Source organism: Molossus molossus, unplaced genomic scaffold, assembly GCF_014108415.1.
Source record: "Molossus molossus isolate mMolMol1 unplaced genomic scaffold, mMolMol1.p scaffold_m16_p_2, whole genome shotgun sequence".
Classification (NCBI taxonomy): Eukaryota; Metazoa; Chordata; class Mammalia; order Chiroptera; family Molossidae; genus Molossus; species Molossus molossus.
The window spans coordinates 96,884,115-96,955,164 of record NW_023425355.1 but is presented as its reverse complement, the minus strand read 5'-3'; the positions used below and the strand labels follow the sequence as shown (position 1 = coordinate 96,955,164).

The window sequence follows — 71,050 nt, the reverse complement described above, 5'->3', positions numbered from 1 at the left end:
ACCCTCATAAGGTTATGAGCTGAATTCTCCACAGAAACACTACAGGCCACAAGGGAATGGCATGATGTAATCAAGGTCATGAAAAACAAGGATCAGAATCCAAGACTACTCTACCCATCAAGTCTATCATTCAAAATAGAAGGTCAATTAGAGAGCTTCCCAGACAAAAAAAAAAAAGGCTAAGAGAATACATTAGCACCAAACCAGCACTACAAGAAATGTTAAAAGAACTACTGTAATTAGCAGGGAAATAGGAAGAAAAATATAACCACACTAAACAAAAATGGCAATAAATAAATACATATCAATAATCACCTTAAATGTAAATAGATTGAATGCTCGGATAAAAAGACACAGAGTAGCTGATTGGATAAGAAAGCATGACTCATCTATAGGTTGTTTACAAGAGACCTACCTCACAACAAAAGACTCACATAAGTTGAAAGTGAAGGGATGGGAAAAAAAATCTTCCAATCAAATGTAAAGAGAAAAAAAGCTGGGGTAGCAATACTCATATCTGATAAAATAGATTTCAAAATGAAGGCCATAACTAGAGACAAAGAAGGCCACTACATAATATTGAAAGGATCTATCCAACAGGAAGATATAACCTTGATAATCATATATGCACGCAATATAGGAGCACCAAAATATATTAAAACTCTTCTGGAAGAGTTCAAAGGAAAAATCGATAGCAATACAATCATAGAGGGGACTTCAACACCCCGTTGACATCACTGGATAGATCCTCTAGACAAAAAAACTAGCAAGAAAACAGAGACTCTGAAGCACTAGACCAAATGGATTTCATAGACATCTACAGAGAATTAAACCCCAAAACTACAGAATTCACATTCTTCTCAAATGTACATGGGACATTCTCAAAGATAGACCACATGATAGAATACAAACTAAATCTCTACAAATTCACAAAGATTGAAATCATATCAAGCATCTTCTCAGATCACAATGGCATGCAACTACAAATCAGTTGCAACAATATCATGCAAAGACATTTGAACACATGGAGGCTAAATAGCATGTTATTAAAATACGAATGGGTTACCGAGGAGATCAAGGAAGAAATTAAAAACTTCCTGGAAACCAATGAAAATGAACACACAACAACACAAAATCTATGGGATGCAGCGAAAGCAGTTCTGAGAGGGAAGTTCATAGCACTACAGGCCAACCTCAAGAAAAAAGAAAAATCTCTGATAGACTATCTAACCCCACAACCTTAAGAACTAGAGAGCAAACACAATGGAAACCCCACAACAAGTAAAAGGCAGGAAATAGTAAAGATCAGAGGGGAAATAAATGACATGGAGACCAAAAAAACAATTCAAAGGATCAATGAAACAAAGAGCTGGTTTTTTGTAAAGATAAACACGATTGATGGACCCTTATCTAGACTCACCAAGAAACAGAGAGAGAACCCAAATACAAAAAATCTGACATGAAAGAGAGGAATTAACAACTGACACCACAGAAATACAAAAGATCGTTAACAACTACTATGAACAATTATACGGCAACAAATATGACAATCTAAGCAAAATGGACAAATTGCTAGAAACACATAGTCTCCCAAAACTGGACCGGGACAAGATAGAAAATTTGAACAGACCAAGAACAACTAAGGAAATTGCAGATGTAATCAAGACTCTTCGACCAAACAAAGCCCAGGCCCGGATGGCTTCACAAGGTAGTTTTACCCAACATTCAAAAAAGAACTAACACCCATTCTCCTTAAACTATTTCAAAAAATTCAAGAAGAAGGAAGACTTCCAAATGTGTTTCATGAAGCCAGCATATTTCTAATTCCAAAACTTAGAAAAAATCATTACAAAGAAAGAAAACTACAGGCCAATATCCCTGATGAACATAGATGCCAAAATCCTGAAGAAAATACTAGCACATCAGATCCAGCAATACACCAAAAAAATTATTTACCCTGACCAAGCGGGATTCATCCAGGGATTCAAGGCTGGTAGAATATTTGCAAATCAATAAATGTGATACATGACATAAATAAAATGAAGAATGAAAACCACATGATCATATCAATAGATGCCGAAATAGCCTTCGACAAAATCCAGCATCCATTTCTGATAAAAACACTCAGCAATGTGGGAATAGAGAGATCATATCTTCACATAATAAAGGCCATATATGAAAGATATACAGCCAACATCATACTCAATGGGCAAAAACTGAAAGCATTTCCCTTTAGAATGGGTACAAGACAAAAATGCCCACTTTTGCCACTCTTTTTTAACATAGTACTGGAAGTCTTAGCCACAGCAATCAGACAGGTAGAAAAAATAAAAGAGATCCAAATTGGAAAGGAGGAAGTGGAATTGTTATTATTCGCAGATGACATGATACTATAGGTCGAAAAGCCCAAAGGCTCTATGAAAAATTTACTAGACTTAATAAATGAATTTGGCAAAATAGCAGGATACAAAATTAATGTCAAGAAATCGATGGCATTCTTATACACCAATGATGAACTCACAGAAAGAGAAACTAAAAAAACAATCTTATATACCATCTCAGCAAAAAAATTAAGATACTTAGGAACAAACTTAACCAAGGAAATAAATGATCTCGTCACAGAAAACTACAGGTCATTGAAAAAAGAAATAGAGAAAGATAAAAAAGTGGAAGCACATACCTTTTTCATGGATTCGAAGAATCAACATCATTAGAATGTCCATACTACCCATAGCAATCTATAGATTCAATGCAATCCCCATCAAAATAGCAATGACATACTTCACAGAACTAGAACAAATACTTCAAAAGTTCATATGGAACCAAAAAAGACCTTGAATAGCCACAGCAATCTTGAAAAAGAACAAAGTAGGAGGGATCACACTACCATATTTCAGGTCATACTACAAAGCCACTGTAATCAAAACTGCCTGGTACTGGCACAAGAACAGGCATATAGACCAGTGGAACAGAACAGAGAACCCAGAAATGGACCCAAGGCAATTTGCTTAATTAATATTTGACAAAGGTGGCAAGAGCATACAGTGGAGTAAAGACAGCCACTTTAATAAATGGTGTTGGGAAAATTAGACCATCAACTTACACCACACACAAAAATAAAGTCAAAATGGATAAAAGACTCAAATGTGACTTATGAATCCATAAAAATCCTAGAAGAAACTGTAGGCAACAAAATTTCAGACATCATACGCAGCAGAATTTTTACTGATATATCACCTACGGCAACAGAAACAAAGGAGAAAATAAACACACGGGATTACATCAAACTCAAAAGCTTCTGCACATCTATAGATACAATCATCAAAATGGAAAGACAATCCACTGTATGGGAGAGCATAATTGCCAATGATATATTAGATAAGGGTTAATATCATATATATATATATATATATATATATATATATATATAGAGAGAGAGAGAGAGAGAGAGAGAGAGAGAGAGCTTATACAACTCAACAAAATGAAGACCAAGAACCAATTAAAAATGGGCAGAGGAACTAAATAGACACTTCTCCAATTAGGACATACAAATGGCTAAGAGACATATGAAAAAATGCTCAACATCACTAATCATCAGAGAGATTCAAATTAAAACAACAATGAGGTATCACCTCACACCTGTCAGAATGGCCACCATCAACAAATCATTAAACAAGAAGTGTTGGTGAGGGTGTGGAGAAAAGGGAACTCTAGTGCACTGCTGGTGGGAATGCAGACTGGTGCAGCCAATATGGAAAACAATATGGTTTTGCCTCAAAAAATTTAAAACTGAACTTCCATTTGACCCAGTGATCCCACTTTTAGGAATGTACCCTAAGAATACTGAAACACCAACCAGAAAAAATATATGTACCCCCATGTTTGTAGCATCACTATTTACAATAGCTAAGATCTGGAAACAGCCCAAATGTCCATCAGTGGACGAATGGATGAAAAAACTGTGGTACATATACACAATGAAGTATTATGCAGCTGTAAGAAAGAAATATCTCTTATCCTTTTAGACAACATGGAGGGACCTGGAATGTATCATCCTAAGCGAAACAAGCCAAACAGAGAAATACAAGTATCATATGATGTCACTTATTTATGCAATATAATGAACATAACAGTCTGAGGAATGGTGTAGTCCCAGGGACGTGGAAGTGGGGTACAGACTGACAATCTCCAGAAGAGGGGGTGGTGGGCAAGAGATAAACCACAGAACTTATATGCATGTATGTATGAGCAATGGACATGGACAATAAAGCTGGGGACAGGGCAGCGAGGGAGGGGGACAGGGGAAACTTTGGGGGAAAAGGAGAATCATCTGTAACAAAAATTAATTAATTAATTTAAAAAATAAAAAATTTATAAAAACAAAAAACAAACCAATAAAAATATTTGCAAACTAATTCCAGAAACACATTAAAGAGATCATACACTATGATCAAGTGAGATTTATTCCTAGTATGCAAGGTTCATACAATATCCACACAAAAAATTAATGTGATACACCACATAATCCAAATGACGGATAAAAATCATATGATCATATCAATAGGTACAGAAAAGCACTTGAAAATCTCCAACACCTATTTATGATAAAAACTCTCAGCAAAGTGGGAATAGAGGGATCATACCTTAACATAATATAGGCCATATATGATAAACCCACAGTTAATATAATATTCAACAAGGAAAAACTGAAAGCATTTCCCCTACAATCAGGAACAAGACAGGGATGTCCAGTTAAAAGAAAAATTTTTTATTGATTTTTTTTTTAGAGAGAGAGGAAGGGAGAAGGATGAGAGACAGAAACATCAATGAGTGATAACATGAGAACATCGATTGGCTGCCTCCTCCATGCCCTTTCCCCCCAGGGATTTGGCCCACAACCTGGGAATGTGCCCTGACCAGGAATCGAACTAGTGACCTTTTGGTGCATGGGTTGATGCTCAACCACTGAGCTACACTGGCCAGGTTGGGATGTCCACTTTTAACACTCTTATTCACTGTAGTACTGAAGTTTTAGCCACAGCAACTAGACTAGAAGAAATAAAAGGAATTTAAAGCGAAAAGAAAGGAGTAAAACTGTCATGTGTAGATGACATGATACTATATAGAGAGAACCCGAAAGATTTCACCAAAAACAAACAAACAAACAAAAAAACAAAAAAACACCACCACCACCACCAACAACAAAAAAAACAACAACTAAAACTGACGAATGAGTTCAGTAAAATAGCAGGATACAAAGCAAATATCCAGAAATTGGTTGTATTTTTATACGCCAATAATGAAGTTTCTGAAAGGGAAACTAAGAAAATAACCTCATTTACCATTATATAAAAATAAAATAAAATACCTAGGAATAAATTTAACCAAGGATGTAAAATACTTGAATTCAGAAAATTATAAGACTCTGAATAAAGAAATTGAACAAGATACAAATAAATGGAAGCATATATGATTGTCATGGATAAAAGGAATTAACATCATTAAAATGTTCATACTACTGAAAACAATCTATAGATTTAACACAGTTCTCATCAAAATACCAATTACATATTTCACAGAACTAGAACAAATAATCAAAAAATTTATATGGAACCACAAAAAAACCCAAATAGCCACAACAATTTTGAGAAAGAAGACAAAGTTGGAGGAATCATGCCACTTGGTATCAAACTATGTTACAAGGCCATGGTAATCAAAACAGCATGGTGCTGGCATGAAACAGAAGCATAGAATAGAGAACTCAGAAATAAACCTATACCTATATGGTCAATTAATATTTGAACAAAAGATGCAGAAATGTACCATAGGATAAAGAGAGTCTATTCAACAAATAGTACTGGGAATATTGAACAGATATATATATAAAAAAATGAAAATGGACCACCTTCTTAGACCATATACAAGAATAAAATAAAAATTGATTAAATACTTAAATCTAAGAGTCAAAAGTATAAAGTCCTATCAAAAACATAGACAGTAAAATCTTGGACGTTTCTTAGCAATATTTTTTTCTGATATATCTCCTTGGGCAAGGCAAACAAAAGACGAAAAAACAAAAGGGACTACATTAAATTAGAAAGTTTTTGCACAGCAAAGGAAACCATCAACCAAATGAAAAGACAACTCACTGAATAGGGGAACATATTTGCCAATGATACATCTGATAAGGGGTCAATATCCAAAATTTTACAAAAAACTCATACAACCCTGGCCAGGTGGCTCAGTTGATGGGTGGTGCATCATCCCATACATCAAAAGACTGTGGGCTGTATTCCTGGTCAGAGGACATACCTAGGTTGCAGGTTCAATCCCCAGTTAAGATGCATGTGGGAGGCAAGCGATCACTTCTCTTTCATATCAATGTCTCTCTCTGTCTCTCTGTCCCTCTCTCCCTTCCTCCCTTCCTTTCTCTCTCAAATCAATAAGCGTATCCTCAGGTAAGAATAAAATAGATTGCACTGCTGGTGGGAATGCAGATGGTGCAGCCACTATGGAAAACAATATGGTGTTACCTCAAAAAACTAAAAATTGAACTTCCATTTGATCCAATGATCCCACTTTTAGGAATGTGCCCTAAGAAGCCTGAAACACCAATCAGAAAGAATATATGTACCCCCATGTTTGTAGCAGCACTATTTACAATAGCTAAGATCTGGAAACAGCCCAAGTGTCCATCAGTAGACAAAAGGATAAAAGAGCAGTGGTACATATACACAATGGAGTACTATGCAGCTGTAAGAAAGAAAGATCTCTTATCCTTTGAGACTACATGGAGGGACCTGGAATGTATTATCCTAAGCAAAACAAGCCAAACAGAGAAAGACAAGTATCACACGATCTCACTTATTTGTGGAATATAATGAACATAACAGTCTGAGGAATGGGGTAGTCCCAGAGACGTGGAAGTGGGGTACAGACTGACAATCCTCAGAAGAGGGGGTGGTGGGGAGAGATAAACCACAGAACTTATATGCATGTATGCATGAACAATGGACATGGACAACAAAGCTGGGGACAGGGCAGAGAGGGAGGGGGAGGGGGAATCAGTGGGGGGGAGAAGGAGAAACATTTGTAACAAAAATAAATTAATTAATTTTAAAAAATCAGTTGAAAGTAGAAAAAAAAACAAAAAACTTCATACATCTCAACACCAAAAATACAAACAATCCAATTAAAAAATGGGCAAAGGTCCTGAATAGACACTTCTCCAAAGGGGACATACAGATGGCCAACAGACATATGAAAAGATGCTCAATGTCACTAATCATCAGAAATGCAATTCAAAACCTCAATCAGATATCACATCATACCTATCAGAATGGCTATCATTAATAAACAACAAATGTTGGGGAGGATGTGGAGAAAAGGGAACTCTTGTGACTGTTGGTGGGAATTCAGGTTGGTACAGCCACTATGGAAAACAGTATGGAGGTTCCTCAAAAAGTAGAAAATGAAACTGCCTTATGACTCAGCCATTCCACTTCTGGGTATATATCCCAAAATACAAATTCAAGAGTATATATGCACCCCTATGTTCATTGCAGTGTTATTTACAATAGTCAAGCTATGAAAACAACCCCAGTGCCCATCAATAGATGAGTGGATAAAGAAGTGATGGTGCATATATACAATGGAATATTACTCAACCACAAAAAAGAATGGGCTCTTACCATTTGTGACAGCTTTGATGGACAGCATGGAGAGTATTATGCTAAGTGAAATAAGTCAGAGAAAGAGAAATATATGATTTCACTTATATGTGGACTCTAAAGAATAATATAAAAAAACAAACAAAACACAAACAGACTCATAGATACAGAATACAGATTAATGGTTACCAGAGGGGATGGAGTTGGGAGACCGGGTGAAAAATGTGAAAGGATTAAGAAGTACAGATTGGTAGTTACAAAATAGTCATGGGGATGTAAAGTACAGCAATGGAAATATAGTCAACAATATTGTAGTAACTATGTATGGTGCCAACTGGGTACTGCAAATATCAGGGGGAACACTTTGTAAAGCATATGATTGTCTAAGCACTATGCTGTACACCTATAACTAATACAAAATAGTATTGAATGTAAACTATTATAGAAATAAATTTAAATGAAAAAGAAAGAGTGTAATCTAGTCCCTTTAAGCAATGATTATTTCAATAACACTGCTCTTCTTTCAATCTGAAATCCTATTGCGAAAGAGATATTGACAATTATGAACAAGAAATAAATAGGCATCACTCAGTGTGTTTTATAATAGTCAACAGGGATTTTGGGAGCCTTTCTTCAGAATTAAAGTATAATTTAAGTGCTTCAAATGAACTGAGGATTCTCTCAACTGCATTTGGTAAAGAGCCAACAGATTTTTGGATGCCACCAAAATTTTTAAAATTATTTAATTGCTCAATCTGAGCAGTATAAATGCCAAAGTAAAAGAACAATATCATGATAATTGCTTTGACGTCAATAGAAAGGACATTACATACTTTTTGCGTATTGTTATGCAGAATATGCGTAGGACAGTTTTCCTAGAATCAGTCTTACTTTGCTTCAAGTTTGAATAAATGTTGTCTGTATCTTTATCCAAACTTTATCCACCAAAGTTTGATTTGTATTATCTCCACCAAAAGTGGTACATTTTTTTCCTCATTAAATTTTAACTCAATAAGAGAGTCTGCAAAAACTTGCTCTTGTAGATCTGGAAGAGATTTTACTCACCGGCCTCTTTTCCAAGAAAAATATTGCACAAGCAAAGGTAAGTTATTCTACATTGTGAGTTCGTGCATCAGTGGCTCTGCTGCAAAAAGGTGAGGAATTTAGATCTTTGATAATTTCTGTAATATTAAATGTAGCTGTCACATTTTAGATTATTGCAGTATGTTTCATATTGGCACTTGAAAATTTGCTCTCAATTTTGGAATCAGAAATTACTTCTGGTAGCAGTATGTTCAAACCATAATAGAGCTGAAAGACATGATGAGATACTGAGTAGAAGAGCATTAAAACTTCTGCTGTGATTATTTATCTTCATTTAACTTTCTATTAATCAAATATCTGTTATTTTATCACTTTTTTTGGTACTAATTGAGAAAATTATATATCTCTTGTGCTTAGCTGTTACATGCTGGCTTATATCTGATTTCAAACCACTTTTTGATACCGAATGAACAATTGCATACTGCCCCAAAACCTCCTAAAGGACTTTTGCCTCATTTAATAAATGTGTACTGTTCAGAAATTTTATCCTGAAATTTACACTTTGTCTTTTGGCATTTTGGGATTCAAATATACACAAATAAAACCAGATAATAGCAATCACCACAAGAATTAAAAGGTATGTGTCATTCTAAGCCCAAATTCATAGCTAACCGTAAAAAGAAGTTGAGCTGTTGGAAAGGTCTGCGAACTTGTGAACTAACAATAATTAAGCTTGACATCTGATGCAAAAAAGATGAACTTCCTTTTTTTTTTCTGTAAGGGAGAGATGTATTTCTAAGGTGCAGTTTTCTGCAATAAACCAGTGCTTTAGGAAGGTTTTGGGGAACAGGGCATGCAGGGATGGGCAGATGTAGAGAAGCAGGAGCATGAAGGCACTGATGTACTTCCAGCCTCTTCCTGGGCTTGCTGCAGTTAAGGCTTCTGTCCACCGGCAACCTTCAGAACAGGCAGCTGGAGTGAGCTCTTTCTGATTGGTTATTGTCCAGAAGTGTGGGGTTGTTGCTGATTGTCTGACTTTCAGAGGGGTTTTAGCACTGGTTGGCTGACTTTCAGGACTGGATTTTTCTGATTGACTTTCGGAAACTTGGGCCTATCATTGATGGAATGGGGCTGTTGCTGATTGTCTGATTATCAGAGCATGTTAATATATGTTATCACGGATACAAAGTTATCACTAAATAATGGTGGTTACTTGTTCACAACTTGGGGCTTTGGCCAAAGCACAGTCATTTCCTTTCTTGAATATGAAAATAAGTACTTTTAATTCTCAGTCACCCCTTTTGGTCTTCCTTCAGACAACCCTGCACAAGAAATTTTCTGGAAAATTTGTGGATTTGTCTGTATCTGTGGAGGTAGGATTTTTAGTAGTGTTGCCATTTGTAGGGGAACTCAGAGATGACGCATGGTTTCAGCAGTAAAGGTGTCTGGGAAATGTTGGACTCTGTTTAACCTTCTGTGACTTTTTAACTCTCTGTAGCCTCAGGCTTGGCTGACTACCCAGAAAACCAGAATGCTACCCCAAGATAAACATCATGCCCCCAGGAAGGAGGATAATGAATGTATAGCATGTGATAACTGCCTGAATCTGTCAACTTAGGAATGCATTGTTCTTTCTGGTGGTCTATGTGACTACCCACCATATGCTTTTACTATTAACCCCCTATAAAAAAGAGATCCTGTCCTGGGAAGGGCGTGGATTTACTCCCGGCCCGCCACTACTGGAAGCAGCTGCTTTACCCGTGTATGTAAGTTTCTCCTATTAAAGCTCTTATGAATTTGGATAAGGCTACTCGTCAGTTCTTCAGAATCGACCCTGAATTTAGACTTTAGACTTTCGGAACTTCCCCTAACACCATTTAAATGATTTAGGAGCCAATTACTATTGTGGAAAAGTAGCTATAACCGCGAGTTTTTGTAATTTATTGAAAAAAGCTGAGTATGGCATACTTAGGGCATCCTGATAAAGTCTGCATCCCAGGAGGCAGTAGCCAGGCCTTGTTTTCAGCGAGGTCATCTGCCCTATACCCCTAAGTCTTACAGCTGCCACAGGAGTTTCCTGCTCATCTCCAAGACCCGCCCTAAGGGCTCCTGCTGTACCAACACTGGGGCATAGATGGCAAGACCTCTCTCAGAGGGTGTTTGGAGAGGGAGAGGTCAGTGCCCTGAAGATCCAGGTGTACTAGGGTGAAACAAAGGCAGAGGAGTGTGCCAGCAATGAGTCCGAGAAGGAGTGGCTGGAGAAGTAAGAGAAGGGCAGAAGTGAGTGGTGTTTCAGCAACCAGAGGAAGACAGGGTTTCAAGGGAGTAGCTAGCAAAGTTGTTCTGTGGGCACGGACAGATCTCCAGGAGGTCATGATTCCCTCAAATTGTGAGGAGGATGTCCCATTGTGTACATTTGAGGGGAGGACTGGGGCTGTAGCTTCCTCAGATTCTGGAAGAGTAAGAATCTGGCTGGGACTGGTGCTTGAGACCACAAGGGCAGATGAGGTTACCAGGAGGAATTGTGCAGAGTGAGGAAACAAAGAAGAAAGGGGGGCTCTGGCCTGGCCCCAAGGAATTTTAGCAACAGGGCTGTGCAGATGAGAAGGGCTGGAGAGACAAAGCTAGGAGGAATGGGTAAAAGAAGGAAGGGATGGGAGAGGAGAGGAGAGAGTTAGGGAGAAAGGGGTAGGAGGAGAGGGTCATTCAGAAAGAAAGAATTACTGGAGATGAGAGCATGGAGTGCTTCTTATATGTCCCAGAGTAGACTGAGCAGAGGCATCAGGGTGAGCCTGCTTGCAGTGGGGGTAAGGGTCAAAGGGGAGATGAGATAAGGAGGCCAAGCCCAAGAGTGTACATTCCTCTTGTGAGAAGTTTGGTTGTGCTGTGAGTTGAGGTGGGACAAGGGGAAAATGCTGGTGTGGTATGCATAGACCAGGGAGAAGTATTTTCTTTTTAAAAACAGAATAGACGTGTGCAGGTTTGAAACCTGTGGGGGAGGAGCCAGAAAAGCAGGGCCAGAGTTACAGAAAGACAGGAGAAATGGAAAGAGTGACAGAGATATAAAGAGTGATAAGAAGATTCAGAGAGTCAGAAACTAAGATGATAGAGAATTAGAGACAAACAGGGAGAGAAGCCCCGTCTGTATTTTTTTGCTGCTCCAGGGAAGGAGGCTGGAGCGACTTTGGGGAGGGGAGGAGGTTTTCAAAAGAGCCAATGGAAGGATGTGCCCTGGGCCTAGGCTGGACAGAAGAGTAGCTGTAGCCTAGATATACTATTATTTTTCATTTTTCTTCTGGTTACTTTTGTAACCATGAATTCTGTACCTCTATTTCTTAATTTTTCAACTAAGTTATTTCTGTTGTGGTTTTTACCAGTCTGTCCTGCTTCCTCGTTTATTTTTTTTACTCTGTTTTTAAACTTCTTGAGTTAAAAGCCTAATGTGATTAAGTTTGTTCCATTACCTGTAATTGGTATTTCAACCCCATCGACATAAGATGAAGATATTTATTTTTTCTTCTACCTCCCACCTTCTGACAGTCATTCTTTTGTTGTTATATTTTCAATGTTGATAACATGTTTCTTCTGTTCCAAAAGCATAACTAAGTCTACCAGGCTTTGTATATAGGTTGATTCTGAAGCTGAAAATTAGTACACATTACTTACATGATTGTGACAGAATGAATCAACAGAGACAGAACATTTCCAGGACATATGGCAGCCTATGGGATGCTCTGTGTACCGTGCAAGGGTGGGAAACCTTTTTTCTGCCAAGGGCCATTTAGATACTTATAACATCATTCGCGGGCCAAACAAAATTATCAACTTAAAAATTAGCCTGCTAATCTGAAGAGCAAGTAGGGTGAACAGTTTCTGCCTTATACACTCTTCTGTCTATAAGGTTTTTTTAAAAGTTCCTTTGCTAACAACATTGAGGTATCACCTTCCACCTGTCAGAATGGCCGCCATCAACAAATCATCACACAACAAGTGTTGGCGAGGGTGCGGAGAAAAGGGGACCCTAGCACACTACTGGTGGGAATGCAGACTGGTGCAGCCACTATGGAAAACAATATGGTGTTACCTCAAAATATTAAAAATTGAACTTCCATTTGACCCAGTGATCCCACTTCTAGGAATATACCCTAAGAACCCTGAAACACCAATCAGAAAGAGTATATGTATCCCCATGTTCATAGCAGCACTATTTACAATTGCTAAGATCTGGAAACAGCCCAAATGTCCATCAGTAGATGAATGGATAAAAAAGCTGTGGTACATATGCTCAATGGAGTACTACACAGCTGTAAGAAAGAAAGATCTCTTATCCTTTGAGACGACATGGAGGGACCTGGAAAGTATTATCCTAACTGAAACAAGCCAAGCAGAAAAAGACAAATACCACATAATCTCACTTATTTGTGGAATATAATGAACATAACAGTCTGAGGAATAGGGTAGACCCAGAGATGTGGAAGTAGGGTACAGACTGACAACCCTCAGAAGAGGGGGTGGTGGGGGGAAGGAAGAGATAAACCACAGAACTTATATGCATGTATGCATAACCCATGGACACGATAACAAAGCCAGGGACGGGGTGGGGGGGGATGGGGAGGAGGGTGTCAATGAGGTGAAAAAGGAGAAACATCTGTAACAGATTAAAAAATAAATAAATAAATAAAAATGAGTTTGCTATATTTGGTCAGGCTAATTTGGCAAGGCGTGTGATGTTAGCTGGTATGGATTTTGCAGGGCTCCTATGGCCCGCAGGCTAGACATTCCCCACCCCTGGAAGCAGTTGAATAAGGAAAGGGCACAAAGTTCACAGCCCTATGTGGCCGCCCGAACATTTCCCCTTTGAGTCAGCTGTGGTTCAGACACAGGTTGAATATAAAACTGTGCTCTCTGTCTCCAATCCAGGTCTGGGATCCAAGACTGAGCATCTCAAGGCAAAGGGCTTGAATAGAGGTAATACCTGGAATTGCCAAATTAGAGAACAAAAGTGGAGTAAAAACCACTACCCAGCCTTGGTCTCCTGGTATCTTGTCACTTCTCTTTTATTGTGGTGAAAAAATAAAATATTATTCCACCTAAGGGAGACAGGCAACCCCAATGATAAGTATTGACCCTTAGAACTGTGTAAAACTAGTACCAATCCATTGTGATTTTGTGATGATTAAATGAGATTTGCTATATAAAGCACTATTGACTGGCAATGAACACTCAATAAATGTCAGCAAATTAACTTAGGGTGAGTTAGACACCTAGAGTGAAAGGTTTAGTGGAATAAAAGGACAGAAGATGAGACTGCCTGGCTTAATGTTGGGAACCCAATAAGTCTTTAATAAGTACTTACTGATGCCTGACTAATTAGGACACAGCTTTTGAGGCAATGTGGAGTGGCCCTAGAAGCTCTGACCCTGGAGACCGGGAACTAGAAACATTGGCGGTGCCTCTTGTACAAACAACTCTTCCTTCTCTTTGGACCACAGGTTCTTTATCTACCACAGGCAATCACAATCCTTCCAGCCATCAATAGCTCCCTGGGCAATGGCAAGAAGCAAATATTTGAGAGGATGCTTTGGAAAACCAAAGCATTTTAACAGTGTATTGGTCATCTGGGAATTACACTGAGGAGATCAGGCCAACAGCCTTCAAATGGTTATAGTTACTCCTGGTGCCACACAAAGACCTTACAAAGTGTTCATGGAAACAGATAGTTTTAAGGGAATTAATTTTCAGATCCTCAGCCTCAATATTTTCTCTTTTCTAAAACTGATCTGCCTAAGTACCAGTTCTCCTTCACTACCTCCCCTTTCACAATCCTTTTTCTCTCTCTTTACAAAGAAGGGCATATCTCACACCAATTCAAAGTTTTACTGTAGTGCCCTATCCCTGGAGTGTCAAAAAGCCTTTGGATATCCAATACGGGGGAAACTCCAAGTACTTGTTTTAGTATTGAGAAACTGAGTTACTGTAGTACTAGGAAATAAATCTTTTTGTGAACCAGAGGCTTTCCAATTCTTTACTTTCAACAAAATGGAAAAAAAGAACCTAATGGATTTGGCACTTAGTAAATCATTATAAATACTTTTGATGGTGGGTAAGTATGTAATTTTTAGCATATAATCATAAGGAGCTCAAAGACTTGAGTGACACTGTTATAACAAAACCTCTTTCATTTCCATCTCCTTTTTTTTTAGCCAGTGCTAAATCTATATTGACAAAAAACAGGACTAGAAGTGTTGCTTAATGCTGTTTCATTCTAGCAGTAAATTATATTGACCCATGGATTCATGAACTAATTTTTTAAAAGCTCCACTTATCTCATTAAGGGATGCATTTCCAAATTTATTTTTACCATTTATGCTATTTTTTCAAATTAGTAATTTATGCTTTTTAAATTAATTTTATACTAACAATTATCATAATAATAACTCAGTTTTGAAAGAAAAAATTAAAACTTAGAGACCTGTGGTTCCAGGAGATAAAAAAGTGTTATAGTAGTTGCCATTGTTGTTGCTGAGACATGTGGTGACAGGGTGATCAAGAAATAATGATAACATAAAAATATATTATTAAGATAAAATTCTGTTGGGGAAGTGGAATGTAAACCCAGTTGAAGGAGAAATGCTATAAAATTTCTGATGGTCACATGGCTATGGCATTTAGATTTCATTGGATGGATTTAAAAGAATGATGTGACAGTTGAATTGAAATGTTTACAGTGAGCTGAAAATGGCATCCTTTGAAAGTTGTTAAATATCATGAAAACATTTCAGATGTCAACTTAAAAATATACAAGACAGTGCACAGTTTTTAAAGATCCTTTTAAAGGGTATGTAAGCAAAAAGATAAAAGGCCATCATGCTTGCCTGATAGGCCCATGATTTTCTTGAAGGTCAGAGCCAGGCCCTCGCTGAAATCTCTACATAGGACTCTGGGCTCTCTTACTTTCAAAGACTTCACTCCATAACTTTTCAAACAAACTAAAATGCTTCCACATCTCTCATTAAATGTATGTTCCCTTTGTAAAACAGTTTGAAAGGATTGTTATAGTTTTGCTTTTTGAAAATATTTTTCTAGCCCGGCCGGTGTGGCTTAGTGGTTGAGTGTTGACCCATGCACCAAGAGGTCACAGGTTTGATTCCCAGTCAGGGCACATGCCAATCCCTGGGGGGGGGGGGGGCATGCAAGAGGTGGCCAGTCGATGTTCTCTCTCATCAGTGTTTCTCTCTCTCTCTCACCTTTCCTCTCTCTCTAAAATCAGTAAAGAGAAAAAATTTTAAAAGGAAACATTTTTCTACAAGTACCTCATTCAATTTATAATTGGGTTAAATTTTTCAGCAATAAGAAATTCTGCTGACTTGGGAACTTTGGTGATGTGAGAAAATCTAATCTACAAATTGTTTTCAAATGTAATGATACTCCAAATTTTATGAATTCTAAATTAAACACTTAATAAACTTTACCTAATACTATGTTTTGTGGACATTCGAGTTCACATTTACTACTTTCAATTTTGAGGTTTTCTTTTTTCTATGTTGGAACCAATCACTTATTTTCAGGTTTCAAATACTCAGGGCCCTTTGAGGAGCTCACTTAGTCCTGGGTATGATATTTGTCTGTAATGAATTCCTCAACCTGAATAGAGAAGAAAATATAGATATAGGAGCTAAATGCCACAAATAGAGAACAATATGGATACACAAGTACAAACTCAAGATGAAGAGTCAGTTCTTTTTTAAATATTATTTTTAATTACAGGTTACATTCAATATTAATTTGTATTAGTTTCAGGTGTACAGCATAGTGGTTAGAAAATCATATACCTTATCAAGTATTTCCTCCAATATTTCCAGTACCCAACTGGCGCCATACTTAGTTATTACAATATTATTGATAGTATTCCCTATGTTGTAATGATATCCCATGAACATTTTGTAATTACCAATTCATACTTCTTAATCCCTTCATCTTTTAAAAATTATGTTAATTCTTTCTATTCATGAGTATAATATACATATACATTTATTTGTACCTTCTTCAATTTCTTTCTTCACTGTCTTATAATTTTTTTAGTACAGATCTTTTACATCCTTGGTTAAATTTATTCCTAGGTTTTTTTGTGTATGTGATTGTGAAGGGGATTTTTTTGTTTGTTTCCCTTTCTGATAGTTCATTATTGGTGTATAAAAATGCAACCGATTTCTGAATATTTCTTTTGTATTCTGCTACTTTACTGACATTATTATCAGTTCTAGTAATTTGGTAGAATGTTTAGGGTTCTCTATATGCAGTATCATGTCATCTGCAAATAATGACAGTTTTACTTCATCCTTTCCTATTTGAATGCCTTAGATTTCTTCTTCTTGTCTTATTGCTATGAGTAGGACTTCCAGTGCTATATTGAAAAAGAGTGGTGAAAGTGGACATCCCTGTATTGCTTCTGATCTTAAGAGAAACACTTTTAGTTTTTTCTCATTGAGTATGATGTTAGCTGTGGGTTTGTCATATACGGCCTTCATTATGTTGAAGCATGTTCCCTCGTTTCCCACTTTGCTGAGAGTTTTTTTTTTATCATAAATAGGTGCTGGATTTTGTCAAATGCTTTTCTGCCATCTATTGATATGATTATGTGAATTTTATCCTTCATTTTGTTTATGTGGTATATCATGTTCATTGATTTGTGGATATTCTACCAACTTTACGTCCTAGGAGTAAATCCCGCTTGATCATGGTGTGTGATCTTTTTAATGTATTGCTGAATTCAGCTTGCTAATATTTTGTTGGGTATTTTTGCATCTACTTTCATCAGGAATATTGTCCTATAATTTTCTTCCTTTGTAGTGTAGAGAGGGTAATTTTTAAAGTTTTTTCTACCTCTGACTTTCTGTGAGAAATAATAATAACATCGGGTACCATGTATATGTCCAGCCTTGAACTGGGCACTATAAGTGTGTGTAATGTACATGCAAATACACAAATATAGACAGACTTACTTTTTATATTGATCTCATAGTCCTACAAAATCAGATTGATTCTCTCCATTTTACAGAGCAGAGACTGAAACTTAGAAGGAGAAACTGATAGACTTGAGGTCATATAGCATGGGAGAAGGAAATGGTGTATGTAATCACCTACTCAAGTGGGTGACAGTGGAAAAGATCATTGCTAGACCTCATTCAGTGTGCACCATCCAGCCATTTTTACTACATGTCTGTTTGTTGCTGGTCCCAGAGTGGCCCTTGAGCTCTAGTCCTGGAACCCCAGAGACACTGGTGATGTTCCACTACCTTCTGGACATACCAAGAATTTTCTGGCCCCAGTGTGAATAAGTACTCAGACAGCCAGTGACCAGGTGGAGACCAGGTAAGAAAGAACTGAATTAAGGGTAGAGACTAAATGCAACATTCTCTTCCTCTCTGAAGTATACCCATCTTTGAAGGTACAGACCAAGCTTCACTTCCTCTGGAAGCCCTCTCATCCTAAACCTTGTTCTAGAGTGTTTGGTGCTGTTTGCCAAAGAGCTCTTTTGTTTGTGAAGCACTACAGCCAGCCTGGGAGGAGGACAGGGAGGAAATCTCTCTCTCTCACCCACTACATTTTCCTTCTAGTGTTGCTAGCTTACTGTTCTTGGGAAATACTTATTGCAGAGTAAGGGGCTCCATTGTAGAAGTCCTGGGTAGGGTGGCAGTAAACCAGGCATAGTGGGTATTTACTGCTATTTTTGGTTACCACTTCCTTTCCTGTTTTTGGTAATCCCCTACCTTATGAGGCAGAACCCACCTGCCACCACAGAAGCTGAAAAAGCCACCTACTCCCTTGCCTAGCCTCCTTTGCAGCCAGGGCTTGGACACATGACTAGAGTTCACCAATTGAATTGATTTATCCTAGACTTTTAATCAGGAGTTAGTGCTTAAGGTAGCAGGAGCTGCATGGAATCCATTCTGGTGATGGGCTAGTGCAGCCACAGTAGCTACATCTTGTTTCCAGAGGCAGTGGAAGGATCAGTTGGATGGGAACTGCAAATGGTAGCATCCAGTTTCGAGTGGTGTCATGAACAGTGTCTCCTCTGGGAAAATTCTGAGATGGTATTCTGGGCATCATTCCTGGCCATGTTGTCTCTGCACCTGGTTTTCTAGCTCTCTCAGATTCTGTAAGCTATTTAATACCTGTTTAACAAATTTCTTTTTACTTAAATCAACCAGTTTATTTCTATTGCTTATAGCTAAGACACATGGGGGGTTTTAGTCCTGGCTCTGCTATTGACTTGGTTTGTCCTTCAAGGTAAATCATACACACTCTCTTGGCCTCACTTTCATCCTCTGTTAATAGTGGTATTGCATGCCCTGGCCGGTTTGGCTCAGTGGTTAGAGCATAGGCCCGTGGACTGGAGAGTCCTGGGTTCGGTTCCCACTAAGGGCACATAACTCAGTTGCAGTTTGTCCCTGGCCGGTCGTGTGGGTGGCAGCCAGTCGATGTCTCTCACATCGATGTTTTTCTTTCTCTCTTCCTCCCTCTCTCCCTCCCACTCTATCTGAAGATAAATGCAAAAATGTCCTTGGGTGAAGATAAAGAAAAAAAATAGTGGCATTGCCAAATTGTTGATTCTACCCAACTTACATAAAGAATAGAGGGGATTGTGAATGTTATGACAGCAGTCATTTGCTACTATGAAGAAACAGCTACATGATATCACCTTCAGAGCTTACCACTGTCTTGTCATTTTATGTCATGCCCTCTAGGAAACTCTAGATTTTAGCCTGCATTGCAATAGCTTTATCCTGCCTACGTCTTCTGGTATAATTACTACTGGGTACTTATTCCTTTGACTTGGTTTATAGTATTTATTATAGCTATACCATTTTTATTCTAATGTAGTGATATGATTGTTGATCTATCCTGTGTCCATTTCACCCCTCACCCAATATGTAGCAGCCATGTAGTCTTGTGGGGTTGACCCAACCCTTACATCCAAGAATGGGCCCAGATTTGGCTTAAGCTAGGTAGCACAACCCTATATCCCAGGACACAATGATTGGTTCTAAAGTGGGTATGTACTCAAGTTAGAGTGAAGCTCAGGATTTTTGTTTAGATTATTCCTGCTGGTAGTCACCCTATGATTAGGGGATCCAAGCTTAGGATAAAGTGACTCTGTGGAAGGCAGGTGTAGAGATATAAAGAAGCTAGATGTTGCCTTGGTGACATCATTGAGCAGCTAAATTGGTTCAGCATTCATCTGAAACCTACCCTACTTCTGAATTTTTTCAGTTACATGAGCCAATAAATTCCCTTTATTAGGGTAAGTTGAGTTGGATTTCCTATTGCTTGTAACCAAAATAATCCTAACAAAGAGATCTATGAAATCTCAAGACGTTTGGAGAAAGAGGTAAGATTGATTAATGAATGAATATTTGGGAAACTTACAGACATCTTAAACTCACATAGACTCCCCACCAAAGCTTACCTCTTTTCTTATGCTCCCTCATCTTTGGAAATGGCTGCATCATTCACCCAGTTGTCCAAGCTAGAAATAAACATGGAAGTCATGGTAGACTCCTTTTTCTCTCTCACCTGTAATTAAATCGGTTGTCATAATTTCTCCCTTCTACATCTTTATTATTTCTACAACCTGCCCTCATCTCTTGAACCTATTGTCACTGCCCTAGTCCAGTGTTTCTGCATGTCTCAGAAACTATATCCCAGTGTCTGTATACCCCAGTGTTTGTGTGTCTCAGTATCTGTAGGTTTAAGTGTTTGCTACTAGTGTCTGTGTTTTTCAGTGTCTGTATGTCCCAGTTTCTGAGGACCCAAGTGTTTCTGTGTTCCATTATCTGTGTACAACATTTGTATGTGTCAGTATCTGTGTGTCTCAGTATCTGTGTGTCTGAGTAGTTGTTTGTATCAGTGTCTGTGCACCCTGTTTCACAGTGCCTGAGTGTCTCAGTGACTGTATCCCCCAGTGTCTCCATACCTCCAAGTGTTTATGTGTCTCAGGGGCTTTGTCCCAGTGTCTGTATACTAAGTGTCTGTGCATCTCAATGTTTATGTATCCCTGTGTATTTGAATATATAATTTCTGTCTCTATTCCAACTGTGTACCAATGTCTCTGTGTTGAGATGACTGTGAGTCACAGTGTCTACATATCTGCCAGTATCTGTAATGTAGATCACAGTCTCTCTGTTCTCTAATGCCTGGGTTTCCTAATGACTGTATGTTCTAGTATCTCTGTGTTTTGGTGTCTGTATACATCCCAATATCTGTGTTCCTCAGTTTCTATATGTCCCAGTGTTTGTGTACCACAGTGACTGTTTGCATGTTACATGTGTCTCTTAGTTTCAGTGTTTCTATGTATCTCAGTATCTGTAGTCCAGTGTCTGTATATTTTAGTGTTTGCTTGTTTCATTGTTTGTGAGCCAAAGGGTCTCTGTACCTCATTGTCTATATCCTATTGTCTGTTTCCCAGGGTCAGCACATTACTGTTTCTATCATTTTTGTGTGCTTCAGCCTCTGCACCCCAGTTTCTTTGTGTCCAAGTGGTGTGTATCCCAGTGTCTGTGTGTGTGTGTGTGTCCCAGGTTCTATGTCCCCCTCTGTCTGAATATCTCAGTGTCTTTGTGTACCAGTACCTGTGTAGCAATATCTGGTCTCATTGTCTCTATGTACCAACATCCCTGTATGTTCTGATTTCTGTTCTAGTGTCCATGTGTGTTAAGTGTTTGCATGTGTCAGTGTCTCTGTGGATGTTAGTGATTTCCTGTTTCTGAATGGCTGTGTGTATCTTGAGATCTGTACCAGTAAAGTTTTGGTTGTGTTCCAGTGTCTGCATATTTCAGTTTCTCAAGGTTTCTGTGTCTCAATGTCTGCGTTCTGGTGTTTGTGGTTTCCATTGTTCATTGTGGTTCAGTATCTGCATGTCCTTGGTTTCCCATAAGTCTGTGTGTGTCCCATTGTTTAAGCATCCTTGTGTTGTACATTCTATTAATCTATGTGTTTCAGTGTCTGTATATCCCCATCTCTGGGTATCCCTGAGTCTCTGCTTGTATTACCCTGCTTCTATTTCCTGATCTCTGTGTTTTAGTGCCTGTGAATCTTGTCCTTAAATGTACTTGAGTGTTTGCATATCCTGAGCCTTTGCTATCTAGTGTTTGTGTCTTCCTGTCTCAATGTACCCATGGATCTTTGTGTCTCAGTGTCTGGGCATCCAGTGAGATTCTGTGTTAAAGTATTTGTGCATCACTTTTTGTGCGTCACTGAGTTTTTGTATGTTCCTGATACTTTACACATCCTTGAATCTTGCATGTTCCTGAGTCTTTATGTGTCCTTGAATCATTGTGTATGCCTGAATTTGCATATTCCTGAATCTTTACATGTCCCTGCATTTTTGCATGTGATCTAATGTCTGTGCATCTCTGTGTCTGAGTGCCCACGAACCTATGTGTTCCAGTGTCTGTGTGTTCCTATCTCTGTACATCCCCAAATCTTTGCATATCCCTGAACCTCAGTGATCCAGTGTAAGTGTATCCCAGAATCTCTGTATTCCTGTGTTTGTGTATCTTTTTCTAAACTTGTATATTCCAGTGTCTGTGCTCATGAATCTGCATATGCCTTCTTCTGTTTGCCCTTTGTTGGCGAGTCCCTGAGTCTGTACATCTCTGGGATTTTGCTCTCCATATCTGTGATTTGGTATTTATCCCACTTCTCCATGTAGTTTCCCCAGCTTTAGACAGTCTTTGAATTATTCTTTCCTTATGTTACTGTGGCTGTGTCTTAAGTTATTCTGTTAACCAATAACTCTCTCTCTTTTAAAGTCCCTGATCTTTTTCTCTGGGTCCTCATGACTGTGTTCTTGTTTCCATGAGTCTGTGTGTCGGGGTCTGTTTTTCTGTCTTGCTCTGTCCCTGGTTTTGTTTTCAACGGACTCACTGCCTCTGTGTCCCCATCTCTCTGTTTGTGTCTGGTGTTTGGATTCACATCTTTTTATTTTTGAGCCACCATCTCTGTGTCCTTGTGTTTGATTCACTGTCCCCATCCTTTCATTTTCACTTGTGGCCTTGGTTGCCTGTTTGTGTGTCTCTATTTCTGGGTGTGCACAGGTATATCTTGATTCTGTGTCTTTGTATCCTTGCCTCTCTGGATAGTTTTTCTTGTCACTGTGTTTCTGCCCATTTGCTTATGTTCGGTGGGTCTGTTTCTATGTGTCTAAGTTTCTTTGTTTCTATTGTGATCCAACCAGATGTGTCCCTGTGTTTCTATTATTATGTATAGCTTGTATTCATATGACTGTATTTGTGGGTACAAATCCCCATTTCTACTTGTTCTAGGATCTCTGTGTCTGAATTTTCATGTCCCTGTCACTGTGTCACAATATCCCATTATACTTGGATTCTACTTGCCTATCCTTATATCTCTGTTACCTGGCCTGACCCTTGTCTCCTTGCTCGTTTTTGTCACTATTTGTGTGTCTGCATCCCCATGTCTTTGTCACTGATCTCTGAATGTATAAATCTGTGCTCTTGTCTCACTCTTAGTGTGCTCGGGTCTTTGTCACCAAGTATGGATCTGTGTAACACCTGTTTCTACATGCTTGTACATCTCTGGCCCTATATCCCTGTTTGCTCCTCTCATGCCCGACCCCATATATGCAAGTCAGCATTGCTGTGTGTCTCTACTTCTTTGTCCTCGGTGTCTTGGACTATGGTTTTCACTGATGTCTCCCTGGTTACTACTGTGTCCTTGTGTCTTTATGTGTCACTGTGTATCTTGGCCCCTCTGCTCCTGGATCTCTGTGCATATATATCTCTTAGTTTGCATGCTGTTATGTTTCAGTGTCTTCACAATAGCCATTATGTGTCTATCCCTGGGTGATCTTGTTTTTATCTCCCTGCCTCTTTGTCTGTGACAAGGACAGTACCTCAGAATGGGGACACATAGGCCCAGCAAGAGAACTCTGGATTTATGTCCCTGATGCTGTCACTCAGGCTTCCTGTCCCCTTCTTTGTATGCCTACATTTCTCTACATCTTTTCTCTTGGTTTTGAGATCCTTATGCATTGTGCTTTTGAATGTCTCTATCACACTGTTTCCCCATCCATGTCTGTGTCCTTGTTGCTGTTTTATTGGAGTAATCCTGTGTCTTTGGTTTTGAGTGTGTATATGTATGTGTCTACTGCTGTGTCATTGGTACATTTTTTGTTCATTCATTCATTCATGCATGCACGCATGCATTCATTCAGCAAATATTTACTAAGCACCTATTATGTGCCAGGCACTGAGGATACATAGATGATTCAGAAAAAGTCCTTGCCCTCAAAGAGCTCACAGTCTAAGCCAGGGATTCAGGCAAATAAACAGATATACTACATAGTATGATAAATGCTTTAAGCTTAGATCGATGAGTTGAGCTATGGGGAACACAGATGGGGACCAAACTCGATTTAGGAGAGGAGTCAGGAAAGGCCTTCTAGAGAAGATGACAACTAAGACTTGAAGGATGTGTAAAATCTACCTACATGAAGCCAAGGAACAGAGTCTCATGCAGAAGGAAAAACACATGCAAAGACCCAGTGATGGGAGAGAGCATGGCTTGTTAGGGGAACTCCAAGAGTCTTAACTACACCATGGGAGCCAGAGAAGGTTGTAAGTAGGACCAGTGACTCAGTCAGTTTTTTGTTTTAAGAAAGTTGCCTCTAAGGCTGCTGTGGAGTATGGATTGAAGAGAGTGGAGACTTGACACAGGAAGAACTGCAAGGAGGTAGCAGTCCCTGTCTCTAGGGTAGCTAGGTATGTATGTTTGGGTGTGTTTGTATGTCTTTGTATATGTGTCGCTTAGTGCATGTGTTTCTCTGTGTGTGTCTTTAAGTTCCTAGGTATTTGTTCATGGCTCACCCTGTGCCCTGGCCCCTAGGGTCTCCTAAACTCAGGTTTCCTGGCTCTGGGATTCAGGGGCCATCACAGGACATAGGCAAGGTAGGGGCGGCCCAGCAGCTGTTGTACATGAGAGCGGTTCACCAGCCAGCAGGAAGACCAGCGGGGCAGCAGCCTTGGTGAGTCCTTTAGCAGCTTCTTGCCTAGAACCACAGGTACATCAGGGCCTTGGTGCCTCCGCAGGCATGGCCCCATAGACCCTGCCACCAGTTGGATGTCTGTGTGCTGGAACTGCCCTGAGGGAGAAAGATGCAGCACCAGTCAGGGCAGTGGCCTGAGTCCCCACTGAGAACTCTGAGAGGAGCCTAAAGCAGGAAATCTAAAAGGAAAAGTGGGAGGGATGAGGGGCAGCAAAGGCCTGGAGGAGGGAAGAGGTTGGGTATTGTGGAAGAGCCAAATGGGACAGGAGTGAATTATGGAAGCAGAAGGGGAACAGTCAGGCTTGGAGGCATTGACAGGGCAGACTGGAGGGAAGGACAGGAAGGGAGTGGGGAGGCCCAGAGAAATTAAGGCTATCTGTCCAACCCACCATCACTTCCCAAACTCTTTGGTGTGGACCTCTGCTCAGGTTCTGCCAACGTCTCCTGACCTACATTCTGACTTCCTGCAATACCCCTTCACAAAAGCCTCCAGAAGGATCTTTGTTATACCTATATCTGACTGTATCCTTCCCCTGATTATAACTTTTCATTTAGTCCCCATTATTTTCAGGATAAATCCAAATTTCTCATCCAGGCATTCTGCTCTGACCACTCCAGCTCTATCTCCTCTAATCTCCATTCCTTTCCTCTACCACTTTTGGTCAGCTTTCAGACTGTGGGTCTCTCTCCTCTAGATTTTTCTTGAGCTCTAAGGCTAGGCTAGGTGCCCAATCTGGGTTCCTCCAGTGCCCTGGGCCACTTTATATCTAGTACTGATAGCCCCTGAGATAACTATCCATGTCTGGGTCAATCTTCTCCCCAGGCCAGGAGCTCCCCAAGGGCAGAACTTGGTTCTGTTCCTCTTTGTGGTTGGCAGGGGGAGAGAGGGTGCTGGGTGCTCACTGGCCTTTCACCTGGGCAGAGTCTGTCTTGGGACTGGTGCTCCCTAGCCTCTCTCAGCCTCAGCAGCACTTACCCAGCAGGCCACGGGCCAAGGGGCTAAGGCCCGAGCCATTGACCACATAGAACCCCAGGTGAGGTAGTTGCAGGGTGCTGGGGTGCCTGTAGCGGTGCCGAAGGACTAGGAACTCAAGGTGGGGCCCAAGACGGAGGGTGAGGCGGGCTGCAGCAGCCACATGGAGCTCCAGCTGGGACTTCCTCAGCAGGGTAGGCTGGTCCCAGGACAGAAACACGGTACCCTCGCCTCGCACAGATATGGAACTGCGGGTTATGTTGATAGTGTAGGCCCAGGGTTTGTCTGTAGTGACTGTGATGATCTGGAAGTAGGTGCGGATCTGGTTCTTGCGGCCTGGCCTTGGTGGTGCCCCAAGCAGCTGTCCATGCACATGCAGCCCTGGAAGAAGAAGAGTCCATGCCTGGAGCATGGTCTTTCACAAGATCATTTATTTGGTCACCCACAGTACACACAGGGGTGAGGTCTTAGGGCCCAGGGTGTGCAGATTTGTGATTAGAAATCTAGCTCCTGGGGAAAGTGCTTCTATCACAGCCTATCTGGCTGCTCCTTCCTATGCAATGTGTAGGCATAAATATAGGTTGCACACGCTCATCCCAGTGAGGCTGTTTGCATGCATGTGTTTGCTTCTGAGTGTAAATTTATGTGTTTGGTTATGTTTACATGGATATCTTTGGGCCTATCAGTGCATCTGCATATCTGGGGAAGGTGCTATGTTAGAGTGTATATTTTTTTGGATGTATGTTTATGTGTGTCTCTGGATATGTTGATATTATACGTCTTGGTGAATAGTTTATAATGTGTGTGTCTGGTTGTATATTGGTAGATACTGACGTGTACCTGAGTGCATCATGGTAACTATTTGTGTACATTGGTGTGTTTTTTATATCTAGAGTAGCAGAGTATATGTGCCTGTATGTGTTGAATTCCTGAGTATTGGGATGAACCTGGGGTATCAGTGTATGTACGTCTGAGTGTGTTGATCTTTGTGTCATTGTGTATATATGGCATGTACTGTATGTCAATGTGGATCTGGGTACATATTTGTATGTTACTGTGTATAAGTATAGAGGGTGTCAAAATATGTGTGTCTGGGTGTGTATTTGTGTGAGTTTACTATATACCCTACTATGTGTGTATATATCTGTGAGTGTCTTGGTGTTAGAGTATATTCATATGTATTTTCATGTGTCTGGGTGTTTACTTGTGATTAGTGAGGTGCATTGCTGTGTGTTTGTGAAGATTAGTCCACAAATATCTGCGGGTGTTGACATAAGTCTATCTGGCTGTGGTGTTTTATGGAATGGAGTCCTTGGAGCTCTCACCTGCCTTTGGGTCATCTATGAGCTGTAGCAGGTCCCCTGGGCGCCCATCCAGTGTGAAACAGATTCTCTCCTCTGAGCGTGGGATGTGGATCACAAAGTGGGGGTCACCATCCACTGCAAGGCAGGAAACGAAATTCTGAAGTTATGGCCCCAGAAGTAATGGGAGGGGAGAAGAGGACAGGCGGGAAGAGGGGAATGTAGAAGGACAAGTCTATTTCCCAAGAGAGAGCACAGCACAAGTTTCGGTATGCAGGCTGTTCTGTACTCAAGCAGTACAGTGATGGTGGCTGGCTTACCTGAGGATGAGAAGGTGAAGATGCTTGGTAACATGCCTATAAAGGAGAGGGAGACTCTGTTGGTAAGGGACTGATCTATCACATTCCTAGGAACTCTGGGACACACTGGTCTCTCAGTCACCTCCTTCCAGATATGGGCCAAATTCCTGAGCTCAGCACTCAGCATTGAAGTCTTTTCTGGAATCTAGCCCCTGCCTAGCTCTCCAGCTCTCTTTATGCTCCAGCCTAACTGAACTATTCTTATGAGGGCCCTGCCTTCTCTTGCTAGTAACCCATTGCTTCTGTTTTCTGCCACCTAGAATGTTTTCTTTTCTTCAGCTACCAATGATCAATTTCTAGTTATCTTTCTAGGCCAACTCAAATGCTATTTTTTCTTACTCTCTGTCTGTGGTAGATAGAATTCCAAGATGGCACCCAAGATTCCTCAGTGTACTCAGCCTTTAAAATCTCCAGGACTGTGACATGATGAGATATCACTCCCATAAATACATATGTTATATGGTGCAGTTGACCTTAAAATAGGAAGATTATCCATGTGGACCTAATCACATGAGCCCTTTAAATCTGAGTCAAAGAAGTCAGAGAGATTTGAAGTGTGAGAAGGATTTGACATGAGAGAGATTCTCCATGGCTGTCTTTAAAGATAGGGAGAACCATGTGGCAAGGAATGTAGAAGACCTCTAGGACTTGAAAGTGGTCCAGGTGGCCTCTAGAAGCTGAGAGTGCCTTCCAGACAGCCAGCAAGCAGTCAGGGATCTCAGTCCTATAAACATAAAGAACGGAATTTTGCCAACAACCTGAATGCACATGTAAGAGGATGAGATCTTAATCTGATAAACACCTTTATTTTAGTCTTTTGAGACCCTAAGCAAGACTCCAACTAGCCTGTGCCCAGACTTTTAACATACAGAACTGTGAGATAAAGAGTGTTGCTTGAGCCCTGGTCGGTTTGGCTCAGTGGTTAGAGCATCGGCCTGCGGTCCAGAGAGACCCGGGTTCGGTTCCTGCTAAGGGCATGTACCTCGGTTGCAGTTTGTCCCCGGCCCTGGTTGGTCGTGCGGGTGGCAGCCACTCGATGTGTCCCTTTCACGTTGATGTTTCTCTCTCTTGCTCTCTTCCTCTCCCTCCCACTCTATCTGAACAAAAAATGGAAAAACAATGTCCTCTGGTAAGGATAAAAAAAAAAAAAAGAGTGTTGCTTGAAGCTGCTAAGTTTGTGGTAATTTGTTATGCAACCATGGAAAACTAATACATTGCTTCTCCTTGGGATTCATACAATGCCTATGAGAATTCTAATATAATATGGGATCTTTGTCAGTGGCATCCTTGTTCACCTTTTTAAAAATGTTTTTTTTTTCTTTATTGATGTTAGAGAGAGAGAGAGAGAAAGGGAGAGGGAGAGAGAGAGATAGAAACATCAATGATAGAGAACATTGATTGGCCGCCTCCTGCATGCCCCCCACTGGGGATTTGGCTCACAATCTCGGCATGTACCCTGACTGGGAACTAAACTGGCAGCCTCTTGGTGCATGGGTTGATGCTCAACCACTGAGCCACACCAGCCAGGCCTTGTTCACCTTTTTCTAGCCCAGCAGAACTTTCCTGGGATTCCATTCTGCCTCCAGCTGCTCCCAGGATCTCTTCAGAATTGCCTTCCCAATGTGGATTTCCTGCAAGCGCAAAAGAAATATTTCACACTCTCAGGGCAAAGATGCCCTGAACCTACCAAAGGGCACACTTTCTTTCTGACCAGGAGTGTCCTCATTGGCCTCCCAATTTGACTAGCGTATTGCCAAGACTGAGTGAGACCTTATGCTCTCCACAGCATTGTAGTCTTTCAAACTTAGTTATGTTCAAAATTCTTCCTCATAGCACTTATGCATTTATTCATTTAGGCACTGTTTAGGCATCAGGGATATGGTGGTAAAAGAGGTAGTCATGATTTTTGACCTGATGAAGTTCATATTTTAGTCAGGGAGGCAGACATAAACAAAATCATAATTACCAATGGTGATAAATGCTATAAAAAAATAATAGAGTAACTGAGGAAGTTAACAGTTACATGACATAGTCTGGAATAGTGGGATGGGTGGAAAGGACATCTGAGCTGCAATCGAAGTCATGAGCTGGAGTGTGAGTGGCGACAGAAAAGATGAGGGTGGTAGGAAGGGGACAGGGCAAGGCAGGTCAGAGAGATTACCAAGCAGAAGGAACAGCTTAAATGAGGAACCTGAATGAAGGTGGGAGTGGGAATGGGAGTATGGCCCATTGGAGGAACAAAGAGGAGGCCAGTGGGGCTAAAGTTCAGAGAGTGAGTAGGTAAAGGTGAGGTGAGAAAGGTATGGGGTAGAGGGAAGGTCATGAAGAGCTTTGTAGGCCATATATAGGAGTTGGGACTTCAATATAGGTGTGAAGGGAAAACCTTTGTGGGTTAAGTAGGGAAGGGAAATGAAGTAATCTATGTTTTAAAAGATCTGTTTGGCTGCTCTGAGAGAATGGCCAAGAATTTCTCTAACGAGAACAAGGAGACCCATGAGGAAGCTGGAACAATTTTCTAGGTGAGACACAATGGTATTCTGTCCTGTAATAGTGATAGTTGGGGTGGTGAGGAGTGGGTGCATTGGCAAATATATTAGAGGTAACATTGTCATGAATTGAAGATGGATGGGCTATTGGGAGCGGGTGGTGATGAGGGAGAGGAGCATGTCAAATATAGCATACCCAAATTTGCATCTCTGTGATTTACTACCGTCCCCAACTGATTCTAATCCTGCCCTATAAAGTCACCTAGGAAATGTCACTCCTCTCAGGAAAGCAGAAGAGAGGAGTATGTGAAGCACATTCAGTCAGGGACCAGATTGTGTAAATTCAGATATCTTACTAGCTGTGTGACATGGAACAAGTTACTTTACCTCTCCATGCTTCAGTTTCCACATGTGTAAAATGCGGATACTAATAATTGCTTGTGAGGATTAAATGAGGGACTGAAATAGAGCAGTAGCCATACATAGGAAGAGCTAAAATTGTTAATTATTATTATTTCAGTCTTTGGGAAATTTAAAGATAATTGTCATTATCTTCCCTAATTTTTATACCTCTTTCATTAAACGGTGCTGTTCACAGACCATAGAAGAACCAATCAGACCCACCTTGCCCAGTGATGCTCCCATTCATAACTCCACATCCCTCCCCTATTTGGGAAGGATGAGCAGTTCTCTTCTCCAACAGAACAAATGTCAAAGCTACAGCTGGCCAGGTTGTTTCTGTTCAGCCTCCCCAGTCTTAACATCCCTTCTCTCGCCGGGCCTCTGATTCTGTGCCTATGTACTTAGGCCCAGAGAAGTTAAATAGTTGGTTCAAATTTTCAAAGCATGCAAGCAAGCAAGCAAACAGTTGTACTATCACTGGAATCTACACAAGCCTTACACATTCCTAGTTCCTGGTGCTCTCTATTCATATCTCCCTCTCAGGTCTTGCCCTGTTGCCCATGGCACTCACCGTTTTCATCAGGTGTGAGGAAGGTATAGAAAGCAGGAGGGTTCAAAGACTCCACAAACTTGGACTCCACCATTGATTCAGACAGCAGCTCTAGTTCCTCAGGGAGAATGAGAAGGCTGACTGCTTCAGGGAGGGTGCTTGAAGGCAGCAAGACTGGAAGGTTTGGGGGACTGCCTTTTGGCATAGGCCTAGAGCTGTTGGGTAGACTTATTGTTGGGACTCCTGATAAAGATGGTCCCAAAATTTCCTTTGTGCTTTGGGACCCTGACAGCAGGTCATGCTGGTGCCAGAGCCTTCCAGGGGGCAGCAGAGAGGGAAGGGTGGGATGAAAGGGAGTAGGGAGGGGTTCTCCAAGGACAGAGGTGACCACGTTACTGCTGAGAGTTGTGGGATTTGAGATTGTGCTTGAAACTGTGCTTAGGCTCCGAGGAGGTGGGGGCCTGGGTCTGGCAGGCCTGGAGAGTAACGAGGTTTTGGGTTTATTGGGGATTGCTGTCCTGGGTTTAGAAAGTGATAAGCTTGGGGAAGTTTGATGAGGTAGGACACTAGGTTTAAGAAGTGATGGGACTTTATGGGTCTTGGGTAAGAGGATCCCAGGTCTAGGGTATGACAGGTTGTTTGGGGTCTTGGGAACAGGAACCTTTGGTCTGGTGTGTTGTGGGTATTTGGGGATCTGAAGTGTAGAGACTCCAGGCCTGGGCTGTGGCAGATTTTGAGGTGACTGTGATGTGAGTACTCTAGGCCGGGGATGTGATGTGGCATCCAGTTTAGTTTGTGATAGAGCACCAGGCTTGGAATGCAGTGGAGTGACCTGTTTCATAGTGTCAACTTTGGGCTGAAATAGGGTGCCAGGATTCAGAGGTGGGACATGTGTCTTGGAAATTATGGGTAATAGAGTTGCAGGATTCTGTTGAGATGGAGTACTAGGCTTCAGAAGCAATAAGGCACCAGAGTTTGAGGGCACAAGGGCAGCAGGTTTTGTTCTGAGAGTTGGCTGAGCCAAGGTGCCAGAATCGTGTTGTGCTGGAATTTTGGGCCTTGGGTGTGCTGGAGTGGATAGGGTACTAGGGCTCTGACTCAGTGGCTCCAACTCCCTGGAGCTTGTCATCTTCTTTGTAGAGGCAGGAGTAGTTGAGGATAAGTAAAACTTTGGGTTCACAAGCCTTGATTTGGGTGAGGCCTTGGGCACCAAGACTGGCCGGGCTGTGCCTGCACCTAGGCCATGCCTGCTGGCAGATGAGGGTGTGATGGTGCTTGGTGCAGCTGTGGTGGAAGTCTGTCTACTGGCCTTCTCACTGGTTTCCTTGGGCTGCACCATGACCAGTGAAGTCAGAGGTGTGACAAAGTTATATTCAAGGGACAGGTTGAGAACTTTGGCAGCCAACAGGTGGCGAGTGGTGGTATCATGGGCTCGGAAACGTGCCTCCAGCAGTTCTCCAATGGTGACATAGGCCCAGAGGCGGCGGATGAAGTGGGCTACATTGAGGGCTGGCTCACTTGGGCAACCAAAGGCCTTCTGGCTGCTGTTGGTGGCTACCTCACTGTGGCGGGCCACGAGAAGCTGACCTTTGGGGCCACGGGCTGCCAGGTGGATGCCCAGTTCCTGCTCACCTGGCTGCACCAGGCCTGCTACCACCAGCTCTGAGCCACCAAAGTAATTGGGGAAAAGGGCCCAAGGGGAGGCTCCAACTAAGCCGCCCAGGTAGTCCAGACGCACATCTGCCAGCAGAGGCATAGAGATCTCCTCATAGAGGCCCTGAAGCTGTAGTGCTGCATCTGTGTCCTCATATATGCGCCGGGCTGCTCCTCGATTCTCCAGGGACAGGCGACGTAGCAGTGGGAAGTCAGCATCATCTCCAAAGGCCAAGCTGAAAAGCGACACCTTGTTGTCCAGTGCCTGACGGACATTGGAGAGGATTATACTGGGAGTCGTCACGCCGGCTGTGGGCTCCCCATCTGTCAGGAAGATGATGAGAGGGATCCTCCCCACACTGGAACGCCTCCCAGGCTCCTGGTTGCTATGGTTCAGCACTGAAGCAGCTGCCAGCAGAGCTGTGTTGATGTCGGTCCCTAATTGGGGAGCAGACTGTGAGACCATCTTTTCTAGTTACCTCTATCCATACTGCAGACACACTGGACACCTTACCAATCTCCCAGGCTCAGTCATGTCACCTGATCTTTGTTTAAACTTTTTATGCTATTTATCCTTTCCAAGTCCCTACCACAACACAGGCTCCCTGAGATCTGACAGTGGGGCCCACATGTCTTTGGCTTTTCTCACTCCCTATTTCAGACTGTATTTTGCCTGTTTCTAGGAGGGAATGTCTCATTCTCTGGTCAGATTGGCAGCTCCCCAAGGATAGCACCCCACATTTCCATGCTACAGGACAAGAAAGGGCTGAGTTGACAGGAGGTGACAGTGGGGAGATTTCAGTAATTGTCTGAGAGATGATTGATCAAAAGCCAGAATCAGGGCAGCAATTTACTCAGATGCTTGGAAATAAATATCTAGATTATTGATTTTAAAAAAGTCTTAGCAAATCCTTCTATTTGCTTTAAAGAGGAGGAAACTCAGGCACAAAGAGAGAATGTGCCTTAAAATACATGGGGAAATAGTTGTATTAGTTGTGCTATTTCCACTAGGAAAAGGAACACGGGCACATATTTGTGTAAAATGCAATAGTGATATTCCAGGCATTGTGAGAGCGTTTTAAGATTTTTCCACATCACCACACCCTGCCCATTTGGGCTGGTAGGTCTAATACTTACAACCATCAGCTTCCATGTGGCCCAGGTAGTCCTTGGCACTGTGTACATTCTGGATGGTGGCCTGGATGGAGCCTCCAGCTTTCCAGATACTAACCGTGTCAGAAAAGGAGATGATGTTGAAATAGTCGTTGGCTCGCAGATCACCAAGAATCACATTCATGGCCTTTTTAGTCTGTGGGATATGGATAAATTGTAGGAGATGGACCAAGACTTGAGGTCTTGCTTGAGACTGAAAGCCTCTTTCTATAAAAGGTACTAAGGTCTAAGACTTTGATTCCAGCACTCCGTAAGTCTAGGATTCTCAGGTCAAAATGCTCTATAGTCTCTATGGTCCAAAGCCCAGAAAGGCACTGTTCAATGGTAGCTTCTAGCCACATGGAACTTTTTTTTTAAATCCTCATCTGAAGACATTTTTTTTTTGCATTTATCTTCAAATAGAGCGGGAGAGAGAGGGAGGAAGAGGGAGAGAGATAAATATTGATGTGAGAGAGACACATCAACTGGTTGCCACCCACACATCTCCAAACTGCAACTGAGGTACGTGCCCTTAGCGAGAATCGAACCCAGGTCTCTCTGGGCCACGGCCGATGCTCTAACTGCTAAACCAAACCGCCCAGGGCCACGTGGAGCTTTATAAAATGTAAATGTAAGTTAGGTAACATTCTTAAATTCTGTTTCTTCCCTTGCAGTAGCCACATTTCAAGTGACCAGTGGTTACTGTATTGGAAACTGCAGAGTTTTCAAACATTTCCATCATCACAAAAGTTCTGTTTGACAGTGGTGGTCTGAAAGGTTCAGCTCTATTCTTTAAGAGAGCTAGGATTCATGTGTTCTATGATTTCTGGACCCCATGACTCAGGATTCAATGATTCTGGGACCCTAAAATGTAAGAGCTTTATGATTCCAGGTCTTTATAGCTGTCTTTCAATGACTGCATGGTTGATGTGGTGGTAAGATGTTGGGAGACAGAAAGCATTGCATAGTTCTATTGTTAGGTTTCACTCTTTTAGGGCACATGTGTCCCTAGAATAAGATCGTCATAAGTACACGTCAGCTTTCTCACACATCAGGAGAAATTGGAAGACTAGAAAGGTTTGGAGTGGGGTATAGCCTTTCCTCCACAATGAAGGCTAAAGGGAGACAATTTTCAATATTTACCTTCCCCAAGTTTGGCTACACTTTGGTAAAACAGAAATCAGTTAGCTTGGTGGTTTAGAACATCAAGGTAAAAAGTCTATAAAGTCCGAGGAAATTTAAACTTATAATTCTAGAGTCCCAGAGTGCTATGGTAATAAATGATTCCAGACCATTAAGGATATAGGCTCTAAAGTCAAAAGCTTTTTGGCCTATGGCTCTGTTTCAAGGGTGCTCTGGTAGAAGGGCTACAAGATTGAAGTCTAGAGGGACCCAGGACTCTACAGTTTGTAAGCACTAAAATGTTAGTACAGCCAAGCTGGTGTGGCTCACTGGTTGAGCGTCGACCCATGCACCACCAAAAGGTCGCCAGTTCGACTCCTGGTCAGGGCACATGCCCAGGTGGTGGGCCAAATCCCCAGTGTGGGGCATGCAGGAGGTGGCCAATCGATGTTTCCTCTCATCAATGTTTCTATCTCTCCCTCCCTCTCCCTTCCTCTCTCTCTAAAATCAATAAAGAAAAAAAGGGCTAGTACACTGTATTTTTCTAACTTTGAAGTAGAAAAAAACAAAAACCCAAAACCATCAAATAACCAAAAACCTGTGGCCTTGGAAACGTTCATTCTAAAATGACTAAGCTTTTATTTCTTTTCGACTCAGGTGGTATGATACCAGAGTACTCTAGCTCAAAGAATCTATGATTCTGGGACCTGACCGGCCCAGGAGTTTTGTGGTGCATGGTCGTAATGGGTCAGGCCCCACAGTCCATTGTCTCCGTGTTCCTCAAATTCTGTGGCTCCAAGTCTACATGGCTCCTGATATGTACGGTGCCAGGATGCCAAAGTGGGCCCAGGCCTATAAGATCCAAGGGTGATGGGATGAGAGGGTCTTCTCTGGCCCCAGGGAACCAACGCTCCAGCAATGTCTGCTTGCTAAGACTTCAAAAGAAGAGGTCTGACAGGTCCCCAGGTTTCTGATTACCTGCTTCATCTTGGTTCCAAACATGGAGCCGCTCACATCAATAACGAACACCACATTTTTCTCAACAGGTGGAAGGCCTCTGGGGGCAAAGTAATGAATAAAATAGCCGTCGTAAATCTGGACAAAAGAAGTGAAACCACAAGAACTGTGAAAGCTGGTCTAAATCAGCCCCCTTATTCTCCTACATAACAAACAGCTCTTTTCGGTCTTAGGCCTTATCACTGTTTCTAGATCAATAGGCATCCATGCAGTTGTTTCTTCAATGTCCATCTCCCCCACCAGAACTGTGTGCCTTCTGTTCAGACTGTCTGTCTAGGACCTGCCCCAGAGCTGTGGAGACTGACTGGCTTGGGCCCAAGGCTCCAAGGAGCAGGATCTCTGTAAAATGTGAGTTCCTGTCCATGAGAGCTGGGCTTGCACAGTCTTGAGGGCCCCCAGGGACATTTTGCCTGGGCTCCAGGAACTGTAACTATTGTTTTAACCTCCCTCTATAGAGTGAGCCTGGGGCCCAGCTCCATAGCTGCCAGGGGCTGGGAGTTTGCAGGGCCTCCCTCTCCTCCTTAAACCTCCTTTCTGCTGTTGCTGGGCAGAGCAGGGAGGGGAGGAGGGAGCAGAGGCTGAGTGAGCTGCTTGTTCAGAGGGGATTGGTTAGGCCAGGTGCAGATGCCTAAGGCTGTGGGGTATGTGATTGGCTGCTGCCCCCTCCCCCTACTCCCTGTCTCCCTCTGCAGAGCCTGGGGGCTGGGGCAGCCAGGGAAGGAGAGGGAGGGAGCTGGGAGGGCCCCCAGGACCAGTGTCAGTGTAGCCCAGAGAAGCATGGGCTTGCTGAGGGTCTGAGCTGCCCAGCAGCCTGCAGCTGGCTCTACCCTGGGAAAAAGAGCTTCCTCTCCTCCCTGCCATTCAGGCACTCTCTGATCACAAGGCTGGACACACTCTCCCCTCCTGTTTCAGAGGATCGCAGAAGACATGGGCGGACATCTTGGTGTTCCCCTCCACCTTAGCCTTGGAGCTCATCAAAAGTACATGTGCAGGCTGTGTCTCCACTTTTTCCTGGCACTCTGCAGCAGTTCCCAAACGACTGGGTCCTCCACCACCAGGCAACTTCAAGCTAAGGGCAGAGGCCGGCAGTCCTCCTCTTCCTCCACTACCTGGGTGGGTGCGAGCTTCTGGGAAAATCTTATGCCCACCTCTCCATGGTCCCAGGCTCACCAGAGGCCCCACACCTCACATCCTGTAACCAGAGGCATGACCCAGGTCACCAGCCTCTCACACTCACCTCAGCTGTCATGCCTGTCTGCTCTCAGGAAGTGTTTCCCTCCCTCCCTCCCTCCCTCCCTCATGAAGAAACTTAAGGGCACCAGGCCAGGTTCCTTTGACTGCCCCCCTACACTTGTTCAGGGTCCACATCTCCATACACCTCTTCTCTCTACTGAAAGACAAAAGAGTCCTCCCCTAACCCCGTGGACTCCAAGCCTCTAGCACCTCCTCTACCAGTCAGGCCCCTGCTTTCCAACCCGACCCACACACCCAACAAGGCTTTCCTCACAACATAAAAGGTCTGTGTCTGTTTCATCCACTGAGACAAACCCCATCGATCCCAATCCCGCCCAAACTTCAAGCAGCTTCTCTCCTCCTTGTCACACTCCAGGGTATTCATACTGGCGCCTGCAAGGGTCTCCTCATCTCCACCTCACTCCTCTGCCCACCACAGACTGGGTCCCACCTCCACCACACAATGGCCCTTTTCTCACTACAGGCAACAGTGACTAGTTGGCACCCAAACTCAGTGGGTATGTTTCAAGTCTCATCCAACTGCACATCCCTGATGAATTTCACAATTGGTGACTATTTCTGCTTTCTTCAAGAATCTTGTCTCCTGGGATGCTGAGATGATGAGCTCTCCTTATTTTCCTGCTCTCTCTGGTCCGTCTGCCTCAGTGTGTTTCTTGGGCTGCATTTTCCCTCCCTGCCCCTTAGGCAGTGCTTCCCAATAGTTCTGAAGCATGGCACGCCAGAAAACGATTATGTTTCTGTAGCACAATGAAGGGAAGTGGTGGGAATTTACAGCTCTGAGCAGGCGGTTGGCAGTTGGTGGGGCCGGACACCCTGATGGCTGAGATCAATAGCTCTTTGCATGGAAATCTGGGCCTTAGCAACTGCCATCCTGGATCTGCTCTTCTGGCTCTACACATCCTCCCTGGGTCGTCTGGCTAGCCCTCTGGCTTTCAACTGCTCAGTCTCTACCGATCACTTTACATCTCTTTCTCCAGTCCAATGTCCTCCACTCTTCCCCTTCGCCTACTGCATACCCACTCACTATTACGCAGGTTTGTCCCCCTTGATGTCAGAAGATGCCTCCAATGGATCCTGCCCAAGCAATACATTCATTTCCCGTCCCCACCCTGCCCTTGTGAGCCTTTGTCCTTCAAGGCACCATCACGCACATGCTCTCTCCAGATAGGAACCCAAGGGTCACTCCTCATTCTTCCTGGGCCCCTCCTTCCCACATCCAACCAGCCACCAACTCCTGGTTTCATGCGCTGCAAATCTCAGGTCCACCGCGCCTCTGCATCCAAGACCTACACAGCCCACAGTCAGCACTTCTTTCTCTCAGGTTTCCCTGCTTCCCTTGTAGCCCCTTCCATCCATACACGTTGGCAGGTCCTGCTGGGTCTGGCCTTTCTAAACGCAAACCTCATAATGCCATTCCCTCTCTTGGCTCCCTCAAGACAAAGGACATGTTCCTCATCATGCCCCTGCAGCACTCGTGCCTTAGAGGTCTCACCTCTGCACATTTCTGGTGCCTGAAATCGATGCTCTGGGAACTGCAACCCACTTGTAGCTCCCTACACACACCTGCATGTTTCCAGCCTCTCTTCTTTGTGTGATGCAGCCCTCAGTTTGCTAGAATTGCCTTTGCTACCCCCCAGCTTGGTACACTTCTTTACATTCCTTTTTTTTTTTTTATCCTCACCCAAGGATATTTTTCCATTTTTTGTACAGATAGAGCGGGAGGGAGAGAGAGGAAGGGAGAGAGAGAGAGAAACATCGATGTGAAGGGACACATCGAGTGGCTGCCACCCGCACGACCAACCAGGGCCGTGGACAAACTGCAACCGAAGTACGTGCCCTTAGCGGGAACCGAACCCGGGTCTCTCCGGACCGCAGGCCGACACTCTAACCGCTGAGCCAAACTGGCCAGGGCCACTCCTTTACATTCTTAAAGACACGCGTCAGTCTTTACTTCCCCCGAGGAGCCTTCCCTGACCACCTTCTCTCCTCAAAATGGCTTCCCTCATAACTTGTGTTGTCATTGGAAGAGCACTTCTCATCTGGTGTCAGTGTTGTGTCTCTGGGTTTCACCCTGAGACAGTGATTAGGGTCTATGTATGATTCACCCCCAGTTTCCAACATCAGGCAGCAGTGGGCACGGCACATATCAGCTTCCCAGGGAGTCCTGACTGACTGACAAAGGGGTGAATTGCTGGCCTTTGAACGATGGGCAAACTTGAGTAGGAAAGGGAGGTGAAGTGAGGGGTCCTTGGAGAGCAGATGCAGGAGGGAGGGCACACCGTGCATGGAAGTATGGCTCCTATCACTGAATGCCTAACTCCACTTACTGTACCTGCATGTCTGTGCCAGGCCACTGTGGAAAAGGTAAAGAAGCAGGTAAATACCTTGAATGCACAAACCATGGAACACCAGGTCAAGGGCCGTGCTGTCACCTACTGGCAGGGTACCCTCAGCTCCTATTCTGAGAGGGCAAATTACTTTTATTGCCCCTATGGAGCAGGCTGGCTGCACCACACCCCTGTGCCTCTGCACATGCTCTTTCTCCTCTCTCTCTGCACGGAATCCCCATCACTCTATGTGTCCAGGTGGAGGCAGACTCAATTCATCCTTGCCATGCTAATTTCAAGGCCAGTCCATTTAGGAAGGCTTTCTTAACGCCCCCCTCAGTGGTATCAGCACATCACACACTCCAGCTTCATACACTCGCTAGGATGTGTTATGACTCTTAAGGCTGTATGTTTCTGGCTTTGTCAACTCTGGCACATGCCGCAGGGAGAATAGGTTCTGTGTCCAGCTCTTTTCCGAGCTTTCGGTATCCATGGGAACAGGACTGGGCTGGAGCAGCTCTGCTAGGTGGAGATGTGCCCACATATGACTTCATGAATAAAGAAGTGCACGAAAAGAAGTGTAACCAAAGCACCATGTTGGCCTGAGGAAGAGAGAGGAATTGTGAGTGGGGTGTGGTCATCAGAGAGGTGGCATTTGAGCAAGGCCTTTAAGGACAAGGAGGACGCTGACCAGTGGGGAAAGGGGGCAGAAGATAATCCAAGGACAGTAGATAGTATGAGCAAATGCCCGCACACAGAAGAATGGCAAGTTCAGGTGTATTGGTAGGAAGGTGTGTGGTGTGGTGGGGCCGCCAGCTGGAGGGTCACTGCGTGCTGGAGGCAGTGAGAAGTGTGGCAAGAAAGGCAGGCTGGTCCCAGTCATCTGCGGCTGCCGTGCGATCGTTTTCATAAAGCCGGGGCTCGGGCATCAGTGCTCCACCCCGTCTACAAGTGCAGGAGTCCTCTGCTTGGCCTTCATGAGTGTGGGAGCTCAGGATCTAAGAGCTCCCTGTTTGGCCAGATGGCTCAGATGGCACAGAAAAGTTTTTTAACACTAAGGGACAGCAAGAAAGTCCAAGAGAGCATCGGAGGATTAGAGCTGCAGAAAGTGTGAGAGCCCACGGGTGTGAGAGACCTGGTACTGGTCAACAGTTCACTCTCCAAAAGAGCGGCTTAAGAGTGAGCTGTGACTTGAGTCAACTAGGGACGAGCTCATTAGGAGCTTGAGTCCATCTTTAGAGTTCCCGATCCCCGACCCTGGAAGGGAGCACAGGTGTGAAGTCACGTGTCACCACACGTCTTTGTGTTCATGTTCACTAGTCCTCACTGATCCCTAGGAAGACCGAAGTGAGCACCTCGTGGAGGCCACGTTGTTGCTCAGACCTGTGTGATTCCAGAGCTCATGCTCTTTCCATCGCCCTCACCTGCACGTCGCCAATGATGTCCTCCATGACTACGTCGTACTGGACCACAAAGTCGGCCATGATGCCTGAGCTGGAGAAGGCCGACTGGTCTTGCAGTGTCGGGCAGAAGGTGACTCGGACACAGGTCTCTCCCCTCTCGATTCTGGTAGATGCGGGCGAGTCATCCTCACCTGTGTGGGTGGGGAGGGTTGGGGTGGGATGGCACGGAGGGCTCCGTAGCAGAAAGCCAAGCAAGGGGACATCAAAAGGAGCAATATCTGGGAGGGTGAGAAGTAAGCCCTGCACCACCTGCAGCTCCCCCTGCCTACCTCGCCCTTCCACCTGTCCAGGTGCCACACTCCTTCCTCTGCACACCCTGAAACCAACAGTGCCTGCTCTGCCTCTCCCAGCAAACCCACCCAGCCTGGCAGACCCAGCCCTCCCTTCAGCTACCAGTCAGTCTCTGGTAGTCTGACCCTCATGCGCAAATTTGCCCTGGCTCACTTGCCATCCCTCCTGAGGCCCAGCGTCAGGTCCTCAGGTAGACCCGTGTTCTGGGTCTCCTGCCACAGAGGCCGTGTGTTGTGTGTGGTGAAGAGAGACAGACACACAGACAGGGCCTAGGCTTCTTCCTACACCCCTTACTGCTGTGGGAAATTGCAGTCTATCTAAGTTCTCCTCTGGGATAGTATTCCATGTGTTTTCTCCCCCCTCCCCCTGCCTTCTGTGAATATGCCTTTTAGCGCCTCATGAAAACACAGATGAATTTCTGGTCCCGGATGTTTGCTGAGCTGGCCATAAGATCAACTCCTCTGGAATTTCAGTCCAAGACAAATGTCCATTTAGACATGTCTCTGTGCCTCTTTTTTCCAGAAAATGAAAACTTAGGAATCCTTCCACCACCACCCCCCTTTTCTGCTACAGCTGTCAGGAAGCTTAGGAGCAAACTGAGGCCCCATACTCTCTGAGATGCCTGCTTACATACATTCCCTTGACTTCCTTCCTTCCAGAGGTCTTTGTTCTGTTTTTATCCCCCACAGGATTGGCTCTACCCTCTGTCTTAACCTTTAAGGAGCAGGGGGAGGGAGCTGCCATTTTTAGCTTAGGGTGTAAGAGTGCAGACTCCAAGCACTCAGATGCTGCCTGTGGGGCCCTGGAAAAGTATTCACATTCTCTAAACCTCGGTCTGCCCATCTGCAGCACGGGAATGAGAGCTCCTATTTCACAGACAGTGTTTGTGGGGAGTAAATGAGACTTCATGGAAAGCATCTGAAACCATACTTGGATCTTAGTAGTTGCTCAATAATTCTAACGATTGCAGTTTTCATCGAATCTTCATTTCTCTGCACCAGTGATTTTCAGGGAGGAATTTCCTCAATTCCCACATGGTCCTGGCCACAGATGGCATCTCCTCATCGTGCAGCTGGGAAAGGTGGAGCAGAGCATTTGAGTGATTTGCCTGCACCCCCACCTTAGGGCACGGTCAGAGCTGGGATTTGAGCCCATGTCCATGTGTCTGTCTCTCCTCTACATGTACCACACTGTCACTCTGGGTTACCGGGGTCCAATTAGGCAGGACCTCCAGGCTGAACAGCTCGGTGAGGGTGGCCAGTGGACATGGGTGGTTTCCCTGTGCCTGTCCACTCCTCTCTCAGAGGAGGTGGGTAGGCCAGGTCAGTAGTTCTCCGACCTGGCCACATATCAAGGTCACCTGCAAAGTGGCCAGAAATGGGTTCTTGGGCCCCTCCCCTACCTACCGAGGCTGACTCCAGAGGGCGGGGCCCAGGAATCTGCATTTCTAACACTTCGATTCTGTTGTAGCCAGTCTGGCCTTCAAACACCTCTAGCTGATACTTCAAGCACAGCTGGCAGCCAGGACATCTCTCTGGCCCTCCGCGCCTGACACGATATCCCCAAGGACATCCCGCACGTTATACTGACCTCCCACTGCCCTTACATTCTCTGCGCTGATTCTAGAGGAAGCACGATTTGGCTTCTACAACCCTCAGCATTGTTAACACATGATTTCATTGCGCCCACCCAAGAACCCCTCCCCTAAACTTTATTTTTTTCATGCGGAAAATCACAGCTCTGGGATGTTGTTCGACTTGCTGTTTCACATAGCCTGCAAGGATCAAACCAAGTTTTAACCCCAAATTCTTTAACTCCTAGTATGTTCTCTTGTTACTGTTAGAATGGGGTGGGTTATTGTCAGTGAGCACAGAGCAGAGTGGTACTATGAGGAAGCCCAGGGAAAAGGGGAAGTTTCCCATTCAGGTAGGGCCAGTCTGGTGGCTGACCCGTAGTTCTGCCCACATACTTGTGTGGGTGTTGGTGCGCAGGCGGCTGGTCCTCAGAGGTGGTACGTGAACATAGCCAATGCCCGTCCTTTCTGACACTGTGACCTCTATACTTAGCCTTGTCACCAATTGGCCAGGCCTCAGGCTCACCACCAGCTGGTACTGGCCCTGGTGCCGTTGCAGCAGTTCCTCATAGGTCAGGGAAAAAGTCACCTCTGTGCCTGCTGCCAGGCTGGTGGAGATGCGGAACTTTTCTGATTCCCGGTCCCTGGGCATGAAAGGGAGGAGGGTGGGAAGGGGATGGGATGTCATAACGGGGAGGGGAGCTATTAGATGACCTAGTTCTGCTCGTCCCGCCCTGGTCCCAGCAGACCTGACAAGGCTTCTAGTTTTACTAAGTCCTTTGCCCATAGTTAGTCACCCACTCACTAATCTCTCTCTCTCCCTCATTCACCCCCTTTAAATATTCTTCCTGAGAGATTCTATCACAGGAATTCTATCATAAGGAAACTGTGTCAGTGAAAATCTGAATCCAGAATAGAACAATTAGGGGCTAATGATTTGTGTTACAAAAAGAGTTTTCAATTTACACAGGCTGCCTCTTCCCCTTCAAATAGCCCCTCACACCCACTCATCCCCCATGCTTTAGACTAAGCTTGTCTCAATATGCAGTAGTCAAACCTAATATTTAAATCCTTTGGAAGCTGAGTGGAAACATTGAAGGAAGATAATACATTTCTGCCAGAGGAATGGAACTCAGTTAAGAAACAAGATTTGCTTTAGAAAAATTTCACTTCAACACAACCTTACTGGAAGGTGCCAATTCTTAAACAAGCTACATCCTTCTGGCAGAAGGAAAGTGGAAATAGAGAAGTAAACTTCCATTTATTGAGCACCTACTCTCTTAAAGGTCAAATTAACTCACATCATCTTCATGTAATCCTATGAAATAGAGGTCATTGTCCCCACTTTACAGCAGTAGAGACTGAGACCCGGAGAGAACATGTGTAAGCCCCTGATCACACAGCTAAGATGTACTTGTCATGCTTCAGATTGGATGGAGCCTTACCTGATGCCTACATGAGCAGCTGTCTTTCCATGCTGATGAGCTTCCTCATAGATTTTCTTTGCCTGGTGTTTTTCTTTGACTTCTGCAACGTAGACTTTATTGTTGATGGTCCTGATGGAGCAAGAAAGAGGAAGGACAGACAAAGACAGAGAAATGAATAAAGGAAATGGTCAGAGACAGAGAGGGAAAGAGACATATAAAGAAGATGAAAGAGGAGGATGGAGGATGGGGAGAGAAAAAGAGCAAAATAGTACCATGAAGCCAGAGTGAGAGAAGGAACAAGAGAAACGTGGAGAGGTGAGGGAGATAAAACCAGGTGAAACAGTTATCATTATCTCCATTTGTCATATGGGGAAATAGAAACAGTTGGCGTACGGTGGACCTGATGTTAGAACTTTATGTTTCCCAAAGTGTTGAATGAATTCCATGTTTTGGAACATAAAATAATTTTAGGTGGGACACACCTGAACATGTTTATTATAATTTTTATGTATTGACTGTAATGTGTATTAAACATATAAGTAGCACATTGAACCCATGAGCTCACAGATATTGTTGCTTAGGATATGACAAACTTAGGTAGTCCTAAAAAGTGTATCTATTTAAAGAAAATATATCAAGTAAATAATATGTTAGGTGACACAGGCGATAAAAATTGTGAAAGCAGAATGCAAATTATTGCAAAGGCATCTGGGCTTGACCAGGGAGGGGTCCTTCACCTCAGGGAGCTCAGAGACTGAGGGGATACTAATGAACTTGTTTACCCCTATTTTTCCTATTGCTCTAAGGAAGGTAATGAGTATAAAGGACTTCAAAGAAGGGAGAGAGCACTTTTGCTCAAGTCTCAAGAAAGGGTTCTAGAGAATGTGGGCCTGGTGCTGGGCCTGAAAGACAGGAAGGATCTGGATAAATGATCCTCACGGGCCTTGCCTTCCCAGTCTCCTTTGCTGTCTTCTCTTCCTTCATTCTTGACCTTTCCTTTCCCCTCCCCTTCTCTTGCTCTGTTCTTTCTACAGTTCTAGGTGAGGTCATCTAGCCTCAGGGGTTTAAATATCATTTATGCAGAAATTACTCCTAAATCTATGTATCTCAAGTGTGGAGGACCTATCCCCTGAAGTCCAGACCTATATATCCAATTTCTTACTTGGTATCTCCACTGGAATATCCAACAGGCAGCTAAAGCTTAACATATCCAAAACTGAGGTCCTGGTATCTCCTCCATCTCCCCAGTCTGCTCCTGCCCTGGTTTTCCTTATCTCAGGAAGTAGTTATTCAGCTGAAAATCTTAGAGTCATGCTTGACTCCCTTCTTCCTCTCACACTCCACATCTAATCCATCAGGGAATTTTGGCTCTATCTTTAGATATGTTCACAATCTGACTACTTCCTACCTCTCCCACAATTGCTACCCTGGTCTAAACTACATCTTTTGCTCAGATAAATGTAATAGCTTCCTAACTGGCCTCCCTCTTTAAAGCTTTGCCTCCTTATTATCTATTCTTTTCACAGCAATAGGAGAGATCCTGTTAAACCCTAAGTCAGTGTCCCTTTTTTTGCTCAGAACTCTGTGGCTCCCATCTCAACTCAGAATAAAAGCCAAAGTCCTTACCAGGGCCCCTATGGCTCTATATAGTCTGGCTCACGGTCACTTCTTTAACCCCATCTCCTCCTACACTTCCCCATTCATTCTGCACCAGTCACACTGGCCTCTTTGCTATTCTTGAATTTGTTCATCACACTCCTGTCTCAGAGCCTTTGCAATGACTGCTTCCCTTGCCTGGAACATTCTTCCTCCAAATCTTTGCAAGTCTTATACCCTCTCTTCTTTCAGGTCTTTGTTCAAATGTCAGAAAGACATACTTGATCACTCTAAAATAACACCTTCCCACTCACTCTCTGTTTCCCTTGCTCTACTTTCTATTTCTTTGTAGTACTTCTCATCCGCAAACTGACATATACTTCCTTGTTTATTTTTTCCTTGTCTCTTTTCTCCACTGGACTGTGAGCTTCTCGAGGGCAGGGTTTTTGTCTGTCTTATTTGCTGCTGTATCTCCAGTGCCTAGAATATGGCTTGGCACACAGCAGGCACTCAACAATTAGTTGTGGAATCGGCATTCCAGACAGACAGCAGGAAAACACAGAATATGTTTCAGGGAACAGTAAGTAGTTAGATTTGGCTGGAGCAGAGGGGCAAGGAAAGGCAGTATGGAGAGAAATTTGGAGTGGTTGGGTAGGCCTAGAGAATAAAGGGCTTTGAACACCAGACTCAATAAACTCACATGGCAATGAAAACATGCTATGGAGAGTGAGAGTCAGATAAATCATGAAAAGTGGAGGATTGGGTCAAGGCTAGCCTTTGAGGAGTGCTAGATAGCTCACTGTCCTAGAAAACGTTAGTGTGACTCTGTAAGAGGCAGGAACAACAGTCTCTATTTTACAAATGGAGAAAATGAGGCACAGGTATTGGGTGGTGGTGGGGAAGAAAGTTATTTGAGCAAGCAGCAGCTTCTGGGAACACTTAGAGAGAATATGCACATTGCAGAAGAGACCACTCAGGCGGGAAGTGTTTCTAGGCAGCTGAAACAGACTAGTGGTTGGGCTAGTGTGGGGGTGGGCCGAGCTGGCACTGTCCCAAAGTCTCCTGGGGGGTGTGGGGGTGTAGGGTGGAGCTGGTCTGGCAGTAACACACTAGGGTCTCTTGTGTGTCTGTTGCCTCCAGCCAGCATACTTTCCACAGAGTCTGCCCAAGAACATTTCCTCCAGCCTGCTTTGCTTAGTTAAATTTTTTTTTCTTTTAGTTTTTTTTTTTTTTCTATTGAAGCGAAAATCCAAATTCTGCCTGACTGCATGGCCCTTGCATCATTTCACCAACAAGCTTTCTGGTTAGCCCCCATACTCCAAACTTGTTTGCCTTTAGTCTCCCCGGGTCCTCCACATGCAGTGATCCTGGTCCCTTCAAATCTTACCCATATGAAAATTCTACTTCCAGGAAGCCCTCCTTGACTACCTCATACTTCTCACCTGAATTCCCTGGCAAGGGGCACACCTCTCACCTCCTCCAACCAACCTATCCTTTCTCTAAGGTAGTGCTCTCTGCTCATTAAGACCAGGAGTTTCCTGATGACAAAGCCCAGGCTCCAGGCCTGCTGTTGAGGCTCACAGGTTGTTTATTGCACAAACCACCCCACCCCAACTCCAGTGATGGAGTCTGAGCAAGGGCTGACACTCTGCCTGTGCCAGTCTAACTCATCTGCCAAATCTGAGTCCTTCTCCCCAAAGCCAAGCACTTTTTTCTAACTTGCACTTAGGTACTATATGGGTTAATGAGGCTACTGCTAACTTTCCCCTTATCTGCTCCTCCTTCCATATTCACCATCTCAAGGAAGGCACTGTCATGGACCAGGTCAGACAAGCTGAAACCAATGTACTTACTGCCCATACATGCCAGGTGCTTTCTTCCCCGTTATGGTCTCTCAAATCCCACCGCCACTGCACTGCTCCAGCCCTCAGCATCCCTCATGTGAACGCTACCCCAGGATCCTTACTGAGCTCCCTGCTTCTGGGCTGGCCCCACCAGTCCACCCCCACTTCATTATCCTCACTCCTTGCTTAAAACTTTACCATGTCTCCTCATTATGGGCCACAGTTATTTCTAAAGTGAGGTGCTCATGCTTCATGGGGTGCTTGGGACAAACCATGAGGGTGTGGGAAAGGAATAACATTCTACTCAGGGTTTTTCTTCCTCATTCTTTATATTTTCACATATGCTTTATAATGTACCTAATATATTTGCTCAGTAGTATATTTATATAATTTATAAGTTAACAAATATACATATTTGGGGAGTACATAATCAAGTTTTCCCTAATCGGGGTCCAAACACAAGATGGTTTGGAGACAATCAAGTAATGGCTAGGTATTTGGTCTGGCATTGGAAGTCCTCCATCCCCTAGTTTTTCCCTACCTCTTCAGTTTCATTTCTGACCTCTCTACCTCAGCTTGTGCCCTACACTCCAGTGACAGTGAGGTACTTTGCAGTTCCCCTTGTGAGGGAACATTTGCTCCTGTACTTCTTTTGCCCACATCCCCAGCGCTGCCCTAGCCCTGCTCTCCTGTTGAACATCTCATATTTCAAGCCGGAGTTTAGGTGTCACCTTTGTGAGGCTTTCTCTGACTGTCTAGGCGTGGGGAACTGACCCCTGTCCCTGATAGGACTCACAATTCCTACCATCCTGTATTCACACTTCTCTTTGTATCCAGCATACTTTATTAAAATAATCGGTTTCCTTTTTCATGTCCCCCAGTAGACCATGTACTCTTTGGGAGCAGGGATCATGTGCAATTCTTCTTCCTTTTTCCATAGTACCCAGTGCAGTGTAAGTCACACAGTGAACACCAGTGTTTGTTTGAAAAGAAATCAAGCTAATATTATCAAGGACTTATTATGTGCCCAGCACTGATTTTACCATGTATTTTCACATACATTAACTCGTTTAATCCTTGTAGGCAAGTTCTAATTTTATCGCCATTTTACCGATGTGCGAAATGAGACTCTGAGAAGTGACTTGTCCTGAGTCCCATTGCTGGCAGAGCCAGGATTCAAACTTAAGAAGTTTGATCTCAGAGTACATGCTCTTCATTTCTGTGTTCTGCTAAAACAAAACAAAACAAAACAAAACAAAACAAAACAAAACAAAACAAAACAAAAGAATGAACGCATGTGCACACGAATGAATGAAGCAGTGAGTTTGGAAGCAGACTTACATAGTGAAATTGGAGATAAAGGCGAGGCGCGGAAGATCCAGGTCAAAGATGGCTTCATGGGCCTCAGCATGTGGATTGAACAAGACAGAGATGACCAAGGTGTGGGCATAGCGGGAAACCACAGTAGAACGTACGGAATAACTCGTCATCAGTAGCTGGGAGAGAAGGCAGGGAAGTGGGTTAGATAGACTCTATCCTTGGCCTAGACAGACTAGTACTCGGGAACCCGGGACTCCTGGACAGGACTGAGGGTACAAGTGGAAAAACTGAGGTCTAGAGAGGGAAAACAATCTCTGTCATCCATTTCATGGATCTGCCTAATGTTTCCGAGACTTTAGCAAGTCTCAGAATCAAAGACACAGAAGATCACAAATCAAAGGACCTTTGCATAACTGCATCTCCAGCTTTAATGTACACAGAAATCTCCTAGAGACCTTGTTACTATGTAGATTCTCATTCAGCAATTTTCTGGTGTGGGGACTGAGATTCTACCTTTCTAACAAGCTCCCAGGTGATGCTAATGCTCTGGTCTGTGGATTTTACTTTGAGTAGCAAGGCTTCAGTGGTTCTCAACGTTCCTAATGCTGCGACCCTTTAATACGGTCCCTCATGTTGTGGTGACCCCCAACCATAAAATTATTTTTGTTGCTCCTTCATAACTGTAATTTTGCTATTGTTATGTCTTAGGCGACCCCTATGAAAGGGTTGTTCGACCCTCAAAGGGTCACGACCCATAGTTTGAGAACCTCTGCTTTACAATATAACACAGGCCCTGGCTGGTTTGGCTCAGCAGTTAGAGCATCAGCCTGTGGCCCCGAGAGACCTGGGTTCGGTTCCCGCTAAGGGCATGTACCTTGGTTGCAGTTTGTCCCCGGCCCTGGTCGGTCGTGCGGGTGGCAGCCACTCGATGTGTCCCTTTCACATCGATGTTTCTCTCTCTCTTCCTCTCTCTCCCTCCCACTCTACCTGAACAAAAAATGTCCTTGGGTGAGGATAAAAAAAAAAAAAAAAAAGAATATAACACAGCAGCCCTGGCTGGGTTGCTCAGTTAGTTGGAGCATCATTCCGTACACCAAAAAGTTGTGGGTTTGGTTCCTGGTCAAGGCATCTACCTAGGTTTCGGGTTTGATCCCTGTTCAAGGTGCATATGGGAGGCAACCAACTGATGTTTCTCTCTCTAAAAATCAATAAAAACACACCCTTGGATGAGGATTAAATTATCTATATCTATATCTATCTATATTTAAAAGAGCAGCTGTCCTTCACTGAGACATACTCTGTGTAAGGCAATGTGATTTTACATATATATATATATATATTCTCCTCTTAAAGATCTTAGGTGTAAAGAATTACATTAGATAAGTGCAATCATACAACTAATGCACAATGGGCATTTGGCATCCATAATCTTATTTAGTCCCCACACGAGCTAGATACTATTATTGTCCACATTTTATGAGTGTGTTAACTGGGCCCAGAGACTGAGGTCACACAGCAAGTAAGATATCAATCTTCTTCCTCATCTTTCCTGAAGCCATGATATCTCCATCTACCCACACATAAAGTACATCTAGTTTATTCTCAGAGTGTGGTAGTGAGAAATGAGGGCATATGGGATCGGAAGACCTACGTTCAAATTCTGGTTCTGCCACTTCCTAGCTGTGTCCCAACCTCTGCACTTCTGTTACCTCCTCTATGTGATGGGGCTAATCAAAACTACCTCACTGGGATGCTGTCAGGACTAAATGAAATCATAACTCTAAAGTTCCTAATGCAGTGTCTGACATATGCTCAGCAAACAGTAACTCTTTTCTCTGGTCCTAGATTATCAGTTGTGAGTCTGAGGAAACAGACTGAGTAACATTCTCCTATCCCTCCCAAAGAGCTAATTTTCTCACAAATCCCAGAACTTTGTTCCCTTATCCCCAAACTGACCTTTGTGCTTGATGAGGGGGGGCCAGGAGGTCCCTGGTATGTCAGTTCAGGGAGAATAGTCAGAATAAAGCTGACACAGATGAGGCACCTCCACCCAGACATGATGCCACCTCTGGCCTGGGTCTGTTGTTCACGTCCAGAAGGTCTGAGCCCAATCTTCAAACTCTTGCTCTTTTAAACCTCCAGGTATCCCTTCTCTTGAGAGGGAGGGACTATCCTGAAGGGTGGGGAAATCTTTGAATGTAGCATTGAGGCCCACACAAGCCAGGATTGTCCAAGAGCTGGAGCTGGCATCTTGCCTGGAGAGGGGCCAGTCTATGCCTCCCTTTTTCCCTTCATCCAGCTGTAAGATGAATGGAAACTAAACATACTAGAGTGCTGGGTCTGTCTGTTTGCTATGTTGGCTCAGGGTGGGGTTTTTCTTTCCTATAAACATCCACAGGAGCCCAGTAACTGAGGCCAGAGAAAGGTCACTTAGCATTGATCATCTTAAAAAGGTAGCAGATATAAGAGAGGGGTTGGTGGGGCAAGGCCCCGATCCTGGTCCTTCCTGCCGCTGACTTCAACCTTGAAACAGGAGGGACTTACTTAGGGTCCCATAAAAATTAGGGGTTCCACAGGCATGAAACTTACAGTCTTCAGAATATTCAGAGGCCAAGACAAGCTAGGGCAAGACTGAGAATATAACAGCGTGGTTCAAATTAGAAGTACTGGATTCAGACCATCTGGATTTGAATCTCAGTTTTGCCACTTACTGACTGCAATATTGAACAAGTGAATTAACTGCTCTGTAGCTTCAGTTTCCTCACCTATAAAATGAGGATAATAATCGCATCTACTTCATAAAGTTGTTATGAAAATTGAGGATGTATTTTCGGAATGCTTGGTACATGGTAAGTGTTCAGTAAACATCAGCTGCTAGGACTAGAGTGGGATGAGGCCCAATTGAGATAAAAAGTATGGGATATTTCTGTCCTTCCAGAGATCAAGGTCGGGGAGAGGTAGGGTGATGCCAAGTTGATAGGCGTCAGTCTGTCTGTGGGAACCAGGAGATGCTCTGGACTCTGTCTGCAGGTCCTGTGGAGGGTGACAGTGAGGAACAGAGCTGAGAAAGTGGAAATTACTTGAAGTTCTGACACAGGACGTCAGCATCAGTCAACCTGATAGAGCACATACAACTACAGCACTTACTTTCAGGCAAAATCTCTAATGACATTTTACAAACTGTGTAGGGAACACTCCGACTCGTTCTATGGCATTTGATACCACAGAACAAAGCCGTCTCATTCTGGTATTTGGGCGACCCATAATCTGTCATTTGCCACCCCCCTCCACTAAATTTCCATTTAGAATTTTCTCATGGGGGAGAGCCCTAGCTAGAAAGTAGCCTTGATTATACAATAACAAAGACACCCACATTGGCTATCTTTTCCTTAACTAGGAATGGATAACCAAGCATCCTCCAGAAAATTAATAGAAACTGCAACTTGACTAAAATAAACAAATAGAACTATACTAACCCCAGAGCAATCTTAGAGTTTTGGAAACAAAAGAGAATTTCAGGCAAAAAAAAAAAGATAATATTCTCAACAAAATCAGTAAGATAAAATATGAATGAAACAAGAACTAGATGCTACAAAACAGTTACAATCAAGAAAATAAAGACTCTTTAAAAATGGGAAAAAATGTTGCTGAAATTAAAAAAAAAATAAACAGAAGGTCTGGGAAATAAAATTATGGAAATTTCCCAGAATGTAGGGCAAAAACCAAAGAAACAAAGAATGAGAGAAAATTTAAGAGATAGAGATTAATCCAGCAAGTTTAACATCTGAATAATAGGAATTCTAGTCAGAGAGAAGAGAAAAAATGAAGGATAATTTGTCAAAAACATATTAGAAGTTAATTTTCCAAAGCCGAAGAAGGATCTCTAGAACAGGTGCCCAGAACAGCAAACCCAGGAAGCAGCGGTTCCAATCCAAGCAATTACTATTGCAGCAGCCGCCTCACGGTTCCTCTTGCTCCCCCCTGTGCTGTCTCTCCCCTCCCCCCACCAGTATATTTTCACAACAAAAGGGATCCTTTAAAACCCAAGTCAGATCCTCCCCCACCTCTGCTCAAAACCCTCCTGTGACTATATTCCCTATGCAGTACTTTACATCCCCGCGACTATTTCTACTAATCTGTATTCTCAATCCCTTCACCTTTTTCATCCAGGCCCTCAACCCCTTTCCCCTCTGTCAACCATCAGCCTGTCCTCTGTATTTATGAGTCTGTTTCTGTTCTGTTTGTTTGCGTATATATATATTTTAGATTCTACCTATAAATGAAATCATAAACTATGTATGGTGCCAGGTGGGTACTGTAAATATTGGGGGAATACTTTGTAAAGTATATGATTGTCTAACCACTGTGCTGTACACCTGAAACTAATACAAAATAATATTGAATGTCAACTGTAATAATAAGAAAAATAAAGCAACCTCCTGTGGAATCCACTGTGGTTTACAAGGCCTTATAAGCCCCATTACCTATCTGTCCTCATTTCCTATTACTTCCTTCCTTGCCTTCCCCCACCAGTCTAGCAACCCTGACCTTTATGTTCTTAAAAAATGGTAGGCATGAGAAAAAACAAACAAACATGCCAGGCTCAGTCTTACTCCAGGGCCTTCGCACTGACTGTTCTTTCTGTTTGGAATGTTCTTTCCCCGGGCTAGTTTGCTCACCTTTTCAGAATCTTTCTCTGACCAACCTATTTAAAATTGCAGTAGCTTCCCACCCTTTCTGGCATTCCCCATCCCATTTCCGCTGATTTCTTTTACTTCGTAGCACTTATCACATTTTTACTTGTCATATGTGTTTTTGTATTTTTCTGATTTTCTGTTTCCCTCACTAGAATATCAGTTCCATGGCAGCAAGGATGTCTGCCTTCTTCCCTGCTGTATCCTCAGCTTCTAGAACAGTGCCTTGTTCCATAGTAGACACTCAATAAATATTAAATGAGTGAATACAATGCAAAACAAGAATTCAAGAAAAGAAGAAATACTATTAGACTCTCTCTCTCTCTCTCTCTCTCTCTCTCTCTCTCTCTCTCTGCAACGGTTTAAGAAAATAATCATCCAAATATGAAGCAAAATAAAATATAAAGTGATTATAAGCAGCTGATGAAATATAATTGAGATTCCCTTTGACCTGGATGGTGAAAATATTCTTCTTTGAGAGACCCAAAGATTGTGACGTTGGACTTGAAGAGAAGGAAATGTATTCCTGGCTCATGACTTGACTGGGTTTTGAAAAAATTTACATAGTCATGATAATGTTGGTGCTGTTTATTGGTTTTCAGGTTTTAGAGTCAACTTGGGAACAAAGCAAGGAAGATGTGGTTGTGGATGCAGAACAAAATATAAACATTAATAACCTGAACCACGTAAAGGAAAGATAAAACTGACAATGTGGGTCATTTAACTAGCATGGGGAGGGTAGTGGCCCTGATATTCTTGTCCTAAAAAGTGGGCAATCAAAGTTATCTGTCAAAAACAGGTGGAGTAAAGAATGGAGGTTTGAGGTTTTGTGGGGTTTTTTTGTGTTATGAAAGTAATCAAGAACAGCAACAACAAAAGAACTATCAATGTTAAACACAGCAGTGAATAGAAAAGTAAGGCCGTGTACATAAACAACATTCTCATTGCCATACTGAGGAATCAATAGGATATTGTCTATATTTTATAAACCAAGAAACAAAGTATATAAATGTTATCTAAAGTCGTGAAGGGAACAAGAAACAGAAGTAAAAACAAAAACTGTTAAAAGTTTGTTTTGAGGGAGTGGGATGGAGGTAGGGAGGGTCAAGGCAGGGGGCTCTTCTGCCCTGTTTGCTTTGTTGTCATGTACACACATGACTTTAATAAAGATAAAACTTTAAAAATTATGTGTATCTCACAACAAAATAATTATATATTTTATGACACTTTATGACAATACCAAAATGGGTGTCTGGATATCCAGTTAGACTTGCCTCCGCAGAAGAAATTCATACTATAATGCATCTCACAGATGTTTATGAAGAGTGTTGGAAAGGATATTCTGGGACTTAAAACACTGGAGATAGTAGAGCATAGTGGTGAAGGCTCTGTTATTTGGCATCACACTGACCGGGGTTCAAGTTGTCTCTTCGTCATTCACTAATTGCTTTGTTATGGACAAGCTACCTTCCTCAACTCCAATTTCATGTTCTGTAAAATGAGTAATGTTCATATAGTAGAAATGTAAGCCTATCAAGAGCAAGGGCCATCTCTGTAGAGGTGCCTAATACATAGTTGGTACTCAATGTCTGTTGAGTGGCTTGAACGTACCTCGCAAATATGTGCTGAGAAAGAATTCAATGTACAAAGAGTAGGGGAGAAGGAGTGTTAGTCCAAAAGTGGGTAGCAGTTTTCTTATCTATGGGAAATATGCCTTTAGTTTAACAATATGTAGTCATTTTTGCTGTGGAATGCTAGCCCTCAGAGCTGAGGGATACAAAATGAATTAAATTGCCCTGCACGTAAAAGGAGGAAAAAATGAGATTCTACCAAGCTCAAGAGAGGACATTGGAGGCTGGAAATAGAAGGAGGGGGAGCTGTGCCCTCTGTATGTTGGGGTGGGGGAGAAAGGGCTCAACAGTGATGGGGGGTGGGGCGTAGGAGAAAGGACAGTTATGCCTTTCTCAATCACGGGAATGGCTGAGGAAATGTGAAGCACCGGAAAATTTGATGTCCAACTTCAAGTTGATTGCTATGCTGTGCTGTACAACTCAGATGACTAAAGAAGTGGTAGGTAACCTTGGAAGGAAAGCATTACCAACCAATCTCAGACTTACCTTCAGAGGTACTGAGTGTATAGTTTGGAGGAAGGGAAGTATGTTAGGAGAGGATTGGTGGTGAGGATATTCTAGGCTCATTTAAGCTCCAGGCATCTGAAATCTTGGTTGCTCCTGGATTAGGCAGTTTTATCTCCTGATACTGTGCACCCAGCAATCGTTAGCCTTTCTTTCCTTTATCTCCTGGACAGAGCTGCCTGGAGACAAATCAGCTTCTCATCTTTTCCCTTATTTGATATGTAGGATCTATATGATTTTGGGCATTTGCCTGCTGATCTGTGTATGCTGGAAACCAGTCTGAGACTCAGTTACCTAGGTTTTTCAGAGTTTATGGGTAGATGCTTAAGGTCAAAAGATTCCAGGAGTTTACAAGGAGAAGGAGGGAGGAAATGTCTCTGATCAAAGGGTGACAGATTTTGGATGGATTTGTATTTTCTCTCCTGATAAGGTTTCACCCTGTCCTCTGATCCTCAGGACATAAGATAGGGGTGGTTATAGTATTGTGTTATGAAGGTGGTGGCATTGAGAAATAACTGGGGACGTTTGGCTTTGAATCTTTGGGAATACCTCTCTAAGGGAGTTGGATTGAGATTTTGGCTGAGTCCCTTGAATCCAATAGCTCCTAAGGTTCTGATTTTGCATTCCTTTAAAGTTACTCCACAATCCCAAAGACTACTTAAAATGTGGAATTTCAAATGGTGGAGGTTGAAACAGAGGGTGTTCTATGGGGAAGAAATCACAAGAGCAAAAGCTCCTAAGCAAGAGAAGGCAGAACACATATGGTAATAGTTGTGTTTTGTTTGGTTGGAATATATAGGTAGTGGTCAGAAAAATAGCAAGAAGGAGGCTAGAAAACTAGTTAGGGCTAGATTTTTGGAAAGCCTTGAAATTAGGCTGAGGCATTTCTTGAAAGAGTAGTCTGTAGTCTTTGTCATGAATACCTCACCTGCCATTCACATCTCAACCCACTTCAATCAGGGAACTGCTACATGGCAGACTCCCAAATAACAATGGCTTAAATAAGACATGCATGTATTTATCTCACCTAAAAGAAATCCAGAGGTAGGCAGCCCAAAGCTGGTAGGGTGGCACTAAGAAATTGTTAGAGATCCAGGTTCTTTTTAGTTTGCTGCTCTACTATCCTTAGGGTGTGACCTTTGTCCTCATCCATTTAATTCCAGGAGGCTATGTGTCCAGCTAAAAATCAGATGTTCTATTACTAAGGAAGAAGAGGAGAATGAATATTGGGGTAATCAACTAGCAATCTATGCTACAAATCTCTACTGAAATTATCCCCTCCTAAGTCACCAGAGACCAGACCACCACTTAATTGTTAAAATCCCTAGACATTTTTTCAGGCCTTTTCTTGACCTCTTGGTAACATTCAACACTACTGAGCCCTCCCTCCTTTTGAAACATTCTCTTCCCTTGGTTTTGTGACACTACTTTCTCCTGCTTTTCTCTCTTTCTCTTTGGTCACTACTTACCCATCTCTCTCATGGGCTTCTTTTCCTCCACCTATGCCAGGGCTCTTCCCTGGGCCCCATCTAAGGCTACACAGTCTTCCCAGGTGCTCTTGCCCTTTCCCATAGATTAAAGAACCATTCATATATTGATGACTCCTGTATCTATAACCTCAGCCCAAACATCTTTACTGAACTTCAGACATATATATTCAACTGCCTGTGGAATATTTCACTTTGATGTCCCATAGATACTTCAAAATCAATGATCAGCGCCCCCCCCCCCATTACTATTCCATATATCAGTGAAAGGGATTGCCATTCACACATTTGATCTCTCAAGTCAGATCCCCAAGAGTTCCCTTTGGCATTTTTCTCACCCTTTTCTCCACATCTAATTATTCATAAAGTGTTGTTGCTTTTTATCTCTTTAATATCTTCTGAATTCAATCACTTCTCACCACCTCTACTGCTACCACTCTAGGCCAAACTACAATCATTGCTTATCTGGATGACTACTGTCCCTCTTTCCAGGAAGTCATCCAATTCATATTTCCTATGAATTAGGCAGCAAGGGTGTTCTCTCTAAAATATAAATCTATGTCATATCCAAGCCTGGAACCTTTCAATAATCTCTCAGTGCTCTCGGGATGAAGACCAAAGTCCTCCTCTTGACATTTAAGACTTGCCATGATTTGGAAAAGATGGGAAGCTGGGGAACTTAGAACTGGAAGAAAAGAAGGGGCTGTGAATTACTTAAGTGAATTTGTTATGTAATAAAGGTGCCATTTCAAATCATTGTGGGGTGGATTAATTTGCACTTGGGATAAAAGACTATGATTTTGGAAAATAATTAAGCTGAATCCTTATACAAAACAAATTTTAGAATGATCAAACATTTAAATGTAAATAATAAAGTCATGAAAGTGCTTGGAATAAAATAGGGATTGTTATAATAAAGAAGTGTGGAAAACATCTCTAAGCATGAAGGAGAATCCAGTTGTGATAAAGGAAAACCTGATACATTTCACTACATAATAATAATATCTGCTTGTATAGCAAACTATCATTAATAACATGACAAGTATTTGTAATATGTCTGACATATAAATGTATGAGAAATGTCAGTTGGTGGGAATGTTATCCCATGTATCTTTTGCAAGTAAGTTGACACATTTTGTATCAAAACGGAAAACTTCTTTTGGTGGCATTTGAGTCAGCCAAAAAACAAACAAACAAAAAAACCATAAATAAGACAATAACAAAAGCCCAATACAGATACAAGGTTGCTCCTTGTAGCATTGTCTGTAATAGTGAAAAAATGGAAACAATCTGAATGTTCATGTATCCTGGACTGATTAAATAAATTATGGGACATCTATACAAGAAAAGATTATGCAGCTGTCAAGAAAAATGTGCAGTATGGAAAACTGATTAGAATATATAACTGGAAAATAAACCCAGGTCACAGGACAGTAGGTATAGTGTACTGTTTGTGGGCAGAAAACCCAAATTAGTGTACGAACAGAAAAAAAAAATCTGGAAGAATGTATACATCAAAATGTGAGTAGTGATTATTTCTGGGGGATGAGATAAGGGTAGCCTTTCATTGGTATGTTACATATTTCTGCATTATTTGAATTTTCACAACAACACATTACCTTTGTAATAAGAAAGAATAAAGATATAAAAATAAATAAATTCAATGAATGAATCGCTTTGAGGGGGTGGTTTTGGTTGGAAGAGCTTCAGACCGAGCCTGGTACAGTGGCATAAACACGAGCTTTGGCGTCAGACAGCCCTGAGCGGGGCCTCATTGCCCCACCCCCGAGGAAGGAGAAGGGGGGGGTGACAGGGGGCTGCGGAAAGGGGCTGGGCTGGGCTGGGCTGGCTGCTGCTCTAGTCCAGGAGGCTGAGACTTCGAGTGGGACTGAGAGAGGGCAGACGCATCCCGGACTCGCTCGAGGACAAGGTGAGGGACGCTGAGATTGGGGTTTCCTGGCAGCCAGACAGTGATTCCAGCCCCTTCGAACCTGTAGCCCAGCAGGTGGGCAAAAACTGCATCACTGCAGCTAGCGGAGAGGTGACCTGGTCTGGGATGTAGGCAACCAGGAGGACTTACAGAATAGTAGGCTTTATGGACTGGGGAGCAGAGACTAGCGGAGAAGGCGGAGAAAAACAGGGAACCGGGCATGCTGGATGGCGGACGGGGAATATGAAGGGGAATACTGAGGGGAAGTTGAAATCCAGAGAAGAAAATACGGGATGCAGAAAAGGGTTAAGGAATACTGGGGGAGGGGGTGCATAGGTAACACGGAGGAGGATGTAAGAAGGGCAATAGGGAATTCTGTGGGGTAAATAGGAAATGCGTTGGGGGAATAGGGAGCAGGAAGCAAGGCAGAGGGAATACGGAGGGGGGGTATAAGGAATGAAGAGCAGGGAGCGGGGGAAGGGCAGACTGGCTGAGACTGAGGCCCCCTAGGGAGGCGGAAAGGGGCGGGACCACTTCCGGCCTGGCGGGGGGAGGGCAGTCTCCGAGTTTTGGAGGGGCTTAGAGAGAGTGGTCACTCTCCGGAATTGTAGGAGGACGAGGTGAGCAGCAGCGGGGCCCAGCTCCGGATCAGAGCCCGGTAGGGGTCGGCCCCACCCTCTGGGAATCTAGAGAAAACCTGCCCTAAGGACCAGATCGTACTGGATCCATCCGGCTGGGAAGGGAAGGGATTGGACCCGCTTTGGCTGGGCCCAAGATGGAATCACTAGCTCAATACTGATTTGAGGAGGGGGTGTATTAGGGAAGAGGCAGAACCAAGATGTGCTTTTTCCCTGTTTGGAGGGGGGCGTGTTATGAAAAAGGGCGGGACCAGGCGGTACTACGGATTTGGGCTGGGTGTGAGCAGGGAGGGGCCGGGACCACCAGACACTGACAGTTGGAAAAGGAGGCTTGCTGGGGAGGGGGCGGGACCTAATGCTGCTGCGGACCTGGAGAGAGGCGTGTGCTGGAAAAGGGTGCAGGACTGAGTCCGAGACTATTGCGCATGCGTACTATGGATCGCTAGAAAGGGGCGTGCAGAGAAGGGCCCTCACGGAGACGGGCCAGCTACCAAATGCGCATGTGCACGGTGGACATCAAAGAAAGGGCTTGTGCTGGGAAAACGGGCGGGGCTGAGATGGGCCTTGCAGCGGACGCGCATGCGCACTGTCGACCTGCGGCTGGGTGGGGGGGTGCACTGGGAAAAGGGGCGGGGTCCTCCGAGCTGCCGCGCTGGCACATCTTCCTGGAGAAGGGGAGGGTGCGGCTGCAGAGAATTGAGACCTGGACGCTGTGGATTACTAAATCTGAAAACAGACTCGTTGGGTTGGGGAGGGGTTTGGGATAGGGGCCCTAGGGAAGGTGAGGATCAGCTTCCAGGCAGAAGAACAGAGGGGACGTTCAGTGGATTCTCCCCTTGACCCAGGCCTTCTCTCCTTCAGGCTCAGCTCTTGCCAGGCCAACTTGAGACATGTCTGACACAAGTGAGAATGGTACGGGTCCAACCCGCCTCCAGGTAAGGCGTCCTCCTGTTCTCTCCCTAGCCGCTTTTCCTCTCCAGCCCCTGTTGCTGCCCCAAATCCCTTGGCACCTTCCCTCCCATCCTTGTCCTTCTCCACCCACTTCCCTGCCTGGGTATCCCCTATCCCAGTAGAGGGAATGAGGAAGGAAGAGGGAAGGATGGATAGAAGGAGAGAGATCAGGTCCATCCCTCTTCTGCCATCAGTTCCTGCTCAGAGGAAGGGGAGGTCTTGTTGGGCTGAGGTGGCAGAGCATGCTGCAAGTAGGAGTTAGTACAGGTCTGAGAAATGAAGACTTGGAATTTTGGAGCCATTTGCCTAGTTGTGGGTGGGGAGAAGTTCTGTGAGCTTCCCTGCTTTCTCTTGCAGGCTGAAACTTCAGAAAAGGAAAGTGATGTAAAGGTGCAGACCCTATTGACAGTGACCCAGAACTTGGAGGTCTCAGAGACACCAAAGGCTTCAAAGGCACCAGAGGTCTCAGAGGCTGGGAAGGCCTCAAATGCTGCAGGGGTCTCAAAGGCCACAGAGGTTTCCAAGGCCCCAGAAGCTCAGGAGGAAGCTGCCACTAAGGTCTCACCTACCACTAAGCTGACTGATACCACCCAGTCTTTGGCAGCTGAAAAGAAGAGTCCAGCAGCTGACACCAAGGTGCAGAATGCTGACCCTCAGGCTGTGACAGTGCCTGCCACTGAGACCAAAAAGGTCAGCTGCGTGGTTGATACGAAGGTCAATACAAAGGCCCTGGAGACTGAGGCTGCTGCCTCTCAGGCTCCGTCAGATGAACCTGAGCCTGAGGGTACAGCTGCCCAGGCTCAGGAGAATCAAGATACTCGGCCCAAGGTCAAGGCTAAGAAAGCCCGCAAGGTAATATTTCTGCAATAATCATCTTTGCCTTTCAAATCGTCTTCTCTCAGTTGGTTCATTTGTTCTGCAAACATTTAGAAAATTTCTTGAGCTCATCAACGCTGTGGGGAATATGACGCAATTCCTGTTTTCAGAGAGCTCACAGATCTTGGGGGAGATTAGACAGGAGTTCACATAACTGTAATCTGAATGTACTGCAGTTTATATTTACATAGTAGCTACCATGTGTTAGGCTTTGATGAGCATATTCACACAGGTTATCTCTTAAATCCTGAAACAAATACAGTTTTATAGAGAAGAAAGTAGAGTCCCAGACAGATAGAATGAAATTGTACAGGTTGATACAAACAGAGCCAGTGGTGGACATGGGAAGAGGAGAAGCCTCAGATTCCGCCCTTGGGTAGCTCCTGGTCTGGTTCAGTGATGAAACTCTTGCTTGAAAGCCAGTGAAAGACAAACCCAAGGTTCAACATGGACAATATCTAGTGAGTCATGTTGTTATTGCAGGGGCCGGATTAGAGAGGGTTTCTGGAAGAGATAAAATGAGGAAAAAGGACCATCTGCTTCATCTGGCACTGTTGTGCTTCCTCTCTGTTGATACAGGTGAAGCATCTGAATGGGGAGGAGGATGGCGGCAGTGATCAGAGTCAGGCTTCTGGAACCACAGGTGGCCGTAGGGTCTCAAAGGCCTTAATGGCCTCAATGGCCCGCAGGGCTTCAAGGGGCCCCATAGCCTTTTGGGCCCGCAGGGCATCAAGGACACGGTTGGCTGCTTGGGCCCGGAGAGCTTTGCTCTCCCTGAGGTCACCTAAGGCCCGTAGGGGCAAGGCTCGCCGTAGAGCTGCCAAGCTTCAGTCATCCCAGGAGCCCGAAGCACCACCATCTCGGGATGTGGCCCTTTTGCAAGGGAGGGTAAGAACCTGTCCTTTCCACTCTGCCTTATCCATTGCCTTGCCTGCCATCTTCTCTGCTGTCCTTTCAAGGCGTCTACAGTATATTTTGATCTTTATACCTTTTCCTCCTCTCCCAGGCAAATGAGTTGGTGAAGTACCTGTTGGTTAAAGACCAGACAAAGATTCCCATCAAGCGCTCAGGTAGAGTCCCACTAACCCTCTTTTCCTGCAGTTGTGCCTTCCATTGCCCTCTCCCCTATGTGCTGGGGGCATTCCTTGTTCTTACGCTCCTACCTCTGTCCTCCCAAAGTTCTAGTTTGGCAGTGCTAGCATCTCTGTTCATGAGCTCAGAACCTGTTGATGTCACTGACAGCAGAGATGGCAAAGGGTCTATAGTTTGGGTATGGGAGCCACCTGGCTTCACTTCAGCTCAGGTGCTTGCAACACTCTCCCCTTGCAGACATGCTGAAGGACATCATCAAAGAATACACTGATGTGTACCCTGAAATCATTGAACGAGCAGGCTATTCCTTGGAGAAGGTGAAGGGGCAGCCCTGGGGGATGGACGCTATGGGAAAGCCTTGAATTAAACAAAGGTGTACTTGTCCCTTCGGGGAGGTTCCACAGAGACTCACTAACTCAGCTCCATCACTGCACGGATGGGCCAACAGTGGCCTAGGGAGGTGCATAGACTTACCAAGGGTCACATAACAAGTCAGTGGTAAAGACACAGCTCGGACTCAAGCCGCCCAACTTAGTCTTGGTTTCTGTCTGCTGGACATGCCCTGGAATGTATTTCAGATGCTCACTTCTCCTTTCCATTCACTAGTCACAATCTCCCTAGAGTCCTACTAATCACAAGGATAATGTTGATAACAATAGCACATTTGTTGCCCATTTATTGTGTGTTGGCCTCATAGCTAAGTATATATTATCTCACTGATTTTACTGATACTAAACTATTATACATAGCTTTATGTACATTATCTCACTGATTTTACACACACACACACACACACACACACACACACACACACACCCTAGGTACATGGTGAGCTGTGGGATGCCCAAGAAGCTGACTTTTGTGATCTCATAACATTTTCTCCCCATTCACAGGTATTTGGGATCCAACTGAAGGAAATTGATAAGAATGACCACTTGTACATTCTTCTCAGCACTTTGGAGCCCACTGATGCAGGCATACTGGGAACGTAAGCTGGCAAAGGGCTGGGGTGGGAGGGAGGCTTCTGCTTTTGTCCATGATACTACCCCATCCCTGTCCTCTCTTCCCCACACTTCCTTAGAGAGTCAGGAAAGACAGGGTCTGAAAAGCCCCTGTTCCGGGTCCCACATATAGTGGGAACCCTGCCCGCAAAAGTAGTGCCTGATTGTGATTGACTGAAGGGTGTAGAAGCCTGTGGTGCGGCATTCCTATTGTCAGGTTGTCTGTTTGTGCAGAAGCTTCCCAGGAAGGCAGAGCTGTCATTGCTTGTCTCTTCCTACTGGTCTTGATAGAGTGGTTCTCAAGGGAGGGCTTCCTGGTGTGGGAGGATCATGATGCCCGCAGGGCAGGAGCATCAGTGTGCTGTGAATTCTCTCATGGCTGAGGGTTCTGAGACAGAAAGAGGGGACTCACATTGACTGAGTGCCTGGGTCGAACCCTGTTGCCAACATTTCTTTCATCCTCTCAGCAACCCTGGGAGGGGGGGATGTGATTTTCCTGGTTTACTGAATAGGAGAATGAGGTTCGAGGGTCTAAGTGTCTTGCCCAGGGTCACATAAAGCTTGAAGCATAGACTGGGCAGAATCTCCCATATCTGAGGAATGTGGGAGGGGCTAGCCTACTGATCTGGGTGGTGTGTTTTTTGCAGATGGCTGTGTGACTTAAACCTCTCTGTCTTATTGTTCCCCTAGAACCAAGGACTCCCCAAAGCTGGGTCTCCTCATGGTGCTTCTTAGCATCATCTTCATGAATGGAAATCGGTCCAGTGAGGGTGAGTGGTTGTGCATGCAGCTGAATGGGTGGCCATGGTTAGAATTCCATGTGTTCATTTTCTGTCCCTGTCTCCTCTTGCCTCCCCTTGCAGCTGTCATCTGGGAGGTGCTGCGCAAGTTGGGGCTGCGCCCTGGGTATGATTGGGCTCTCTCAGCGCTTGCTGTCCGTGTTGTCCTTTGGCAAGAGAGGATGGTCCCAGGATCGCATCAGCCTGGTGTTCTGGTGGAGCGGGCTGGGGTGCTGGACTGGGTAGACAGCCCACGGCTCTGACCTGGGTGGATGGGGAAGTGGTCCTGAACTCCCTGCTCTCTTGAGCTTACTGTCTTTTGAGTTTCTGTGGTGTTTCCCTCTTGTGCTGGAAACCTCTTTTCCACATTGGAAATGCCTCTGCACACATCTGGGAAGTGCCATGGCCCTGGTTTTATTTATTTGTTTGCTTGTTTGTTTATTCATTTATTTATTTATCTTTCTCTGCTCTCAGTATACATCACTCGCTTTTTGGGGATGTAAAGAAGCTCATTACTGATGAGTTTGTGAAGCAGAAGTAAGTGTCTGTTGGTGTTGGTATGTGCCCTACATTTGCCTGTTTTAGAACTGAGCGATAAAGCTATGATGGGTGCATGTGTGCTATGTGTGTGTATGCAGGTGGTAGCTTATTTCTAAGGTGTTGACAGGAAAACAAGAGCACGTATTTCTTGACCTATTACATGTACTCTCACATGTGCCTTCAGAGCCATTCTACAAGGGAGGGATTGTCATCACCAGCATTGATATAGGAGGAAACTGAGGCTCAGAGTGGTGAAGTCATTTGGTTATGGTTACACAGGTAACAAACTGAAGATTCATTTTTAGATTCAGGCCCCAGTGCCTTGGTTCTTTTTACCATGCCAACCAGGGCTCCGTAGCAATTAATTTCAACTAAAATAGTAGCTGTAGGTAGTCAGCTACTGTGCTGGGGACTTAACACGTACATCTCATTTCATTTTCATAACTACCCTGCAGAGTAGGTGCTGTCATCTTATCTCCATTTTCAGTTGCTAGACCTGAGGCTCAGAGAGTGGAAGCCTGTAGCCTGGCCCTCCTTGCTTTCTGCCCAAGGCCCACCCTATCCTCGATCCGCAGAGTCGAGAGTGTCCGCAGAGCGTGCACACATGGTCGGGAGTGTATATGGAATATCCTGCTCTCAGTGGACTGTTTCTTCCCTTTATGGTCCTTTTCTATGATGGACTGTCCAGAGCTCAGCCAGGCCATGGGCGAGACCCTGCAGTGGGGTGTGCTCAGAGCAGGGGGCCTGAAGAAATGGCTCCTCGGTTTACAACACACCCAATAGGAATTAGGGGTCATTGTGACAAGGGGCACAAAACATGTGGCCTTCCTATGAACAAACACCCTACATCTGTCCCCCCTGTACCTTTACATGGCTGCTGGACAGGATTGATGGGACAGGGCTCAATATTGAAAGAAAAGCTGCAGTACGTATTTAGTGGGGAAGGTTGCTACCTAGAGCCTGTCCAGTCCATGCACAGGGGTGGGCCATGGATGGTCTTAGACATCAAGGGTTTGAACGTTTCTTTTCAAGGTACCTGGACTATTCCCGAGTCCCTAACAGCAATCCCCCTGAGTATGAATTCTTCTGGGGCCTGCGCTCCTACTATGAGACCAGCAAGATGAAAGTCCTCAAGTTTGCCTGCAAGGTAATTGGAGAACTGCCCAATCTTGGCATATCAAGAGCATGGGTAGGCTGTGTGCAGAGCAATCTGCAGCTTATATATGGACATTCTGAAGCCTCTGTTAGTGTGTCAAACACTTTAGGTGAATCATTTAATCCTTACAACTACCATGTTGTTGCCCTACTGCAGATGAGAAAACTCGGGCTCAGAGAGGTTGTTAGGTGACATGTCTGAGGTCACAGGGCTAGTGTCAGGGCAGGGATGGACTATTAGGTGCATAATTACTAGAAGTATTTATTGTATTACTATTGTGTACAGCATGTTAACATGTTTCCTGGAATATGGTAGGAACTCAATTCTTAGATTCTGTCCTTCTGAGGGTTGTTATTTTTGTTTCAGGTACAAAAGAAGGATCCCAAGGAATGGGCAGCTCAGTACCGAGAGGCGATGGAAGCAGATATGAAGGCTGCGGCTGAGGCTGCAGCTGAAGCCAAGGCGAGAGCCGAGATTAGAGCTCGAATGGGCATTGGGCTCGGCTCTGAGAATGCTGCTGGGCCCTGCAACTGGGATGAAGCTGATATTGGACCCTGGGCCAAAGCCCGGATCCAGGCAGGAGCTGAAGCTAAAGCCAAAGCCCAAGAGAGTGGTGGTGCCAGCACTGGTGCCGGTGCCGGTGCCGGTGCCAGTGCCAGTGCCAGTGGCAGTAGCAGTGCCAGTGGCAACTTCGGTGCCAGTGCCAGCCTGACCACCACTCTCACGTTTGGCCTCTTCTCTGGCCTCAGTGGAGCTGGTGCCAGCAGCAGTGGTAGCTCTGGTGCCTGTGGTTTTTCCTACAAGTGAGATTTCAGGTATCTATTTAGATTTGGTGAGGGCAGCCAGGGCTGTTGGGGATGGGATGAGGAGCTGGGTGGTTATGGGAAGGCCAAGGTCGGAGGACCATATGGAGAGTGTGGGAAAACACTGCTTTGACATTTTATTTCTTCCTGTTTGGTGGATATCAGTTGACTTTCTAATTTTCTTTTACTTGTGATTTCAGATATTGCTAATCCAAGCAGTCTTTCTCTTCATGCCAGGGTGCATCCTCAGAAATGTACTCCACACAGCACCCTAGGCAGCCACTATCAATCAATCGAATTTGACACTCTATATTAAATCTATTTGCCATTTCTGAGTTTATTGCTTTTTTTTTTTTTTTTTTGGTGGGCTATCACATTTTGGCATTACATTTAAAAAATGGATTGGAAAAGTTTCCACCTCAATCTGTGTTTAGTTTGAGGTAACATTGTTGGACTCAAGGGAGCAAGATTAGCCTGCCTCTCTGGGGTAGGCTGGGCCTCATCTCTAGTCTAGAGGGCAGGCAGGATTGCAGTGGGGTGTGAGTCATGGGGATTGTAGACACACAGAACACACTTTGAAGAAGAGCCCTGAGATGGCTAAGTCTAGAGCAGAAAGCAGAGGTAGAGGAAACTGGACATCAAGTATAGACTCTCTCAACTTTTGAGAAATTTGGATGAGACAGGAAGGAGACAGAAGTAGGTAGCTAAAGGAAGATAAAGGAACAAGCAAGGATTTTCTTAGGAAAGGAGAGAGAGGCTTGAGCAGGCAGGAGCCAACAGAGAGGGAGATGTTGAAGCAGCAGCACATCCCTTGAGATGGGAGAGAAAGGACTGGGTGAAGACTGTCCTGAAAGGACTATGAGAGGAGGCTGTGGAAGGATGTCTGGTAGTCGGGGGTGGGGGGGGGCAATAGAGAATGTAGCCCATGATTTTGAGGAGACCCCTTCCCCAACGAAATGTACGCAATAATCTTGTACAAGTCAAGATGAACATTAGTGTTGGTCGATTTCCAAGGTTTGGGCTCTAGAATAAGGACACAAGACCAAGGGCAGTGAATGTATGAATTGGTATCTTCATTACTGCGTCCACAGTGCCTGACACATACTAGGTACTCAGTGATGGAAGAGATGGATCATGGCACCCAGGCAGGCTTAGGAAAGAACATGAGATAGTGTAACATTGGGATGCAGTATAATGGTCTGTGGACAGAATTAATGAAGTTCATGAACAGGGCAAAAAGTTAAATGAATATACCAAGTGCCTACTGTATGTCTGGCAGTGTTTGAGGTGTCTGGGAAGGGATTTTAAGAAAATGAGAGGGATGAACTGGGGGACTAGTCAGACAGAAGGATGATAGTATCTAAGACAGAGCAAGCCTGGCCAGGTAGATCAGTTGGTTAGAGCATTGTCCAGATATGCCAAGGTTTTGGGTTCAATCTCCAGTCAGGGCACATACAAGAATCAACCAATGAATGCATAAGTAAGTGGAATAAATAGATGTTTCTCCCTCTCAAAATCAAATAAAAAAAGAAGACAGAGCAGAGAGAGCTCTGGATAACGCTAACATTCAAGGAGTAGGTGGTTAAAGGGGGGAAAAGAGGATGATTCCTGGAGATGAGGGGTCAATGGCCTAGGAGGCCAGGGTGTTGGTTGGGTTATCTATGTGGACAATGAAGTTACCTGGTTTGGTGGCAGAAGTTGGGGTAAAAAGGAGCACTATGGGCCAGCTGCCAAATTCCCCTTGTGTGGTTAAAGGTATCCTCCCAGCTACACTTCCCAGTAAGGCACAGGGCCCTCGGGCAGAGATCTACCTTTGCCCTGTTTTAGGGAGTATTTCTCTGGAATTTTCTCTCCAGGAAGCCCTCCCCATCTAATCCCCAGATTACCAGATCCCTAATCACTGTGACAGCCTCATGGATAATGATACCCTAGTAATGGCTGCCTCTCCCCTCATGTACTCTGTGAGCAGTAAAGGAACAATGTTTTATTACATACGGAACAGGTTTTAAAAAACAAAACAAAACAAAACAAGGCTCCATCCAGAGCAAGGCAGCTCTTTGCCTGTAGCCATAAGTTGAAACTTGATCTTACCGTTGAGGTAAGCTACCGTTCACTGGAAGCAGAGGTTCTTTAATTCCATAGACCACAATATCCTCAGTGGCTGGGTGGTCCCTGGGAGAGGTCAGAGGCAGTTTAAGCCCAGGAAGGACTCAAGTGGGTGGGTATCAGGTCCAGGGCCCCCCACAGGTTCCTAGGTGATGCCCATCTGAAAATGGAATGGATAGAGGATGATAGGGGGATGGCAACAACTCAAGGATTGATTCTAAGAAAAACTGAGTTCAAAGTATTTGCTAGAGATAAGGGTGAGTCATAGTCATGAAGAAATCTTCCTTTCCCACTTATCTTCCCTCCGTGGACTACTGGGCTTGCAGGGCTCCTCACCTCTTCTCCCTTTTTATAATGCCTAGAATTTGACTGTCAAGGGGTTGGCTTTTCCTCACTCCCCAAGTGTAAGGACTGAGGATATGTGGGGCAGGGGGAAGAGATCAAGTCTGGTTGCAGGCAAGTGGAGAGTGGCCAGCACCAGGAAAAGGAAGTGGCAGGGGAAATGGGTACATATTCCAGTTCATGATTTGCCACCTTTATCATCATGGAGGCTGCAACTGTGATGAATGAACTCTCACAATTTCCAGTCTTTCCTTCAATATATCATCAATTCATATCCAAATAATTCTAGATGGTATTATGTATCTTGACTAGGAGTAGGAAGAGCCCCTAGAGTGGTTTCTCCACTTCTTTTTCCTTTTACAGATGTCCCTCCCTTTTTTCCTTGTTGACCCCCTCTTCCCCATTCCTGTTCCCTCACTGCCTTCACCACACTGCTGTCTGTGTCTATTGGTTATACATATATGCATATAAGTTCTTTGGTTTATCTCTTCCCACCTCCCAGCAACCCCTTCCCTCTGAGGTTTGTCAGTCTGTTCCCTACTTCCATGTCTCTGGATCTATTTTGTTCGTCATCTTATTTTGTTCATTATATTCTACATATTTTTCATTATCATCCCCTTAGAAGTCTTTTTAGAGATTTTTTGTCCTATTGCTCACCCCGTGTGAAATTTCAATACCACAGATATACTGTATATCAATTTAATAACTATATTTGTTATTCACACATAAAATTTTTAAAAATTCAATACAAGGTTAATAATGACTAAAATGTTTAAGTTAAAAGCAGCCACTATGGAAAACAATATGGTGTTACCTCAAAAAATTAAAAATTGATCTTCCATTTGACCCAGTGATCCCACTTCTAGGAATATACCCTAAGAAGCATAAAACACCAATCAGAAAGAATATATGTACCCCCATGTTTGTAGCAGCACTGTTTACAATCGCTAAGATCTGGAAACAGCCCAAGTGTCCATCAGTAGACGAATGCATGAAAAAGCTGTGGTACATATACACAATGGAGTACTACGCAGCTGTAAGAAAGAAAGATCTCTTATCCTTTGAGACTACATGGAGGGACCTGGAAAGTATCATCCTAAGTGAAACAAGCCAAACAGAGAAAGACAAGTTTCATATGATCTCACTTATTTGTGGAATATAATGAACATAACAGTCTGAGGAATGGGGTAGTCCCAGAAACGCGGAAGCGGAGTACAGACTGACAATCCCCTAAAGAGGGGGGTAGTGGGGGAGAGATAAACCACAGAACTTATATGCAGGTATGCATGAACAGTGGACATGGACAACAATCTGGGGAAAGGGCAGGCGGGGAGGGGGAGGGGGGAATCAGTGGGGGAAAAAGGAGAAACATCTGTAACAAAAATTAATTAATAAAAAAAAAAAGAAGAGCAAAAAAAAAAGTTTAAAATTTTAGAAACTCTTAACAGTTAACTTTATAACTATTTGATGAACAACTTTGAGTGTAATTTATATACATTGTAAAGTATGAAATTATGATTTTATATAACTATGTGATGCAATTTGTATAACTGCGGATGGTAATAGCAGTGTAATCAAATTTTTTTAAAAAGTCAAAATTTATTTTTTCCAGAAAAAGTAAAATAAT

The 71,050-nt window shown here is 43.9% G+C and overlaps 2 protein-coding genes and 1 non-coding gene across 6 annotated transcripts; 2 read left to right on the top strand and 1 right to left on the bottom strand.

Annotated features, from left to right (window-relative positions):
• Positions 1-24,667: 24,667 nt before the first annotated feature.
• On the bottom strand, positions 24,668-50,951 carry ITIH6 (inter-alpha-trypsin inhibitor heavy chain family member 6). The gene is made up of 13 exons (XM_036270032.1): positions 50,850-50,951; positions 48,915-49,069; positions 44,152-44,262; positions 43,103-43,350; positions 40,804-40,973; positions 35,760-35,876; positions 33,645-33,816; positions 30,876-32,945; positions 28,955-29,047; positions 27,378-27,413; positions 27,082-27,195; positions 25,760-26,137; positions 24,668-24,879 (listed from the first exon to the last, which is right to left on the bottom strand). The coding sequence occupies exons 1-13, from the start codon at positions 50,949-50,951 to the stop codon at positions 24,668-24,670; spliced, it is 3,978 nt and encodes a 1,325-aa protein (XP_036125925.1).
• Positions 50,952-59,061: 8,110 nt separating this feature from the next.
• Positions 59,062-67,310, top strand: LOC118635939 (melanoma-associated antigen D2). 4 transcript variants are annotated; one of them, XM_036270995.1, is made up of 13 exons: positions 59,062-59,139; positions 60,639-60,712; positions 61,086-61,580; positions 62,184-62,492; positions 62,611-62,674; positions 62,934-63,013; positions 63,590-63,684; positions 64,388-64,467; positions 64,561-64,603; positions 64,951-65,013; positions 66,049-66,163; positions 66,539-66,987; positions 67,176-67,310. In XM_036270995.1, the coding sequence occupies exons 2-12, from the start codon at positions 60,668-60,670 to the stop codon at positions 66,977-66,979; spliced, it is 1,830 nt and encodes a 609-aa protein (XP_036126888.1). In that variant the 5' UTR covers positions 59,062-59,139; positions 60,639-60,667; the 3' UTR covers positions 66,980-66,987; positions 67,176-67,310. The 4 variants fall into 4 exon arrangements, with proteins under 4 accessions (XP_036126888.1, XP_036126889.1, XP_036126890.1 ...); XM_036270996.1 differs by lacking the exon at positions 59,062-59,139 and adding an exon at positions 59,672-59,759 and having other exon boundaries at positions 67,176-67,307; XM_036270998.1 differs by lacking the exon at positions 59,062-59,139 and adding an exon at positions 60,419-60,558.
• LOC118636857 lies at positions 65,738-65,867 on the top strand. The gene has a single exon (XR_004960822.1). It is a non-coding gene; the product is annotated as a small nucleolar RNA SNORA11 (small nucleolar RNA).
• Positions 67,311-71,050: the final 3,740 nt, after the last annotated feature.

What these genes read in the sequence shown, in the direction of transcription:
- ITIH6 (XM_036270032.1), bottom strand. Translation starts at nt 50,951, where the DNA reads ATGTCTGGGTGGAGGTGCCTCATCTGTGTCAGCTTTATTCTGACTATT. An exon ending in TTCTGCTGGGCTAGAAAAAG is followed by an intron (nt 27,414 to 28,954) that starts GTGAACAAGGCC and finishes TCTCCTTTATAG; the next exon opens with GCATGTTACCAAGCATCTTC. An exon ending in CTTGGCCCGTGGCCTGCTGG is followed by an intron (nt 24,880 to 25,759) that starts GTAAGTGCTGCT and finishes TTTCTCCCTCAG; the next exon opens with GGCAGTTCCAGCACACAGAC.
- LOC118635939 (XM_036270995.1), top strand. Translation starts at nt 60,668, where the DNA reads ATGTCTGACACAAGTGAGAATGGTACGGGTCCAACCCGCCTCCAG. An exon ending in GATTCCCATCAAGCGCTCAG is followed by an intron (nt 62,675 to 62,933) that starts GTAGAGTCCCAC and finishes CTCCCCTTGCAG; the next exon opens with ACATGCTGAAGGACATCATC. An exon ending in AAGTTGGGGCTGCGCCCTGG is followed by an intron (nt 64,604 to 64,950) that starts GTATGATTGGGC and finishes CTCTGCTCTCAG; the next exon opens with TATACATCACTCGCTTTTTG.